The following is a 51,126-nucleotide window of genomic DNA, read 5'->3' as shown; positions in this document are numbered from 1 at the left end:
ATTTGGTTTCTTGTGGCATTCATACCACATCTTCTTTTTTTATATTTAATCCTCATCATATAAGGATCATCCATTCTCTAAGATTGATCCAATATGGCCTGTAGTTCTTAATGAGAAGATTTTCAAACCTTTTTCCATTGGAGCTTATGTAAACTTAGACCCCTAATAATCGAGCCTAATTCGTACCCTGATCTTCACCTATCACCTAAGGAACTTGTGTCTCGTACTCGAAGCGGTATGCGAGCGATTGCTATCGTTTGTTGTCCGTCGTCGTCTGTCGTAAGCGTGTTTTAAAAATCTCCTTTGAAACTACGGTACAAAATTCTTTAAAAGTTAGTTTGATTTTTCCTTGTTAAATTTTTCCTTCACAAAAGGCGTGCTTTGATTTTTGACTTCTTAAAAACACAGCCGCTGTTATTAACTTGAAAATATATAGGACATAATGGTCACACATTAGTTTTTTGATAATGTCTCGAATATCGTTACATTTATCTCAAATCTGTTGAGGGTTCATCATGACAAAATGGACCTATGCCGAAAATTTCAGAAAGATCAGTTTGACCCATATCTAAGTTGTGTCCTCTAAAACATTTTTTGGGGATAGCTACATGTATTGTCATCACTTGAAGTCCGTCGATTTTGACCGGCAACCAACAACATGGACACTGTTACTAAATAAAGGCAACAGTAATATACCGGTGTTCAAAGGTCATAAATCGATTGAGAGAAAACAAATCCGGGTTACAAACTAAAACCGAGGGAAACATATCAACTGTAATAGGAAAATAAACAAACAACAGGAACACTAAAGTGAACAAAAATAAACTCTTAACATACATAGAAAGAACTATTTGATAACAACTGTCATATTTCTGAATTGGTACAGACCATTTTAAGAACAAATGGTGGGTTGAACTTGGTTTAATGGCTAGCCAAACCTCCCGCTTTATGACAATGTTAAAAATGGCGCTGAAATGATAACACTACGTGACAGAAATACAGATCAAACACACGCAAGACCATATATCACAGAAAAACGCACAAACATATAATATACTATAGTGTAGTAATAGTCGCAAAACATGTAAACTGCAGAACAACAGCGAACATATTTCATCAACGACAAACACCACAGGATATAAAAAACAGTTAAGCGCTTACGTAACTCAATTGTAATCTCGAACTGTATGCAATTATTTCCCCAATACTATACAAAAAGACCACATAGCGAAATAGCAGATTTTTACCTCGCCTGCGACGAACGTCATAAATGGCGAAACTTCAGGAATTGATTTTGCGGAGACGGCGGCTAAACTTTTATCAACATTTTGTGATTTTTGTAATCTTTAATTAAAATTTAACGATAAATACAGACGATGACGGACGACAAGCGATTGCAATAGCACACATAATCCTTCTGGTACTTAACACATCTTCTTGATGTGATCTACATAAATGCCAAATATAAATATAGAGGTTCCAACAAGCCTGAATCATTCACCATTTCAATGGGTCCCATTAGACTTGATTATGAAATAAAGTTCTATTATGTGCAGACATATAGCGTAACTAACTTTAATATTAATTACGCTTGATTAAATTCAGTATTTATCATTCTCAAAAATGAATATGTTTACGATAGGGTTTTGATACAAACTTTGCCCTCACTGGCGGCCATTTTTAACTTCGGATCAGCTCAAACGTAAAAACTCTTTTTAAGGACCTGGATACTATTTACACATTGTATATTTATACTAAGTTTAAGCTCAGTCATTTCAGCGATCTTGAGAAGCAGATTTTGAACATTGATTTTTTCAAAGTCCCTTGGCGGTCATGTGTTTTAACCAATGTGTAACTAAGTAATAACACTTGAATAGGACCTTATAGTGCACACGTATATCAAGTTTGATTCAATTCTGATAAGTAGTTCTTAAAATAAAGATGAAAATGTTGTTTCCCATAGTGTTTCGATGCTCACAAAGTAGCAATGTTAAGGTTGTTGTTATAGATGATATAGATGATATGTCGTAATTACGATATAGCGATGTCATTATTTCCACTTAAACCATTGTGGTGACGTCAGCCTATTCATTTACCGTGGATTCTTTTTCTAGAATCAACGTTTCCTAAATCTGCCGCTGAAATGGACTCACCAAATTATATTCAATTGTTTCCTTTGTGTGTCTAATTTCATTAAGTTTGAATTGGCTAATTTACTGATTTCTGTTCACTAATGGAATTATTTTAAAAACTTACCTTTAATTTTTGTAATTTGTATATGCCTTCACTGGGAATCGAACCCTTCCTTGAAATCTGTTATGAATGATTGACATCAACACATCGACGAAACCTCTCGGCTACCAATCGGTTACAACTTAGATGTCTATTTTATATATATAAATAAACATCGGACACACAGGGGTTGTACCTTTATATATACACAATGGGCAGTCGTGTAGTATAAGTTGGTAGCCGCGAGGTTAGCATGCTTAAAATCAACAAGTTAAAAGATAGGGATTTGTCGGTTTAGGTTCGAATCCCTGTATTATATCTGTTGTCCCAATTCTGTTTTTTTTTCTAATTTTGCATGTTATAGTGGATATTTTTGTAATAATAGCAATTTACCGTTTATTTTTTGGATTATTATTGGCTATTTCACTTGTTTGAAACAAAAATGATTACATTCTATTTGTCAATTTTTGTTGTATAAATATAGTATGATTTCATCTGTTTTACTACATAAGTTTACAAATGTTTGTTCGCAAATTCCTATGCGAGAAAATCGTGATGTGCCTTGAGTGCTAGAAATTTCGGTAACATACTTATTATATATACTTTATATATGCTCTTTGGTCGGGTTGTTGTCTCTTTGACACATTCCCCATTTCCATTCTCAATTTTATTAGAAATAAGTTCGAATATGTCTTATTTTGTAAAAACAGATAATATTCAGATGCCTGATAATATAAAGATCTTTAAAGGTAGAAGTGTTATATTTGTATTTTGTTAACCAAATAATTGTGATCTGAGATTTATCAATGCATCGTTGGACACGATAACATGGTTATTTAAACTCATTTACAATACCTTCTAATTAAGAAAAGGCTTTAATTTTGAAAAGAAATTAACACAATAGTTTAAGTTATAGATACAATGGATAAGCGTAGATTCATGAAAAACAAACCATTCGCCCTCCGGGCTCATGGTTTCTTTTTCAAGAATCCACGCTTATCCATTGTATCTATATAACATAATATGTCGTTATTACGACATAGCGATGTCGTTATTTCCACATAATATGTCGTTATTACGACATAGCGATGTCATTATTTCCACATAATATGTCGTTATTACGACATAGTGATGTCGTTATTACGACATAATTTTTTTTTTTGAATGACCCTTATCGGCTTCCGTATCAATGTGATATGATAATGAATATGACATCTGAAGTATGATATAAATACATTTATAGCATAGAAAAACATGAATAACAATTATAAACACAAGAAATATTTCATGCAGTAAACACAGTCTTCAAAAAAGGGAAAACGACGAGTACAGTGTTTCACAGGGGAGGATATCTCAGATACAATTTTCATATTATTTTTCACACATCAATTAACATTGTTCATTAATGTTTTAGTTTTTTTTTACACATTTAAGGGTATACGATACATTTTGATCCCGCGCTGATTTTTTTACCAAAATTTGCAAACAAGCTATTTCTTCACTTAGTCAATTCAAATATGTAATTAGAAAAAATATATAAATGATAAATCTAGAAATAAAAATGGGGTTGAAATTTTAGACATATACATTTTCGCAGCCAAAATAACGTTACGCCTATGACCTTGCTAACGTCGACGAATTCCATAAAAAAATATATAGCTCCTTATTTGAACTTTCAGTAATAAAGTGACAGATGCATAGAAATTAAGCAAATAATGATCACATATATGTCAGTCAAACTTGTACATGTAAGTTACTGAATATCACAAAAGGCCATTAAAGTCCGTGTGAAAAAAAAACCAATCGTAAACGTTATTTCACACAGCAGTTATGCTCAATTAATAAAGTTCAAAATATACTAAATATAACTATTAATTATCAAACACTGCAGAAATGAAAGAAAAAACTGTTTATTCTGTGATAGTGATAAAAGACTTAGATTGATGGAGGAAATAAATAAGATATTTAAGACACCAATCCAATGGTATCTTCTAAATATAGTAATAACGTCAGGGTGACATTTGATAGAGATTGCTTTGATCACATCACATTAAGAATATTGTATGCAAATTTACTTGTAAGCTCGTACATCTTTTAGGGATATTCGCTACTCTGTTTCAAAATAACAAGCTTTTAAAAAAGAATGTTTTAAATTAATAATATATAAACGAAGGAACTATAAAAGCAGAAAAATTGAAGGGTCCGTGTGCTTGTTTTCGAGATATAAGCCATTGAAAAGTTGGCGTGAAATGATTCTCTCTAGATTTTTCATACGTTTAACATTGGCATCTTTTTTCTGTCAAAAAGTATGAAAAAATAACAAGGACTTTATAAGATTTTCAAAGATGGCATTTAAACTATATGTAATCAAATTATGAAAAGAAAAGTATAGGTTAGTGGGCAAACATTTTTAGTTGCACTACATGTATAAAATCAGAGGATTCCGAAAATCAAGAGGAGCGAACATCCTTAATAATTGTGTGGGTTTTTAAGTTGCTCAAATGTAAGCTGGACATAAAGCTCAAGTCTATAAATTAAGTGTGCCTTAAAGTTCATCTTTTTATTAATGCACCTAAGACATTGTTTTATCATTTTGTATAATATGTTTTACACAATGTGCTGTTCCTGTCTCGGGACGTTCCTTGAATTGCCAGAGACATACACGAATCGGTATGCGCACGATTCCAGGACATAACATTTTTATAACCAGAATGCAAGTCCTTGAGTGATGACCATTTGACATTCTGTAGGAATAAGGGTAGGAGATTTTTTCGGATTGAATAACCGTTTTCATTTTTTCAAGCACAACTTATTTTCATTTACAATTATTTCCGGCATTGTCTTGCATTTCGCTGGACTAATACTTGTTTTCACCCCATCTTTGACAAAATTGATTACAACACAAGAACATTCATTTCCAAAATCCTTCTACTCCAATTCCCCATTCTCAGAATATCAAATGGCCATTCCATAAAGACTTGAATCAGTTCACCGTCAACGATATCCATGACCTCGTTATACATGTGTTCTCGTTGCTCATGCTTTTGGTGTATGGTACCTCACGTCAAAATCCGGAAACGAAATGTACAAAGTCGTAAAAGTTATAATTACCTCAAATGCACTTTCCAAAATGCGTTTTAACAAATTATACGGACCGTCAAAGGATCACATATTTTGCAAGGTTAGATTCTTTACCTGATACAAGATATTGCAAACTGATTTTTACGAACTGAATATTTTAATCATATCAACCGCATATTCCAGTCCACTGGTCTAGACCATTTTTTATAAGTTTTTGTTATAGAAGCTTGTGTTATTCCGTATGAAATTGAAAGGTTGTTATACATGTCAAACATGTTGTAGTGAAGAATCTGATTTGCATGTGTTAATTGTTGTAATGTCAGGCATATAATTAGGGGCGGATCCAGGATTTTACTTTAGGGGGGCGCAAACTGAACTTTTCGCCTAGCGGAGCGAGGCAAAACATCTTTTGAGGTAAAATTATCGAAATATTCTTTATTAAGCCGAGGACAACCCATGCTTTGCAAATTGTAAGGAGGGGGCACGCCCGCCACGCCCCCGCCTGAATCCGCCCCTGATAATGATATTCGAGAGCGTTTCTTTTCTGATTGCACGATTCCCTTCTCAATTCAGGAACCGGCGTGTTTTTCTCAGTGTTGCCTCTCTTTAATAAACTGCTATTAAGGTCGTAATGAAGGCAAATTATGGTAAAAGCACTGGAGGCGGACTTATATAAATGTAATATTGTTATATTTGTATTACATAAACTTTTTAATTTATGTTTTAAGAAGGACAATGCCCCTTATATGTGGAACAAAGGAATTATAACCCAAATACAAAAATGCTCAACCTCAGATACAAGAGACCCATTATCTTATAGAGGTATAACTTTAGTTCCATTTGCATATAAAATGTATTATATTATTTTAAATGATAGATTAATTAATTGGTTAGATGAAAGGGAGGTAATCAAAGATGATCAAAATGGTTTTGTAAAAGGGGAAAGTACAATTGATTATGTTTAGTATAATAACTTCAATTATTGAGACAAGAAAAACATGTAAACTATCTACCTATGTGGCCTTTTAATATTTTAAACAAGCATATGATTCAATTAATAGAGTATTGTTGTTCAACAAATTGGAAAATTTGTGAATTAGTTCAAAATTTATGTATGCCCTTAAAGGTTTAGATGATGTTGGACCAAACATTTTAAGTATGTGCAGTGATGTTATTGCACCAGCTTTAACATATTTATTTAATCTAAGCATCAAATGTGGTAAATTTCCAAGTATTTTTAAAACTGCAAGAGTTTGTCCAATTTTTAAAAGTGGCGATGCTTGTAATCCTGATAATTATAGACCAATAGCAGTTTTGCCTTGTCTTTCCAAAATCCTAGAACGACATATCGCTGATAGTTTGTATATATATTTAAATAGTAATGACCTTCTTGATACTACACAGTCAGGCTAAAGACCTAAACATTCATGCACTACTGCTCTTACTAAATTAGTAGATGAATGGTCAACAAATATAGATAATGGAGAAATAGACGAAGTTATATTTTTAGACTTAAAGAAAGCTTTTGATCTGGTTAATCATATAATTTAATGAGAAAACTTGAATATTATAATGTTTCATTTCTGATTATAATAACTTATTAGACTATTTTTAAAAACACTATTATCTGTCAATTTTTTTTTATATGAAGTTTAAGTACTTTAAATATTTTATTTAGAGTATAAAACCAGCATTTTGAGTTTTCTTGAGATGATTCTTGATCTTGCTACTGTAAATGCACTTTATTCATAAAATAAGTTTACAGTAATTAGTACAGGCAAAAAAAAAAAACGCGAGTGATTTAGAAATTAAGCTCCTTCCAAGGGTAAAAATACCATATTGGCCTATCCAATTTTCCACTTTTTTTACCCAATATAGTTTATATGTAGAGTAATCTTTTGCATGGATGATACTACATGTACGAATAAAAAAAATCAATTTTCAACATAATAAGCTATTAAACGGAAAGCATTTAGAAAAAGCTATTACTTGTAATATTACAAATATTGACAAGTTCCGGGTTAAATCTGATACCCTTCAAATTAACCCATATATTACAGTCATGAGGTTCATCGCCTGCATGTGTTCTCGTGTGTGTCTGGTCGTATGGATAGGCATTAATGCATAGAGAATAATGGTTAAAAAAAGAGCGGAATAAAGAGGACAAAAAACATGCATGGAGCAGGAGATAGGCAAAAAATAAAGAATAGAGAATAATCGTTTGCTGAATTATAAGGAACAAGAATGTGTACATAGTGTCGTAGGAATGGAGATATAAAGGTAGTCTAGCTAGTTGAGTTATGGAAGATTTTCTTTGGCTCAATTGGTTAGAGCGCTGCCTTTAGATCCCGAGATTGAGGGTTCGAATCTCGCTGGTACCATCCATGGATTTTCACAACAATAGTACACGGATGATCCACTCGTACTATCATTTACCATGTTCAGTATTTAGCATTAAAATTAGAAAGATCATATCATAGGGAACTTGTACATTGTAAACTAAGTTTAAAGTTGATTGACTTCAACTTCATCAAAAACTACCTTGACCAAAATATTTAACCTGGAGCGGGACAGACAGACGGACGAACGAACGGACGGACGCCCGGTATTCCAATGTCCCCCGCAACGCGTTACGCAGGCGACAACATTTCAGAGTCTAGACATTTTATTACAGATAAAGGTGTAAGACAAGGAGATTCTTTAAGCTCCACACAAATTAGTATTTTTATTAATGTCTTAAGTCATATATTTGAACAGCAAAACTGAACACTCGGCAATCAAAAAAAGGAACTAGGACTTCTGTCATTAGAAATTTCTATAAAAATACCAAGCATGATATACCTATCTAGATTTAGTAATAAAAATCTAAACCCACTTCTTAATGAAGCCTTTTACCTAGCTAAACATTTAGATACCGAAGGAACATACTCTTGGTATCATTTGCAAAAAATGTGTTACAAGAAATAAATATTGACATCAAACTTATTGAAGAAACTGAAACTTTAAAACAGACTAAAAAGTTAAAACCCCAATTGATAAATGTTATACATGTATTAACTATTATCAAACTCTTATTAATGATAAAATAAACGACCTGAATGAAAATGATAAAATATATCAGAATACATTTCTTAAATATAATATGCCTAATATAAATGACCAAATGGAATACTACCTAATATCTATCTCACCCAAACAAAAAAACAAGAAAAAATTTAACCAAATTTAAAATAAGCAATCATTGTCTATAAATAGAAAGTGGACGATATACATAACAACCAAGAAATGAAAAACAAGAGTGCACAGTCACGCTGAAATGTCTCACCTCCTTTACTAATCATTGATTTTATGTTGATAGTCCTAAATATAAAGCTTTACTACAAGTATCACATAAACTTGACATGATCTAAGAAAATGAGAATAAGGTCAGATAAACCAAATGAGAAATACATGTACACCTTACAATCATTCAATACACCAAATATAGTTGACCTATTGATTATTGCTTTTAAGAAACAGACTTAACCAAGAAAACTAAACATTGACTAATGAACCATGAAAATGAGGTTAAGGTCAGATGAACCATGCCAGACAGACATGTATACACGTTACAATCAATCTATACTTTATATATACTTGACCTGTTACTTATAATTATCACTCTTACTGCACACTCAATCAAATAAATAGATACATGCATGAGATTTATCTCCAGTATGTGTTCTCATATGTATATGTTAATTATCACTCTTATTGAACACCCAATCACATACATCACATTTATGAGGTTTATCTTCAGTATGTGTTATCATGTGTATATGTTTATTATTACACCTAGTGAACACTCAATCACATACATCACATTTATGAGGTTTATCTCAAGTATGTGTTCTCATGTGTATGTGTTAATTATCACTCTTACTGAACACTAAATCAAATACATAGATACATGCATGAGATTTATCTTCAGTATGTGTTCTCATGTGTATATGTTAATTATCACTCTTATTGAACACTCATTAACATACATCTCATTTATGAGGTTTATCTTCAGTATGTGTTATCATGTGTATATGTTAATTATCACTCTTACTGAACAAGAGTACCTTGTCCTCAGTTCCATTGACCGTTTTATAAGGCCACACCAATTTGATTAATAGTTCTTTGGATTTTCCCGCTCCTATTTTGGAGAAATTGACTTTTCAATAAAAAAAAAGCAATTACCGCTTCCGCAAATTTATGGTCCGCATGCCGCTCCAAAGTTAGTTTCACCTTGAATATTTTTTTTCACACAGACGCTTTCTGTTGCATATAATGCTACGATCGTTTTAAACGCACGTGTGATAAATCGATTTGTAAATAAAAGGTGAAAAATCGGGATCCCATGCAGTTGTGTCAGCTTATTGCCGTGGACAAGTAGTTATTGAACACACAGTTATCCGAAATGCTTCTCGTTTTACCTTTAAAGACCTGTTCTAGGATGCAAAAATTAAAAATCTTTCGTTAGATGACCACAAACACATTAATATTTGTTAGAACCGCCGTCACCCCGTTCCTTGTTTCAACAGGCATAGACCTATCTATCTTTTGGATGAAATGAATTGTAAATTCCCATGAACTTTAAAAAAAATCACAGAAGTATTTGATGTTGAGGAAACCCTATATCCCCTTGTTAGTCTTTTGGCATGCAAGCAGAACTCTTCCTTTAATTGTTGGTCGGAATTTAAAAGAGTTCCAACGAGACCAAAGTGATGCCGTATTGTGATTGGCATGCTCATATTAATTAGGAGCGTGTCATGGGTTCAACCACTTCTAGTCAAGCTAAAGAGTTGTAAATGCATTACAGCTTTTAGGAGCAAAAGGAAAGAGTATTTTGCTCAGTAAGAAAAATGCATATGAATGGGGTAACAGGTATTTTAAGGGAATATTTTAATACATTTGGATCTACATGTATAGCAATATAACTATCTTAATGAGGATGTTGTTTTAGTACAAAGCAAGAAATATTCACCTCACTCATTATTTTGATCCTAAATATACATAAATAGTTAAACTGGATGTCAAGCAGCCAATAAATAAAGACAACAGCAGTATACCGCTGTTCAATAGTCATAATTCGAATAAGCAAAAAACAAATCCGGGTAACAAACCAAAACCACGGGAAACATCAACTATAAGAGGAAAACAACGGAACAACAGAAACACTGAACTACAATAATAAACAATATCATTACCATATAATGAAAACTATCAAATATCTTTCAGGGTCATTTTTTTGGATACATACACATATTTTAATTTTATTCAACATGTGTCATTTACCTAACTAACATACTTCCTCTTGTAAAACTGCATCTGCTATGCTTTCTAAATATATATATGGATTTAAATGAAAATTCACATAGACAAAGCTTACTTGAAGAAAATAACCAAAATTAACTACACCACAGAGACAAGAACGTGTGATATGGTACAGGCACCAATAAATCAAATTATATGCATTAGAGCATCTGTTGCTCCTCGTTTTTCTATGAAATAACCCAGTTATAACATGTTAGTTTTCTTGTTTGAATTCTTTTACATTTGTCATTTCGGGGCCTTTTATATCTGACTATGCAGTATGGGCTTTGCTTATTTGTTGAAGGCCGTATGGCGACCTATGGTTGTTAATTCTGTGTCATTTGGTCTATTGTGGAGAGTTGTCTCATTGGCAACAAGGGTTAAGAAATTTTGTTACAGCTCACTAGCCCAGGGCTAATTAGTAGCAGGATTTTACTAGCCCTGTTGGAAGAACTACTAGCCCATCAAAACTAACCTGCTAGCCTTACAAATTCAGAGTTTGCTGCATAATAAAATGAATTCTATAAACTTAACCATTTTTGTCCGTTGTACAGTAGATTTTGGAAATCGGATACCCAAAGCCGCAATCATAACACATCTTCTTTTTCTATACATACTTTGTACAACTTCTAAATCACACAATTTAAAAAAAAAATTATACCACTTGCTTCACTTGTAGAGCACTCGCCTCAAAAAACTCATTTTCAAGAAATATATGAAGAAAAAAAAAATCCCTCGCTCGCCCCATATTTTTTGGATCCTTTGTCCGAAGAACTATATTGATCAAATTGATGTGGCCCAAAGGAACCTAGACTGTGTAACTGTTGAAAATTTGTTTGATTGAATATATATTATAGTCTTTTTTTTTGTAAGTGTAACTCATAGAGTCAATGTTTAAAGAAACAATTTCAGAGAAGTAATTTTTACTTACATTTTAATTTCTTTCTTAGTGTTGTTAAATGTACATAATATTTAAAGGATTATTTCAAAACTGAGCACAATTTATGAGTTTCATCCCGAGTCTGTATTCTAATGTATATGTATCTTTAAGTCACCATTTCCAATAAAAAATTTTCCACATATTACCATTTATGAGCTTTTCAACCAGTATGTGTTCTCATGAATCTCTGTAAATTACCATGGTGACTAAACCCTTAACCACATACATCACAGTCTTGAGGTGTATCACCTGTATGTGTTCTCATGCAAATCTCTATATTATAATGCTGATTAAACCCTTTACCACATATACCACAGCGACGAGATTTATCCCCAGTATGTATTCTTATGTGTCTCTTATCTCGCCAAGTTAAATAAATTCTTTACCACATACATAACATTCATTGGGTTATCACCTGTATGTATTCGCTTGTGTCCTGTAAATGATCAAGCCGACTAAACGCTTTACCACATACATCACAGTGATGATTTTCATCGCCTGTATGTGTTCTCATGTGTCTTTGTAAATTACAAATTACTTAGCAGACTAAACTATTTACCACATACATCACAGTCATGAGGTTAATCACCGGTGTGTGTTCTCACATGGCCCTTGAAGTCACTACCTTGAACCAATTCTCTATCATAAACATCACATTTATGAAGTTTATTACCAGCCTGTTTTCGTATGTGTCTCTGTAAATCCATTACCTCATACACATATCAATAAAGCTTATCTCCAGTTGGAACGAAGTCGTAGTAAAATAAAATATTTTGAAAAATTTTGTCCTGCCTTTTTATTTTTCCCTCTATTCGGTCCTGCCTTTTTATTTTTCCCTCTATTCGGTCCTGCCTTTTTATTTATCACTCTATTCGATCCTGCCTTTTTTTTTAGTTTATCCTGCATTTTTGATTACATAAATTGTCATGCTGCCTTCTTTTTTGCAAATAATCTCACCCTGCCTTTTTTTACTCAAAACTCCTGTCCTGCCTATTTTTTCAAATTTCATCCTATCCCCTCCCCATAAAAATCAAATGGTAGCTCCCGAATTCCATACACTACATATTGGCTGTATGAAAGAGGGACGAAAGATACCAGAGGGACAGTCAAACTCATAGATCGAAAACAAACTGACAACGCCATGGCCAAAAATAAAAAGACAAACAGACAAATAATAGTACAGATGACACAACATAGAAAACTAAAGACTAAGCAACACGAACCCCACCAAAAACTGGGGGTAATCTCAGGTTCTCCGGAAGGGCAAGCAGATCCTGCTCCACATGTGGCACCCGTCGTGTTGCTTATGTTATTACAAATCCGGTAAATAGTCTAATTCGGTAAGTCACATTCGTGAAAAGGGAAGGGTATTGTAGTTACGACATAAGGAACATATCCGATATCATCTGTGAAACGGTTATTCCATAACGGTCAACCAACTCGCGATGGCGTCCGTAAAATTTGCGAAGGGATGATTTCAACTTCACCATTTGGAACTCTTGGCTTAATAGCTTCCTTGTGAGCAGCAATCCTCTATCAAGGAAATCATGATAGGAAACACAAGCCCGGGAATATCGTATCAATTGGGAGATATATACTCCGTATGCAGGCTCTGCTGGAATGTTGCTACATAGAAATTGAAAGTTCACAATTGGGAAGCTGAAATCATCTCTTTTGTCGTAAAGTTTTGTTTTCAACCGACCCTCATTGTCAATTTCTAGATGTAAGTCAAGATATGAGGCAGACTTAACTGTATCTGTAGTATCCTTTATCTCTAGTTCGATGGGATAGATTCGTTTAACATAGTCACCAAATTTTGTATTATTTAGTGAGAGAACATCATCTATATAGCGGAACGTAGAGTTAAAGGATATTGCTAACTTCTTATCTTTCTTCCCAAGAAGTTCCTGTATGAAGTCAGCCTCATAATAATAAAGAAACAAGTCGGCAAGAAGAGGGTCACAATTGGTTCCCATTGGAATTCCTACAGTCTGTTGAAAAACACGTCCTTCAAACGTAACAAATATGTTGTCAATCAAGAAATCAAGCATCTTGATAATGTCAGTTTCAGAGAATTTTTTGTTTGAATCAGAGTGATTCTTTACAAAGTAGGATTTATCCCTCCCCAAGACAAGATACTTGTATCTACGTTCGCCATTCTTTTTAATGAAACAAAGTAATACCAACTCTTTCAATTTGTCTTTTAGTTTGGAATGGGGAATACTTGTGTATAGTGTAGAAAAGTCAGATGTTTTAATACTATTGCAAGATGAAAGAGTCTTAGATTGTATGTACTCTAAAAGATCTTTGGAATTTTTTAGTATCCACATCTGATTCACGCCACCTCTAGAATAGGCAGTTTCACTATAACTTTGGAGCGCGGCTTTGATTGCTGATAAAATAGATGTTAATAATTTAGAAAGAGGTTTCGTGGAGCACTTGGAAGACCCAGCAATATACCGTTGTTTGTAAGGACACTTATGTAGTTTAGGTATCCAATACAGTGATGGAAGATCCAGTTCTTCATCTTTGGTTGAAATTCCAAAGGAACATAGAACAGACCTATGATTATCCAGGATTTCCTCTTTGGTAAGTGTCGTGAGGGTATTTGTTGAGTTTCCAAGTGAATTGTCAGTACCTTATTCATTTATCAAGCAGTTTATGTAATGATATTTACACACAAAAACGATGTTGTTTGGGGCTTTATCTGCTGGGACAACAACATATTTGTCATGGAGGTAGGACAAGTGTTTTGCAACATTTGGGTCTTTAAAAATTGATTTAGCGTGGGTATTGATATGCCCATTTAGTTTCTTAATTCGGATTTGTATCAACGACCCCACAGCCTTAATCCATTCGGAAAGAGTATCTACGTCTTCTTGCTCGCGTTTAGCCCATTTCCTGGCATAATCCTCGACTGAATCCATCAGTATTTTGAAGTTGTATTTCCAATTGATGGATTTAGGCTCACGATATTTCGGACCTTTGGATAACAAATTTCGCAGGGAAGTGTTATTGACAATGTTGAAGTCTCCGGTAATAACGTGGCCAGCCGGATTATATGTGAATTTGAAACTAGCACAGGTGCAATCAGGAGGTTTAGACTTGAAGTCGTCAATGTTGAGATCCTGCAAAACGTGTTTGTAATTGAAAATTTTAGTTGCAATTGGTTTGGTATAGGTATAAGAAATTATTGGTACAGACTGATCTTTAAAATAAGGAGGTATCTTTTACTGAACTAATTTATGATGAAGGATATTGCCTAAGTTGACGCCATCGAGACCTTTGTTGGCAAAGGAAAGTTTAAGAAAAGATCTTTTCTCTTTTTCATCTTTTCCAATGCGAACTGGTTTGAAAAGTCTGTGACTTGCAATATCCGAAATGATAGCTGTAAGTTTGTATTTTTTTTTATAATTCTTTATTTTGTATTTCTTCATCTCATACAATAATTATATGCATTTTTTCTATCAAAGAAGAATACAATACATGTTTATTTGTTTTGACCTGCCAGTGTCAGCGCTTATATTATCCCCCTCCCCATACAAAAAAAAAACAAAAAATCATTAACTTATATTCATATATGATTAAATTGATATTAAAAGATTATTATTATTATTGATTCAACATAGTTATTCTATTCGTACATGTACTCATACAGAAAATTATATATATAATGACATACATTTGTATTTTGCTGTTATTTTCTCTTCCCGACAATATCTGGAAATCATATAAAAAACAGTATTTTAACTCTTATTATCATAACATAATAACACACATTTAATTCTTACATACATATATATAATATCTATAGGATGCACACTAACCACTGTCCAATGTGTGATGTGCATCCAGTTGTGTTACACATTTATTTTCAGTTAAGTATGAGTTATCTTTCTTGTATCATAAAATTAATTGTTGAAATGGTTCCCATTTTTTTTCTATTTTTTCACCTATTGCAGGAGAACTGTGAAAGGGGGAAGAAAGTTTTTCAATAATATAATAATTTTTCAATTTCTTTAGTGCAATCTTTACACAAGGTAACAGTGAGCTCAATCTACAAGAATAAATATAGTACTTCATGAGAACAGTGAAAAAATTTCCAGAGATATCTATAATATCTGATCCCAAGAGTTGAAGCCAAAAATGTTTGACAATGTAACATTCCCAAAAAATATGTTCTATTGTCTCTTTTGTTTCATTGCAAAAACTGCATAGTGCGTTTCTTTAAGTTTACACTTGTATAGCAGATCATTTGTGCATAAAATTCTGTACAGAATTTTGTATTGAAAAATGATCAGTTTATTACTCAAAGAACACTTGAAAGGATGCATATAGAAAAGATCCCAGTGACCTATTTCCATATGCAAAATTTCTTTCCATTCAGTATTTTGTGATTTTATGGGGTTTTCATGATAAGTAGACACAAATAATTTATAAAAATATGGGCATGATTTCTGATTTGTTTTTAAATAGTCTAAATTATCGCAAGTAATGTTGATTTTCTTTTCACAGTTTTTGATGTGGTCCTTCCAACTACTTGGGATCATATGATATAAACCATAGAATTGAAGAAAAATTGTATTAATATCGTATGTTTCTTTAAATTGATTAAAAGAGAGAAATTCATTGTTCTCATTCAGTAAATCATTGACAAAAAATATTCCTGCCTCACACCATTTTTCATAGAAAATAGTTTTATTATCAATTTTTAAAAGTGCATTAAACCAAATAGGTTGGCCTATAAAGTCATTTTGGTCATGGGCAGCATTCCTCAGTTTGGCCCAATTAAGAAGGATGTCCTTCCAAAATCTATTAAAATATATTGAAATTTGTTTAATACTATCCTTATTCATCATCCATATTTTATCTGCACCATATTTTCTATATTTATCATTGAAAAGAATTTTCCAAGGAGAAAGATTGAAAGGGTCCAATAATTTATAGATCCATGTCATTTTCAGTGCATAACAGAAGGATTCAATATGAGGCATCTTTAGCCCACCAGTATCATATGATCCAATTAGAACATTTCTTTTGATTTTATCTGGTTTACCATTCCATAGAAACTTAAAAAAAATATTTTCAATTTTCTTAAAATTTTCAAAAGAGGGATTTGGCAATATTGTTAATGACTGAATGAGAATTGGCAATGCTAAAGACTTTATGACTGTAATTTTTCCTAGGTATGAAAGATCTTGGTAAATCCAAGTATTTAATAATGCATTTATCTTTTCAATTTTCTCTTCAAAATTATAGGCAGTCTTGTCGACAGCAAAAAGATCATAGTTTATACCTAAGAGTTTAAATTTCCCTGTCTGATTCCAGTTTAATCTTTCTTCTTGGTGAAATATTTCTTTTGAATGTGCTTTTGACCCAATCCAAATGGCTTCTGTTTTTTCTAAGTTTGCTCGTAAACCAGAACACTCGGAGAACTTTTCTAAAATATATAGAGATTGTTCTAACGACTTTTCATCATCATCTAAAGTTAAGGTTGAGTCATCTGCATATTGACTAAGCATATATTCAGAGTTGTCTATCTTAATACCATTAATATCTGGGTTATTTTTCATTGCTGCACTCATCAGTTCCAAAGCCAGTATAAAAAGGTAAGGGGATAAAGGATCCCCTTGACGAACCCCTCTTTCTATATTAAAGAAGCTAGAGCAATGACCATTATTTATGATACAACTTTCGATATTGAAATATAAAGATTTTACCCAATTACAGAAATCAGGACCAAAACCTAAGAATTCAAGTGCTTTATTTATGAATGACCATTCAAGCGTATCAAATGCTTTTTCAAAATCTAAAAGGAGTAAAAGTCCAGGTATATTTTCTTCTTCAGTTCTTTCTATTAAGTCAAAAATAAGTCTTGTACATTCCCCAATGTATCTACCTTTAATAAATCCTAACTGTGTTTCACTAATAATAAGTTTGAGCAAGGGTTTAATTCTATTTGCAATAGATGCGGAACATATTTTCATATCAACATTTAAAAGGGTGATAGGACGCCAGTTTTTTAAATAAAACTTAGATTTCCCTTCTTTTGGGATGCATGTAACAATGCCTTGTCTTTGCGAAATTGATAAAGAGCCTTCTTCAAAGCTATAATTAAAGGAATTAAGTAAATAGAACTTAAGGTCATTCCAGAAAAATTTATAAAACTCTGCTGTGTACCCATCTACCCCTGGTGATTTATTATTTTTCATGTTTTTTAAAGCATTCAGACATTCTTGAGTTGATAATTTTCCCCCAGCTTCTAACATTTGTTCTTCCGATAGACAATTGATAAAAGAGTTATTTTTGTTGAAAAACATATTTTCATGTTCCATTTTACAAAATGCATTTTTAGATGAGTACAAATTTTTATAGAATTTTCTCTGTTCTTCCAATATTTTGAATTGATCAAAGATTTCATCTCCATTTTCGTTGATAACTTTAGGAATAATTTTTTCATTATAATGTCTTTTTTCTAAATTACAAAAGTAGTTTGTACATTTTTCTCCTTCTGCTTCCCATTTTGCTTTTGCCCTTGCAATTATACCATTTATTTTTTTTCTCTTAATGTTTTTAAGCTCTCCTCTATGTTTTGAATTTCAGTTTTTAGTTCCTGATCTGGGTGTAGGTCATATCTATTTTGTAAAATGTTTAATGGTTGTTCAAGTTCAGATTCTTCCCTTTGACTTTTATTTTTTTAAATATGAAGTATAAGAGATAGTTTTCCCTCTTATTGTACATTTCAATAACTCCCAAAATATATGGGGGTCTACAGATAATTCTGTTTCTTCCCCCGTATCTGTATTTGATAGGTTATATTGATTAACAGTGTCTGATATACACTTTTTAATCTCAGCCACATAAAAAGTATCATGAAGTAAGCTATTATTGAATTTCCAAGTACCCCTCCCCCTTTCTTGGTTATAAAATTTTAAACTGAGAGAAACAGGAGAATGGTCAGAACGATAGCTAATATCTATATCAGATTTATTTACTAAGGATTCAAAATCAGTGGATATAAAAAAATAGTCTAAACGACTTTGTTTATGTTCCGGGCCTCTCCATGTATATCTTTTCTTGTCTGAGTTATTTGCTCTCCAAACATCCACCAAGTCTAAGGAGTTCTTTATTTCTATAAGTTTAGAGTGCGCTTTGACATTAGTTTTTGTTCTATAATTAATTGTATCAATTTCATAATCTTGAACTACATTCCAGTCTCCCGCTATAATGATTGAAGAATTTTGAATATTTGAGATTACCTCCTGTACTTCTGAGAAAAAACCTGGATTGTCATTATTTGGGCCATATATACCAGCTAAAGTTATTCGATACTCATGAATGGTCATATCCAAAATTAGATAGTTTCCCTCTTTATGTTTGTATTCTTTATGAACAATAACTTTGAATTTATTATTTAGAAGTATAGCAACTCCCCTGCTGTGTCCGGTAAAAGAGCTAAAATAGGCTTGGTATCCCCATTCCCCATTCATTTCTCCATTGATTTTCTCTTTCTTTTGTGCAATGTGTATCGCATAAAATAGTTATATCATATTTTTTATTACATCTATCAAAAATATCTCTGCGTTTTACTTCTTCTGACAGTCCCCTGCAATTAAGAGCTCCTATAGTAACTGCCATAGTACAAAAATTTTTAAACTAAGTTGCATATATGCATGTATACATGTATATGTAATCAAATAAATCAATTGTAAGTTTGTATTGGTTTGAATGAGGGTTTGTAACAGTGGTTTCCAAACATAAATTGAACAGAGAATGAAGTTTGGAAAGGGGTAATGAATACAGTTTCGTGCGAATGTGATGAATACCTATTGGCTTTTGTATAAATGGCAGTAAGTCATTAATAGAGACATCATGCAAAGTAGGTGATGTATAATGACGATGACCATGACTGCGTCTACGTCGAGGAGTAGAGTTGAAAATATTCATCACATTCACCGAGCTACAGGAAGGACTAGATAGAATACCTATACCATCAATTTTGTCATTGCAACCATATGGTGTCGCAGTTCCCAATTGTCGAATCCAGTAGTCCTCTTTTTGTCTACGGAGAGGCGTTGCAAGTTGAGGATTGTTAGCCTTGTGGTATATTTTTTCGATTATACGAACTGTCATAGAAACGATGGAATGAGTTGACCTACTGCTTTTTTAAAAGGACCTTATCACGTTTTTTTTAACAATAACCACTGATCCATGAAATGAGGTCGATAAGTGAGAAATCTATATGACAAAAATACTGTTATTATTTTAAGCAATAGCTGAACCATTAAAATGAGGTCATGGATAAATGGCAGACGGAAACTTCACAAAATAATGCATCTTCATACAAGATATGACCCTTCTAGGTCTTCTACCATCTGAAATTATATAGAGCTTTATACAAATAGTTTACGCCGCGACTATAGGCGAGACATAAAAAACTGAGGCTTCAAGGAGCCTGTGTCGTTCACCTGATATTTTTGTTTACAATTGATGCATGAAATAATGCAACCACTATACTTTTGCTTTAGTTAAGAGATATAAGCCAAAAACTGCATTTTACCCATATGTTCTATTTTTAGATATGTCAGCCATGTTGCTCCATTGGAACAGGCATATATACAGAATGTAAGCCGACGATACCATTTACCAAATATCATATGCATGTTAAGTATGTGTTCTCGTGTGTCTCTGTTCCTCACCAAGCCGACTAAACCCTTTACCCCATACATAGCCCATCACAGTCATGAGATTTATCATGTTTATCACATGTGACTTAACCTTTTCCCACAGTTATGAGGTTTATCACTTGTATGTGTTCTCATATGACGTTGTAAATTACTAAGATGACTAAACTTGTTACCACATACATTACAGTCAAGCAGTTTATTAACTGTATATGTTCTCATGTGAATCTGTAAGTTGCTAAGACGAATTAAATCTTTACCACAAACATCAGTCATGAGGTTTATCACATGTATGTATTCTCATGCGTCTTTGTAAATGACCAAGCAGACTAAAACCCTTACCAACAACATCACAGTTATGAGTTTTATCACCTGTATGTGTTTTCATGTGACGTTGTAAATTACTAAGATGAATAATCTTTTTACCACATATATAACAGTCTTGAGGTTTTTCACCATTATGTGTTTTCATGTGTCTCTTTAAGTCACTACCTAAACTAAAACCTTTACCACAAACATCACAGTCATGAAGTTGTTTGCCTGTATGTACTCTCGTGTTTTTGTAAATGAGCAAGCCGACTAAACACTTTACCGCATGAATCACAGTCATGAGATTTTAAACCGGTATGTGTTCTCATGAGTCTCTTTAAGTCACTACCTTGACTAAACCATTTATTACATACATCACAATCATGAGGTATATCAAATGTATGTGTTTTCATGTGACGTTGTAAATCACTCAGATGAATATTTTTTACCACATATATTACACTCTTGAGGTTTTTTCACCATTATGTGTTCTCATGTGTCTCTTTAAGTCACTACCTTGACTAAAACCTTTACCACATACATCACAGTCATGAAGTTGTTCACCTGTATGTGTTCTCATGTGTTTTTTGTAAATTAGCAAGACGACTAAACCCTTTACCACATGCATCACAGTTATGAGGTTTATCACCTGTATGTATTCTCATGTGTCTCTTTAAGTCACTACCTTGGCTAAACCCTTTACTACATACATCACAGTTATGAGGTTTTTCACCTGTATGTGTTATCATGTGTCTTTGTAAATGGCCAAGCAAACTAAAGCCTTTACTACAAACATTACAGTCATGAGGTTTTTCACCAGTATGTATTCTCATGTGTCTCTTTAAGTCACTACCTTCACTAAACCCTTTACCACATACATCACAGTTATGAGGTTTATCACCTGTATGTATTCTCATGTGACGTTGTAAATTACTAGGATGATTAAACTTTTTGCAACATACTTTACAGTCATGCGGTTTATCACCTGTATGTGTTCTCATGTGTCTCTTTAAGTCACTACCTTGACTACAACCTTTACCACATACATCACGGTCATGAAGTTGTTCACCTGTATGTGTTCTCATGTGAATCTTTAAATTACCATGTTGACTAAACCCTTTATCGCAAATATCACAGTTATGGGGTTTTTCACCTGTATGTACTCTCATGTGTCTTTTTAAATGATCAAGCAGACTAAACCCTTTACCACAAACATTACAGTTATGAGGTTTATCACCAGTATGTATTCCCATGTGAATCTGTAAATTACGATGCTGACTAAACCCTTTACCATATACATTATAGGCATGATACTTATCTCCTGTATGTATTCTCATGTGTCTCTGCAAACTACTACGCTGGCTAAATCCTTTACCACATACATCACAGTCATGAAGTTGTTCACCTGTATGTGTTCTCATGTGTTTTTTGTAAATAAGCAAGACGACTAAACCCTTTACCACATGCATCACAGTTATGAGGTTTATCACCTGTATGTATTCTCATGTGGCTCTTTAAGTCACTACCTTGGCTAAACCCTTTACTACATACATCACAGTTATGAGGTTTTTCACCTGTATGTGTTATCATGTGTCTTTGTAAATGACCAAGCAAACTAAAGCCTTTACTACAAAGATTACAGTCATGAGGTTTTTCACCAGTATGTATTCTCATGTGTCTCTTTAAGTCACTACCTTCACTAAATCCTTTACCACATACATCACAGTTATGAGGTTTATCACCTGTATGTATTCTCATGTGACGTTGTAAATTACTAGGATGATTAAACTTTTTGCAACATACTTTACAGTCATGCGGTTTATCACCTGTATGTGTTCTCATGTGTCTCTTTAAGTCACTACCTTGACTACAACCTTTACCACATACATCACGGTCATGAAGTTGTTCACCTGTATGTGTTCTCATGTAAATCTTTAAATTACCATGTTGACTAAACCCTTTATCGCAAATATTACAGTTATGGGGTTTTTCACCTGTATGTACTCTCATGTGTCTTTTTAAATGATCAAGCAGACTAAACCCTTTACCACAAACATTACAGTTATGAGGTTTATCACCAGTATGTATTCCCATGTGAATCTGTAAATTACGATGCTGACTAAACCCTTTACCATATACATCATAGGCATGATACTTATCTCCTGTATGTATTCTCATGTGTCTCTGCAAACTACTACGCTGGCTAAATCCTTTACCACATACATCACATTCATGAGGTTTATCACCTGCATGTGTTCTCGTGTGAATCTGTAAACTACCAGACTGACTAAATCATTTACCACATACATCACATTCATGAGGTTTATCACCTGCAGGTGTTCTCGTGTGAATCTGTAAACTACCAGACTGACTAAATCCTTTACCACATACATCACAGTCATGAGGTGTATCACCTGAATGTGTTATCATGTCTTTTTGTAAATTACTGACTTGAATAAATTGTTTACCACATTCATTACATTTATAAGACTTATCTCCAGTATGTGTTTTCGTGTGTTTCATCATGTGTCTTTTCAGATTACTACCTGCTGTCCTGCAGTAAATTTTCTATTACAAATTTCACATTGATGACATTTTTCACAAGTGTGTGTTCTCGAGTGTCTCTTTAATTCACTACCTTGACTAAATTCTCTAGCACAAACAATACAGTTGTGACATTTTTCACAAGTGTGTGTTCTCGTGTGTCTCTTTAATTCACTACCTTGACTAAATCCTGTAGCACAAACATCACATTTATGACATTTTTCACCAGTGTGTGTTCTCGTGTGTCTTTAATTCACTACCTTGATTAAATTCTTTAGCACAAACATCACATTTATTTACATTTTTCACCAGTATGTGTTCTCCGGTGTCCATTTAAGTCACTACCTCGAGTAAGTTCTCTAGCACAAACATCATGTATGTGTGTTCTTATACCACTCTATAAGGAAAAAAAAGACTAAATCCTTTTGATATCTCCCTGTTAATAACGTATAAAATATCTATGTTGTATACACTCTTTTGGTGTAATGAACTTTGCATTTATAATGTTTATGCATCTGCATGTCTGGGTAACTCTACTTTAATACTTTTTATTATGACATGTACAAGTAGTATATATGTAACACTCAGAAACATGTCCAATTCCCAAAACGTGTCCATATGACATTACTGAACTTCAAAAACATATCTAGTTGATAAAAGGCGCCCAATCGTGACTATTTTATAAACAACGTCCAAACGTGTCCAATCCCCTAAACGTGTCAAATGAAAGCCCAAAAGTCTCCTTTTTGTAAACGACCAATGGTGTCCCTTTTTTAAAAAAAGCGCAAACGTGTCCTACCTATTGAATACATTGATTCTTATGTTGTCCTCCTAAACATGCATGAAATATTTGCCACTGGACTTAATCATCCAACAAACAATTAATGTTCGTCCTTAATATGCATGAAATATACAATTGCCACAAAATGTTAATCAAGCAAAATTCAGTTAATTCATTATTTTCTGTTCATCGATAATTACCTCTTTAGCGATAAATCTAATTGTGACAGTTAAAAAAAGATGATGGCCATTTAAAATGACTTAGATTCACATCTTGTAAGTTATGCATACTGTTTCTAATTAACGTTTTTTCACGTTAACTTTAAGTGCATTAATACTTGTATTTTTAACGATTATAATTAAAAGGCTGGCCATCGTTTCACAAAGAATCGTACGATTTACGTTTACGATTAAACTTACGTTAAGCGTAAGATTTTACCTACGAGTGTTTCACAAAGGTGATTGTAAACGTAACGTAAACGTAACGTAAACTTACGATTACAATGAAAAATGGGTGCTTTCTTTGACAGCCGCGTTCATGTCTAAAAAAAGAATCGTTCTTTCAAAACCAGGAAGAACATTCATATCATCGTAGTTTGAAATGGTTTGTTTGTATGGTAAATAGGTTTTGTGAGGTAAACATGGTAAGTATACCGTCTAGTTTAAAGATGTTTTTTTGCTTTGGTTTTATTAGAAAAAAATGGCTGGTGGTGGTTTTTTTTTCAAGCCGAGCGTCTGTTTTTTGCTGTTGTTGAAGAATGATGAAGTCATAAAAAAAAACCAGACAAATACATTAGGACTTCGACATTTCTTGAATCCAAATCAATATGATTTTTTATCCTGCAATCAGCCAACTATTGTACAAATAACAGGTACACAAATAAATGTTTGCTTTATTTGTACTTGTACAAATAAAGTCTCCTGTTACCCCTCTTACATGTTGAGCAAGCGGTACTGTGGATATTTCTTTTTGCGTACCAATTCATTTTGGGGTCCTCTTCGCGGTCCGCGTTTACACTATGTCGATTTCTTTGAAAAATTAGAGACAATGATTAGATTTTAACAACTAAAGTTTCAAGTGTTGGGTGTAAATTTCAGGATAAAAACAATATATGTACATTGTCGGAAAATATAAAATTTATTTGTACTCGCTGCGAAACAGGAGAAAAGCTCGGCGAGCCTCGCTTTTCGTCCTGTTTCTAAAGCTCATACAAATAAATTTTATATTTTCCGACAATGTACATATATTAAAATTGAGAATGGAAATGGGGAATGTGTCAAAGAGACAACAACCCGACCATAGAACAGACAACAGCAGAAGGTCACCAACAGGTCTTCAATGCAGCGAGAAATTCCCGCACCCGGAGGCGTCCTTCAGCTGGCCCCTAAACAAATATATATACTAGTTCAGTGATAATGAACGCCATACTAACCTCCAAATTGTACACAAGAAACTAAAATTAAAAATAATACAAGACTAACAAAGGCTAGAGGCTCCTGACTTGGGACAGGCGCAAAAATGCGGCGGGGTTAAACATGTTTATGAGATCTCAACCCTCCCCCTATACCTCTAGCCAATGTAAAAAAGTAAACGCATAACAATACGCACATTAAAATTCAGTTCAAGAGAAGTCCGAGTCTGATGTCAGAAGATGTAACCAAAGAAAATAAACAAAATGACAATGATACATTGTATATCTAAATGGTTAACACGAAATTATACGTATCTTCAAATGTTAATAATAAATGAACTGGTAAAAAATTCGTTAAGCATTGTGATTCTGATGTATGTCTAGGCTTTTTTAAAAGAGGAACCTACTGACAAGACAACATTAAGACTTGTAAAAAGTATCTGCATATTTTCATTTCATCTATTATAATGCTATGCATTTGCTACTGTGTCATCCAAAAATATGGTCATCAGAAATTTTTTTTAAAGCGTTTGGTAAAGCATTTTTTTATTTATTTTTATTATTTCCTATATTGTTCTATAAAAGAAACATTGTTTCTAAGTAATTCTGTAAAAAAAATATACATTAAAAAGTAAACGTTTTTTGAAACAGTAACAACACATTATTTACTAAAAGGATCGATTATATGTTCCTCTCTTGAACTCTGAGTAAACACAAGATATAGGTTAGGCCTTATTGAAACCTCCAATGACCATGGAGTCGATAAACTTTTATAACGGATAGTTAATTCAGCTTGAACATTTCAATTACTCATTTATTGTCACATATCTTACATATACATAATGTGTGATAGTAACCCCAAAATTTTGATATATTAACCTAAAAAGTAAAAATTTGGAGGACATTAGAGGTATAAATGGACCAATAGGGATCTTATATGAAAACAAAGAGGAACATTAGTAGTTTTTATCATCTTAGAAACCTCTCTGCTTTGGATTATTTTAAAACGGAAGCAGTTGAGATGGTGAAAAATTTTTACAATAAAAAATTCAATCTTCCATGCAAAAATTTAATGCGCTTGAAAAATCAGATGAAAATCAAAATCAAGCAGAATTAGACACTTATGAAGCTCTTGAAATGCAAGGTATAGGAGATGAGGAAATTAAATCTTCAGATGAGTCTGATTTGTTTGACTCTATAACTGTTAAGAGAGGGCTTACATAGGCTATGCCTGTTGCCCAATCCAATTCAATGTATTTGAATAAAATATCAATTAACATTCAATGTATTTGAATAAAATACTGTTTAAACTAAATAACTGTTAAGCTTTTAGGTCCTGAGGGTTATGTTAATGTGTGATCAGTCAGGGGCGGATCCAGCCATTTATGACCCGACAATTGTTCGTTCAAAGTTCACATTTAGGATTTTGTATATTTTTATAAATGTTAGCTTTTTATTGTTATTCCGAGTCCTCATTGCGTTTTAATAATTTATTAGTTTATTGTATTTTACGCTATTCAAAAGTTACTTGTATTTTACACTTAACTATAATCCTTTCATTCAGATTAATTATCAAAGATTTATATCCGTCTTTAAGATAAAAGGTTCTGTAACAAAGAACATAGATAATTTGACACTAAGTGATAACTGCCGAAAGCCATTCTTGACAAACTTATACGAAGCATGTTTTTAATCCGTAATCCCCGCTTTCGGCAAAACGCGAATTAATATTATTTGATGAAAAGATATTTGATTGGTTGATATTCCGCATGTCAATCAGTCTTTTGAATTTGTATTTTTAGATTTGTTTTTATGTTGTGAGGCAGTTATGTTTTAATGATTGAAATATATGGATGCGAAATAAATATGTAAACTTTCCAGCGACTTGGACTTTATTTAAGATACCGCTAGTTTCCCCCGAAACTAATAAATATGACAGAGGTGACCAACAACCTGGTCATATGTGGTGGAGGTTTAGACACACTTAGATTTAATTACATGTACTTTAAAGAAATTTTGAGAGAGAAAATTTTAGACGACAATTGTTCGTAATAGCGCGCTTGTAAATAATGTAAATAAATTTTGCTCTTTTTAATTTCTCCTCTATGCATTTTGAAATATTATTCGTTCATAATTTACACATGCTGATACGGGAGTATCAGATAAGGAGCGACGGGGTAATATGACCCGACAATTGTTCGTTCAAAGTTCACATTTAGGATTTTGTATATTTTTATAAATGTTAGCTTTTTATTGTTATTCCGAGTCCTCATTGCGTTTTAATAATTTATTAGTTTATTGTATTTTACGCTATTCAAAAGTTACTTGTATTTTACACTTAACTATAATCCTTTCATTCAGATTAATTATCAAAGATTTATATCCGTCTTTAAGATAAAAGGTTCTGTAACAAAGAACATAGATAATTTGACACTAAGTGATAACTGCCGAAAGCCATTCTTGACAAACTTATACGAAGCATGTTTTTAATCCGTAATCCCCGCTTTCGGCAAAACGCGAATTAATATTATTTGATGAAAAGATATTTGATTGGTTGATATTCCGCATGTCAATCAGTCTTTTGAATTTGTATTTTTAGATTTGTTTTTATGTTGTGAGGCAGTTATGTTTTAATGATTGAAATATATGGATGCGAAATAAATATGTAAACTTTCCAGCGACTTGGACTTTATTTAAGATACCGCTAGTTTCCCCCGAAACTAATAAATATGACAGAGGTGACCAACAACCTGGTCATACATTTATAAAAAGTGTGTGGGGGGTCCTAACCCAGGCTAAAGGGGGGTTCCAACGATATGTCCTCATTCAAATGCATTGATCGTCAGAAAAAGGGGGGTTCCAACCCCCAGAATCCTCCCCTGGATCCAGCACTGTCAGTGAACTCGATTTTTTGAGTTACATATACAGAATATAAATTTGTTAAATAGTGGTAAAACCATATTTTCATTTGTAATGCCCTTCTTTACTTAAAATATATTTTGAACCCCCTTGAAATATGTAAACTACTTATTTATGTGCCAAAAAAATGATCCACCCACTTTAAATTTATAAAAAAAATTGAACCCCCTCTTTCCACTTACAGAAAAAACATGACCCCCCCCCCTACATTTTAACCAGCCCCCTCCCAGGTAAAAAATGATAAGTCCCTAAATGTCTACGTATTTTTTATTATTTTTTTTTGTATCTGGGGGTTGTAGGTTTTCCAAGAATTTTTATTCATTCGAGTTATGTTAATTGATATTTTTAATTTGTGTATCTATAAAGGGCGAATCTTAACTCCCGCTGATGCACACCCGTTTGCCTTAATTACTTTACGATTGTGCTATGGCCGTAATTCAATGTAACTATAAAAAGAGATATCAAGAATATAAAAGGGTCGTCGCGGGGTTTCCTTCTCATCTGTTTTATTATTTTTTTTTTTTTCTATATTCTTTTTAAATTTTGCACATTATTCATAATTCTGTACATTATTCTCTGTCTTTATTATTTTGGCCTATTTTTCTCGATTCTTTATTTTCTTAATCCATTTTCTGTAATGTTAGCCCCTTATATTCTCTAATCTATAAACTCCATTCAGACCCTCTATAACTTTTTTTTTAATTACAGAACCAGTCAGCAGTTTGTTGCTAATCATTAATGTGAAATAAATAAATCGATGCATTAACAAGAAATGGTGCATGAATATGTGTCCATAGAACACCAATCCCCCATTCGCACTATACATATCCATGTTAAATTTGCATATTTTGTTAAACAGTTCTCTGCATCATGAGTTTCATTTTGATGTGATCTCAAAGTAACTTAAACTCAAAATTTAACCTCACACACGCTTTAACTGATATTTTATTGTAAAAAACTACTGTCAATTGAAATCTTGGTTAATCCATAAGAACAAGTGGCGATAAGGGTCTTTTTTAGACCCGTCGCAATTTTCATTTAATTTTTCATGTTTTAACCGTCGGGAAATCGTGACACTCTTGTATTTATTTTATATAAAATTGAGAATGGAAACGGTATTCTGTTTGTAGCAAGATGTATTATAGGGGTGTATTACACAAACTTAAGTGCATACTTTTTGGAAATTGTTTTTATATTCTAATTATTTTTTCGAATCAAACTCGAAGGAAAATGTCAAAGATACACAAAATCTCGTAGTATTCAAGTGAATTTTGTAACGTAATAGGGGTCTAGATGAACGAGTTGTTTAAGTTGTTCAACTACAATGTTCACTCTGAGCCTTTCAAGACTGCTCGTGGCTGTATTTTGACCTCAATTGACCTGGATTCGCACAGAGCAATAAAAGTTGCGTTAAACATCAAATAAATCAATCTCAATATAACGTAACGAACATCAAGAATCTCTTATGGAATACGATATATATATCCTTTGGTTTATGGAGAAATAGTTCATCATTATATTTGTTTCATAATCTCATACATCTACGCCATATCTAAATTCTTTAAATGATATTTACACATTTTGTCTCGTGCTATAGGTGGAGTCCATAAAATGATTTTTTTCCTGCATGAGGAGTATACTTTTACATTTCTGTCGTAACAATTGTCGTATATGAACTAATATACGTTTTGTCTTTCAACCCCCAATGAATCGACTGCCGGTGTAGATAAAGATTGTACTGCCTGATTCTCTCTCGTCAGGAAGTAAATCCCTCGCTGAAGTGGTCGTAAGTTCGGATGTGCTGGATGTATACATACGCTGTCATGTCCGCTTAATATGGAAAACGATGCCCCGTCACACAGTGCATACGAATTTCTACACTCTCTAAACAGTTAAGATTATTTGTTATTACATAATTATGGGTCTGTCGGTGGCAGAATGCAAGGCCAATTTTTTGCCTTATCCAATATGTCATCTTTTAAAGAAATGCATTTATACTTGCCAACATACCTTGCAAAATTGACATTTTCCTGTATGCATGAAATTTTGCCATTGTACAATTTCCTGCCAAGTAATGTAACAAAATATGTTGATGCAATTTACAGGATTATTTGTTAATATCTTTATTTGTAATTTGTTGACGTTCCCATCAATATGTTTTTTATACATAGAAGTACAATGATCGACGATGTTAGGGACTGTCTTAAAATTGTAATGAAATTGTCGAAAATATTTTTGACAAAGACAACCATATTTTTATGTATAGGAACAGTGAAAAGGATAAATCGAGAGGAACATCATGTTGAATAACGGAAAACAAACAGCAATAGCGAAATGAATATTAGTTCGAGCTGTTATATAACTACTATATAATTACAAAGAGAGGAAAATTAGAGGCTGCCTTGGTAAATTATCAAGTTGCTTCATTTTGATTGGGGGCTGGTCATTTGTAACTGAAGAGTGAATAATAATAATAATAATAATTAGTCTTGAGAACTTGATGAGGAGGGGTGAATTTTTATGTCTTTGAAAGTGGGGACTTGAATTTATTTTCTTTCATCAAGGTGGGAACTTGAAAAAATAGAGAAATTCCAATGTTTCCTTCCATCCACTTGAATGCTTGAAAATAAAAATCTTGTCACCTTAACAAAAAAAAAAAAACAGTTAGGATTTAAAAAAAATAGGATTTTCATGCCTACAACATTCTTACTGATTGGAAAATTAAATTTTATAGGTATAAACAAAAACAATCACATTATGGCAAAGTGAATGATCATACTTTTCAATTAAAACTAGAATTATAGAAATGTGTTAAATCAGAAAGAACATAACAGGTATTGAGTACGGGGTTGCAGCATACATTTAGACCTTTTAAAAAACGCGAACCTGATAGAGCGCATGGCAACTGGTGTATTTACATTGAAACTATGGATTCATACCATTACATTCATGTATTCAATTATTGTTTTCTCAATTTCTAAACTGTTATTTGTTTTAAATAATCGTAATGTATTTACAAAAATTTCTATTCAATAAAGGGCACCGTCAACCGCGGAAATAGTGTATAACCACAGGACTACAATAGATAGGAAATGATTGCAATTTTAGCTTAGCATAAATATTTATTGTCAACTTCATAAACCTCCGTGTAAAACGTGAGTGATAGTATGACATAGATTTGAGAACTAGTAAATAAGCGTTTCTAATTTTCTTGTGTGAGAATATTTTGTACAAATTGTAGTACAGAGTTATGTGCATGCACGACGTATCCCTTCATGAGTTATCAAATCTGAAAGCACATACATGTATCCCTGGCTGTATATAGTGCTGTGCTAGCTCAGTCACTTATAAGTTTTTATGGTCAATTATTTGAACTTTTGGAAGCAAGGACAAGGTGCTCGATCGTTTAATTTAAATGAAAATAAACTCAAATTTAGGAATGGTTTTACGATTATTTCAGGAATTAAACAAATTCAGTTACTTATGATTGGGACAAAATAATATGAATACATGTATTCTGATTAACTAATGGAACTTAATTTTTTGTAAGAAAATTTGATGTTGTTGATTTTAACCAAATGCCAACAGGTTAAATCGCTACGATTTGACTTACGACTGCCTGTTAACACTCGTAAGTTTACGACCAAACTTACGATAAAATTCTACTTACGATTTTTTATGAAACGGTCAAAAACTTACGATTTGACCTACGACCGACGTAAGATCTAAGATTGTCGTACGATTTTTTGTGAAACGATGGCCTGGTATCTGGGATGCTTGTGATACATGAAAAGTTATTTCTCTTTTTCGTGTCTTTTTAGTGAATAACCGTAAACGTTATTGCCGTCGCTGAAAGTTTTGAGACGTTCTGGAGTTTTAAAGGGGACACGTTTTGGCGAATAACAATTATCTGACACATTTGGAGGATATGAAATTGGACACGTTTGGGTAATATTCTTTGGTGTACGCTGCGACGCCATTTTGTTTTTAAGGACGCCCTAACGTTTACCGTAACTGGTACAAGAAAACGTCAATGATAATGGGTTGGACATATGCCGTTTGCCCAAATACATTCCAGAAATTCTTTTTCAGAATTCCAAAAAACAAATTACGAAAAAGTGGTTAAGTGCCTTAAACTTAGAGGAAGAAAACGTAAATACGGCAACAAGAATTTGTTCTTAACATTTTTTCGCTGGTGAAAAAGTTCTGTGAAATGGTATCCCCGACCTGTCAGTTGGCAAACAAATTGGAAAAAAATGTGAACGCAAAACTCAAAAGATAGAAAAAAAATCTAAAGTAAAGCTAGATAAACCAGAAGCAGATGATAATTCAACTTTCTTTCACAATGAATCTCGGTCTCAATTACCTTTACTGCCTTCTGGTGACGATTGTCAATCAAACCCCACGGCCACGGAAAATGAAATAGAACAGAACAAACTGAAAGAGAAAATACGAGATCTAGAAAAAGCGCTAGAACAAGAAAAAAACATGACTATCTTATCAAATGAAAAACATATGCTCAGTAATAAACTATTCAGATATAACAATTTCAAGAACAGTGATACAAAGATAAAAGAATTAACTGGCTTACCTGATAACCACACATTTGAGATACTATTTACACTATTTGACAAACCTAAACAGTATTGGTCTTATGATAAGAAGAATTTGGATGGAAATTTAGGTAGACAGAGAGCTTTATCAGCACAAGACGAGTTTTTTTATGTATTTACTGAGACTACGACAAGACATAAGTGAAACCGTTCTTTCTTCTATGTTCAATATTTCAATATCTTCTGTTTCGTGTGTTTTGTCAACATGGGCCTGTCACATCAAATCAATATTTTCAAAAATTAATATGAACCCTACAATGGACGAATAACAGACATTATGTCCCCCTGATATACTTAAAAAATTTCCAAACTGCGCTATGATTTTGGACTGTACAGAATTTGAGGTTGATGAGCCTAGTGAACTTGATAAACAGTCGGTATTTTGGTCCAAATATTGGAGTCGTCATACGGCGAAGGTATTAGTTGGTTGCACTTTTTGGGGGTCTTTATCTTTCATCTCCGACCTGTTCCCTGGGAGCCGAGGTCATACATCAAAGCAACATGAAAGACACTATTTAAAAAGTATTTTATAACCTTGTTTCCACGAGACAATCATTTGTAGTGGTTTTTGTCTTTTAATCATTTGTAGCGTTTTTTGTCTTTTTATTCTGGGGTAAAGAGATGGCAATTTAAAAGTACAGAATTTGAGGTTGATGAGCCTAGTGAACTTGATAAACAGTCGGTATTTTGGTCCAACTATTGGAGTCGTCATACGGCGAAGGTATTAGTTGGTTGCACTTTTTGGGGGTCTTTATCTTTCATTTCCGACCTGTTCCCTGGCAGTACAACAGATGTTGAAATGTGCCAAAACTGGCAAAAGTCAGGCTTGTTAGATAATATTAAATCTGGCGAGGTATACATGGCCGACAAAGGTTTCACCCTTCAGAGACAGTTTCAGGAAAAGGGTGCGCAACTTCTGGTTCCTCCGTTTGCCAATAAAAATAAGAAACAATTCAACCCACAGCAGGTCGAAAAAACAAAGCACATAGCATCTACCCGCATTTTTGTAGAACAGGCGATAGGAAGAATTAAATCGTACATATTCTTAACCAGGAGAATTCTGATATCTTCGTGATTCACTGATTGGCTTCAATACATATACAAAACATCGCTTACCTTACAAATTTCCAACGTGCATTTGTCACCGCTGCAGATCCAATACTTGTCGCTCACCGTAAAGTGCTCATTGAAAAGTTTTGCAAATAGCTTTTAAATGAAAGCGAAGAAAACACAGAGGAAAACATAGAAGCATTTTATATTACAGAGCCCATTGTAAATTTAGAAAACGTCTGTGACGGTGACCCTGACATTCCTGAGATTGACGTCAGAGTGTATGACGCTAGTGCTTGGGTTAGTCGACTTGTTAATTGAAGGGGAGATTGAAGCCGAGGAATTGTACAGCATATGTTAATCTGCAGATCTCCAATCCGAAAACATTAAAGAGATAAATAATACCTCTAAACTTCACTCTTTGTCTATCATTAGCTAATATTAAGAATGCAATATTCAAACATTGGTCATAAGAAATAATTACTTGCAATACAGAGTTAAACTGAAATCTGAATAGCAAACATATCATGCTGAAATAGACAACAGCAAACAAACAAACAATCAAACATACAAACAATAGCGAAAATTGAAAAAAAAAAATTCATACATAGCAATCAGCAACAGAAAAAGAAAAGATTGGAACAGATAATTATACATTTGATTAAATGATATCTCCATCTATTTTCCCGATGATTTAATTTAGAACTGGACTGAAATTTAGTTATAAATTGTACTGTGATAACGGGGTAACGGCCCGCATTATAGCATCATTTGAAATGCACATTTTTCTCTTAAAAAAAGTTTATGAATATTTGATATATAAAATCAGTCTCATGTGTAGTCATTAAAATTGTTAGAAATGAATAGAGATATTTCAATAATAAAAAAAGATCAGCACCCTCCCTACATTATATACATGCATTGGTTGGTCAGAATGAATATTTGTTTCTTGGTTGGCACGAGAATATATTCAGTTTTACATATAGTTACCTGCAGCGTCATACATGTCACAGTAATTTATTTTTATCCAATTTTGCAATACTGTTTACCTATAATTATGAACCAGCACGTAACCAGTTTGGTGAAAAGTAACAGATGAAACCGCCAGTCGAGTATATGAATAATAGAAATTGATAAAGAATATTTCAATGCAATTAAAATACACAAAATTACAATTTGAAAGAGAATCGTGTTGTTGAAAAAATATTTTTTCATTCTTGACATATTTTAGTTGCAATATTGTTTGTACACGGCAAATTCTGTCTGACAATTGTAACTTATCAATTGCATCCTGAACACGACTTGTTATTTTGTCTTCAGTTAATGAGGGGTCTGAATTGAATGTTTTGTAATCCCGTTTTTGCTTGCGTTTTGTTGGCTGGTTTTCCCATACAGATAAGTTTTTATGAAATGTGTAGTCAGCTATACATGTTTTAGGCAACACCGATTTCTTTTTTGGTGGTTTCCATGTGTTTTGTTTTGAAGTGCAAGGGGTATTGTCATTGATATCAATCTTCTTTTCACAACGTAATGATGAGTCCATATGTTTATTCCTTTGAGACCATTCGATAAGCTGATGCAGGACAGCGGATACATGACCGCATGTACCAGATAATCTGAAAACAAACCAAAACATCATCAGGGACTCTGAGCGAATCTTTCTGAAACATTAGGCAGATTTCGGGATGAGGATGGGGCGTCCCCCATATGGAGCTTTATGGAGTTTTAATTATATGTATGATAAATGTATTGACATTTTACAAGTTTAAATTCAAACGTTGGTTTGCTAAGGACCCCCCCCCCCCCCCCCTTCAAAATCCGGGGTGTTATCAATAATCAGTAATGCATCAGAGAACAGTTTACAGGGCGTATTAATTTAGTTTTACGGAAGTTGAACTGGGTGCAGGGGAGGATCAAGCCATTTTAAAGGGGGTTCCCAAACCAGGATAAAAAGAGGGGGGGGGGGGGGAGTTCCAACTATGTGTCCCCATTCAAATGTATTAATCGTCCAAAAACTTGAAAAGGGGGGTTCCAACCCCCCCTCCCTCTGGATCCGCCACTGGGGTGGGGTATAGTTATATTCCCCTATATCTGACTCATAGAATGTGTCTGCATGTCTTATATATATATATAAAGCAGTTGTTGTGCATTTCTAGAAAAAAAAGTGTACGTGTCCCTGCGATCAGTATTTTGAAAAAGAGGACCCCAAACTAGCAAACCTCAGAAGTTTGTCCCCTCCTTAAATCTGACTCCGGTATAATTATGTTGAACTGCGCCGTCGAGGAACAGTTTCTTTTACCACGAGTGAAAATATTTTGATAGAAGTTTTCCTCATAAAATTCCGTGACAAGTGAAATAAAAAAAAACTTTTATAATTTTGCCACTTTGTGAGTGATACAAGTTGTCTTTCCGGCTTCAAGAATTTAGATTTGTGGTCATCTTTTTAACCACTTTAACGACTTTGGTGTTTTTGTTGGTTATTTATTCTACATTTCTGCGTGGCAGAATTTTTATTAACCTTAATTTACACCTTCTAATATGTAGACTCATCCACATAGATTCTCATTGGCTGACCCACTTATTTGGAAGTTGATTGGGCGGTAAATTCTAAATGTGTTTGTGTATTCTTTGTGTATAGATGTACAATACAGTACACATGTGACAGTGGAATGTGTTGTTTTATTACATTTGTGTGTTTTCTTTCAAATTTAATCAGACAAATAGTGCCTTAAATGCAACTATAAAAAGTGTTTCGCATACGCATTGACTTCGCAAAAAAATAACATATCTGAGTGACATCACAGCCGGAGTAAAATATAATAAAGTGACACAGGACAAAATAGGAATTTCATTGTGACAAAAGTCAAAACATGTGTGAATCTAGAGTGAAGCAGAAAAGGAAGTCAAGGTAGGATATATAGGCACATATATTTCATTTATAATCTTTGATTTTTGTATTCATAGATTTAGTATTACACTTACCCGGCTTTGCACAATGTAATCTTGACTTTGTTTTGATTTTGCGGGTCATATTTTTTTTATCTGAATGCGGACCTCATGTGTTCCTTTTCTCATGGAAGCATATACAAAAGCTTTAATGTAAAGTCCGTGGCTGACTAAGCTTGTTGTAGGTGCAACATTTTGAAGAGAAATTACAGTGTCTTTAACAAATCCTGCATAAAATATTTTGGCACCACGACTTAAAGTTCTGAAACTCAGGTCTGTTCCTCTATTTTTTGCCATTATTTCAAAATATTTATAAAGTTCAGAGGATGTAAAAAGACTGAGAAATATATTCATTTCGTCCGTTACATTTTCTAATTGAGTCCAGTTCAGTTGTAAACAGGAAAGAGAGGAGGTTTTAAAGTTGGAAATTTCTCTAATATTTCGTCAGTTAGTTTAGATGTTGTCGACAACTGCTGAATTTTTTTGTCAGTGTAGTACGGGTAGTCTGGGTCATACAAGGGGGTTGACTTCGTTTGGACTGGCAGTATATTTTGCACTGTTGAAACCAGTTGTGACTTATTGAGTCCCGCAACTGATATACCGCGACAGCGTAACCAAAACTGCAACTCTGGAACCTTCAACAAATGTGGCAATTTTCCTTGCAGTGATGCCCCCGGTATATCATATTCCGTGAGCACCCATGGGAAATGATCTGGGTTATCTAGTGCCGGCTGTGGTGCATCAAATTTTAGTTCTTGCTCAGCATCTACAACTATTTCATTATCATCCATAATGCTTAAAACTAACGCGATCAACTTTACAACTTTGTGGCGTTAAATTCAAAATGGCGTCGCAGCGTACACCAAAGAATATTACCCATGATGCATTAGATTCTGAAACGGCGAATTTGGGATTTTAAGGACACGTTTGGGAGAATCGGACACGTTTGGGGTGAGGGGAAAAAGGGGGGGGGTGAGGGTGGACACGTTTGAGAGTGTTACATATATGTCATACTGCCTCATTGATGTATACTCCAATTTTTTTTATTCATAAGAAAAAGTATGTTACTAAACAACATTATTTGCATACATAATTAATAAAGTAGACACAGAGATATGTCTAACCTGTCTGCAGAAAATTCAGAAAAAGACAATCTGATGGACGGCAACATTGTTTTATTAATTTGAAGTCTGTAAAGTACAAATATTGTATATATACCTAGGCCATGCCTTAAATTGTCTGGGTGTACAGATTTGTCTGTACTCATAGTAATATTTCAATTTGTCAATACCAATACACCTTATCGCTATTTATTCCTATCCGGGTGTATCTGGGGTCTTATTCACAAACTGTCAAAGCATCATTATTTCTCAACGGATGTGCAAATATAAATTTACTGAACATGTCGACCGCAGTGAAAACATAAGTATTTCCATTTACTGACTTTGGAAATGCACATAAATCGATTTGCCACACTTCGAATGGCTCATCAGAGTTGGAAATGCCACAATGGCTTGCTTGGTTTTGAAATTTGTAACTTTCCGAACTTGACAAAAATGACATGTTTGTACATAATCCTTTATAATTTTTCCCATCCTTGGAAAAAAGAAATGTTCCTTGGCTCTGTCAAGTGTATTGTTCATTCCGGCATGGCCACCGAGAGGCGAATCATGAACCACTTTTAATACAGAAGGTATCAGCGCTCGAGGTATAACAATTTGATAATGTGACATCATTTTGTTGCGTTTAGATTTTGCAACTCTTGAATGGAACAGTATGTCATCAATGAGCGCATAATCGTTAGATTTCAATAGCACACATCTTGCTTCCTTTTGTAAATCTGGAAGTATATCGTTTTCTAAATAGTCTACAATGGGGGACAATGACGGATCTTGCCGCTGTAACTCTTTAATGTTATTGATAGGCATAGAAATTTTAGCTAAAACTTTGTCATTAACCATTTTATCAATATCAATGTCCGTATCTGATTTTGACGATTCATGTAATATGCGCTGACGCTTTATCTTAAATTGTTTATTTACATCTTGCGGTTCATCTGTATCGGCATCATATGGATTAGAATGTTCTGATTGTTGTTCTTCTGTTGACACATGTATAGCCTGAACTGCCCCTAAATTGTTTTGAAATAAATTTGCAAAGTTTTGACCGTTTGGTAATGTTATATGTCCAATTTTGTCCGGAACGAAAAGAAAGTACGGGTCATCTTCCACGGGAATTTCGACAATTTCTGCATGTAGATTTTCGCATCTCGACAGAGCGTCTGGAACTTCCATTTGCTCTGCTTTCTTATATACTATTTCGAAATTAAATTGTTGAATAGAAAGCCAACGTTCATAAATCGCACCCTTAAGGTGGCTCGGCCCTTTAACAGTGCGCATATTTTAACGCATGTTTCTAACGACGAGCGCCTTGGAAACGGTCGCTTTGAGGGTTTTTCTCAAAAATAGTTTTGACGACATTGGAACGCGGGCGTGTATGAGAGCACCCTTTCCCAATGTCAACAAACCATGCAAAACGTTCTACAAACCAGGAAATACGTACGGTCAGAAATACAGAGTGGTTTGTTCATTTTTCACATAAAAAGGACAGAATTATAGATGATACATCAAAGCATAACATTAAAAAAAAGAAAATATAAATATTGACATGTACGACGGTATCTGGTGCGTTCGCTCCAAAAAAACACATTCTCACCATACACGTTCGCCCCTTGGGTCCGTTCGCACCCTATTTGCATTTAAATACTGGTTGAATATTTAAAAAGATGTCAATTAGATGTATAAGAAAATATTTAAATAATAAAAATAATTTGCCAATGACGCAATGTTTAACCGTAAACAAAGGATAGCGATGTAAACAACAGCATGTCACCTTACGGCTTTCAAAAACAAGTAAAACCCATATAGTATGCTATAGTATAAAGGCATCGGGGTTCATCTGCACGCTATAAATAATAAATAAATAAATAATAATAAATAAGCTTTATTTAGAGTCGACAAAGTATACAAACAGAGTCAACATAAGCTTTAATGGGCTTTTAACCGTTTTAACCGTTTGGCGTATTATAACATTTTGTTACTGTCATAAATCTCTTTTTTACTTGAAATATCTTCATTTCCAAGTATTGGTAGGATCTTATTCCGGAGTATGTGAAATATTTTCCCACTGCAAAATTTTGATAATAGTTACGTATTTTTTATTTGCCAAAAAATTTTGAACATAACAATTCCGGAGTATGTGAAATATTTTAACACTGCAAAATTTTTATAATAGTTAAGTATTTTTTATTTTCCAAAAAAAATTTTGGACATTACAATTTTCAAACAAAGACTAAATACTTGACAGTCACACATAACATTTTCATTCAAAGATTTATATACTTTATCAAATAATGGGCACGAAAGTATCTAACAAATTTTCTCGTATCATGATTCTATGATTTTTGGAACTCTAGTCCTATAACATGAGACCTCGGGGCCAATGTTTTCTGTTTATGATATTATCCTTTTACTTATTTTGCTATTTGTTAATTTTCTATTTTCTTTTGTATCTATCAATATGCCAACAGAGTTCGCACTAAAAAAGACGAAATATCAGCGTAATAACTAAAATAATTGAATAAGAATGAGTTATTATAATAGACTAACGGAACTCGAGCAACACATTTCACTAAATTGATAACTTGTTTTACGCAGAAAAAAAACCCCGACACTTCAATAATTTGCAGCTTTCCACCTTTGATCATGTAGATGAAAATAGTACTAATCATCATTCATGATTGGTTTTATGTTGATTTTCCAAAAGATAAAGTTTAACTGCAAGTATCAGAAAAAATTAATATTATCAATGATCATGAAAATGAGGCCAAGGTCAGATAAGCCAATCCAAGCCAGCCTTACACAGCCTGCTCAAGTCATGCTTCAGTGATTCCCTATATAATCAACCAATGGGCCCTCCCACTAAATCCGCTCTGTTACAAGCATCCCATCAACCAAATATGTTGAAACATATATAGTATGCCAGTAACAGACAAAACCATGAAAATGAGGTTAAGTTCAGATAAACCCTGCAAGACGGGCATATTTGTTTTTCATTCATTATTTTGTACATAAATCATGCCGTTAGTTTTCTCATTTGAATTGTTTTAAATTGTAAATTTGTCATTTGAGGCCTTTTATATCCAACTATGCAGTATAGGTTTTACTCATTGTCGAAGGTCGTATGGTGACCTATAGTTGTTGATTTCTGTGTTATTTGGTTTCTTTGGAGTGTCTAATTTACAATTATATCACATCTTTTTACTTTAATATTTCAATATATACATTTAAAAATCATACCATACACCAAATATAATGACCTATTGATTACACAATGTAGCATGCTAAAAGAGGACTTACCATTGACCAATGAACCATGCAAATGTGGTCAATGACAACTGTCAGACAGACATGTACTCCTTACATTTGTGAATCATTGCATACATATAGTTTATCTACTACATGTACTTTTAGTATTAGAAAAAACAGACAAAAACACAAAAAACATGACATTGACAAATGACCATTTGCTAAAAGTATCTGATAAACAACCCTAATCAGGTAACTTTAACCTTGATCACTGATCCATGAAATGAGGTTGAGATCTTTGTTGCAATCTGTATCTGACAATTTGAGTGCATATTTAATTTTACAAAACAATATTAATCTGGATCATTGTGATACTGTAAATTTAAAATTATTGTGAGGTTTTTATTAATGCAAATAATGCGACAGGGTGAATATCGCAATAATAAGAACTTGCATTCTGATAACTGAATTATAGATCTTTTTGCAGATTTTTTTGTAATCGCAATAATCATGATAATTAAACTCGCAATTTAGTCCATTCTTGAAAAATCGCAAACAATAAATGCACGCAATAATTTCTGAATTTACAGTAGGTAAAAATGTTGTCAGTTAGTGAGACACAAATTTTCCCAGACAATATATAATTCTTTTGGTTGTTTTGTTTGGTTGTTGTCTCATTGAACAAAACTGTATTTTATTTCTCCTTTTATCCAGAAAATATAACTTTTGAAATAGAAACTGAATAGCATATGGATGGAAAACAAATTCCAAATGATGTAAAATAATCCAAATGGCCAATTAGGTCATGGGTTGGTGAGGTTAAAGATGAGGCAAAGGCATGTGCATTTATCACAACTGCCACTTGGTATTATGATTTCCAAAATTTACAAATCTCATACTACCTTCTGTATTAAAGACAACTGCATACAATGCAGTTTGCAAATCATGAATCATGTTTGCAGCAAAATTCACTACAGACAGCAAAAAAAAAAATAATTCAGCTCTATTAAAATTCATTTTTGAAACATTTTTGATTTTTATTCCTAAAATGTCTATGAGATCAAATTCATAAAACATTTATTAGCATTGTTAATTTCAATATACTAGTAATTGTTGACATGTATACATCATGTACATGTACAATCAATTTAACTGATCAGCTCTATATTTTCATTATTTTTATATCAATATTCTTCGTCAGTGTTTTTTATAAGACTCAATGATCTGTATTCATCATTGGGACAGGTAGGTAAAGTAGATCCTTTTGATCTTGGATTTTTTTATGGATTTTGACAGCACTAAAGCAGTGATCTGGAAGGATTTTTTTCTCTATGGGCCCAGGGCCCCCAAAAAATAAATTCAATGGGCCATTTTTAGAATTAATGGGCCATGTAGTCAAATGAGTGGGCCATTCGTTTACAATAAAAAAAAAATTAAAAAAAGTGTATATTTCACTGTACTTAAAAGTATGATTCTAATTAATATCATGGATATTGTTTCTGTGATTTTGTAATTTCAATTTCAATGAATATACAATAACTTTTACCAAACCGGCCAATATTTACGATAACCTTTATTTACAATGATAAACTTGTACTGTTCCCTTGTTCATGTTCATGTTTTTTTTACATTAAATTTGGGTCTTCGTCGATACCATACTTATTCCAGACGTTCCGTATTAGAGGACGTTTCTGGCATTTCCTCTGCACTTGTATTATTATTACTTCATCACGATGACAAGAATAACAGTAGAGAGCAACGTTAATTGATAAGACACAACAACAATTCGCTGAAGGCATGTTTACAAAATGTCAAAACGAGCCAAAGACCAAAATAATTGACAAGGACAGTTAAGCCCCTTTTAGGGAGACAAATACTATGCTATTCATAAAAAGGCTTTTGGATTTTTCAATCGAAATAATAGCAAGCTTACTTAAAAGATTATAATTAGAGAAGAATTATCGCCTGTACTAGCCAATTTTAAAGTTGTTTATAAAAAATTATATCATGAATGATGGTTAATTACGTTTTTTGGGTAATCAGTCATACCGCATGTTGCTATTATTACCATAGGAAAACACCCGAGACGTCCCAAAAATATATAGGAGCTCCTATCATTGGAGTAAACACTACACAGTTGTGTACTCACACATGGCGGCACGAAATACGACCGGAAATCCATTTGACGATATCATGGATATCTCAACGTTTCAAAACGAAGTGAAAAATATCATGCGCCACGCGGGCGCTTACATTTGTCACTCTATGCGCCATTTCTGGTCGATAAGCGCAATTGGCGCAAGGCGCACGTCCTTCCCGATCACTGATTAAAGCATATAGTTCCAAATTAAAGTTGATCTTGGCTTCTTAAGTGGATTCTGAAAACACATTGCATATAGACACCAAGTGTAGATGATCTTGGGTTCTCTCATATGGATTCTGACAGTACTTTGATTATACATGTAGTTCCAAGTATTGTTGATCTTGGCTTCTAATGTTGTTCTTAAGTTTCAGCGCTTTACATATAGTTCCCAATTGCAAGACAAGATGATACTGGCTTCTCGTGTGAATTCTGTAAGTTCTTTGCCAATAGTTTCCAAGTAAAGTTGAACATTCCAGGATCTTTCACAACAAATCACTCCTTCATCTTACATGTACTTGAAGCCTGAAATTAAATGTCAGAGTAATTCTGTCAGAAAATCAACCATGATTGACATTTAAAAGCATAATGTAGTTCATATTTTAAATAAATGGGGAACATGAGGAATGTGCCCATGGGACACAGATGATACCCCCGCTTGCATATAAAGTTATAAAGGAACATAACTAAAGAACGGTAAGAGTGACACTACCCAAAGTTTTACTTGATCTGAGTTTTGTAGTAATAAGTAATGTGTATAAGTTTCATGACATTTGGATGAGGCAAACTAAAGTTAGAGAACGGAAACAAAAAATTCAGCAATTTTTCCATTTGTAAAGGGGCATAACTCTAGAACAGTAAAAGTGACACCACCAAAAAAAATTCAAACTTGATCTGTGTTTGTTAGTAATAAGCATTGTGTATAAGTTTCATAACATTTGTTTGAGGCAAACTGAAGTTAGAAAACGGACACCAATTTTGGGACGTACGTACAGACAGACAAGGGTAAAACTTAATGCCCACTCCGCTACGGCGTAAAATCAAAGTGCTGGATAGGTACAACCATACATTCGTAATAAGATAATGCAGTCATTGTCTTTAATTGAATTATTGTTTTTACGTAACGTCCAGTGGCAAACATTTCATGCATGATCAGGATGAAGACAAATAAACAATTAATACAATATGTCATGCAATAGATGGTCGACCGTCATGAAGGGTATACAATTAGGAAAGCCACTTGAAAATGGGTGTCATTGCACAGTCATGCGTTTCTTAAACCGTTTATGACGTCCTCATACTAAATCCGTATAATGTGCCTTGATTAATACTTTTGTCTGAGAAAACATGATTAATCTTTTGGTTGTAAGTGACTAAATTTCAACTATCTTTTAGTAACTGCTACTACTCTCATGTCGGTGCTTAGTGTCCATTGTTTTTATGTTAGTTGGTTTGTTTGTGCTTGTATCGATTTACTGAAACTGGTTTTAACAGTTTGTTTCTAAATGATGTGATGTACCACCAATGTCCCTGGTTAGGGAAGGATTTAGCGCTATGCAACATGTTTAACATTGCTACACTTGATGAGTCTGTCCCAAGTCAAGAGCCTGTAATTAAGTGTTTGTCGTTGGTTCATGTCTGTCATATATTTTTTTTTGTTAATTGTGTTGTATAAATTAGGTCGTTAGCTGATTGAAGAATTGATTCACATTTTTCATTTTTAATATTGTTTTTTCTTATTGTTGAAGGTCGTCGTACAATGACCTTTAAATGGTTTTATCTTTATCATTTGATTTTTTTTGTATAGTTGTCTCACTGGCCATAAAGATTAACAGGTAAAGAATATAAAGAATAGAGAAAAATGGACCCAAATAAATGGGGAATATGTCCATGGGACACAGCTTGCAAATCATATAAAGTTATAAAGGGACATAACTCAAGATCGGTAAAAGAACTGCTACCCAAATGTGTTATTGATCTGAGTTGTGTGGTAATAAGTATAAGTTTCATGACATTTGGTTGAGGCAAACCTAAGTTAGAGAACGGAAACGAAAAAAACAGCAATTTTTCCATTTGGAAAGGGGCATAACTCTAGAACAGTAAAAGTGACACAACCAAAGTTCACACTTGATCTGTATTTCGTGGTAATTAGCGTTGTGTAACATTTGGTTGAGGCTTACTTAAGTTAGAGAATCGAAAAGAAAAATTCAGCATTTTTTTCCATTTGTAAATGGGCATAACTCTATAACGATTAAAGTGACACAACCAAAATTCAAAATTGATCCGTATTAATTTTGTTGTTATAAGCAATGCCATACATATGTTTCATAACATTTCATTACACTACAAACTGCTCAGAGTCTGAAAAGACCAGTTTTTGTGCTCGACCAGTAAAGTCGAGCACAGATTTTACGCGACTTGTCTCGACAGTACTTAACTGTACTCGACTTTACTGAAATAGTCTCGACCAAGGCTCGACCTGTCTCGACCATTCTTGACCTGTCTCGACCAGTCTTGACCAGTCTTGACCTGTCTCGACCAGTCTCGACTCAGTCTCGACCTGTCTAGACTAGTCTTGACCTTCAATTTTAGTCTCAACTGGTCTGAATCAGCCCATCTAACTAAATTAAATATTGATCTTACAAAATTCCAGGTTATTTGGTAGTTGGTTCATTGCTGGGAAATTAAAGAAGTAAATTAATAGGTAAAAAAAAAAACAAGAATTTTCATTTTTGACTAAATTCAGATAGTGGTCTTTAATTATTTCTATAACTTTTTCAAATCAACTTGGATTTTCATAAAACTATACCATTTCAGACTATTTAAGTAAAGTCGAGACCAAAGTCGAGTACAGTTAAGTACTGTCGAGACAAGTCGAGTAAAATCTGTGCTCGACTTTACTGGTCGAGCACAAAAACTGGTCTTTTCAGACTCTGAGCAGTTTGTAGTGTAACATAAACTAAAGTTAGAGACCAGAAATAAATAAACTGCTTCGCAGAGCGCAGCTGTATACGACCACAGAGGTCCAACCCTGAACAGTTGGGGCAAAAATGGACACAATATTCGCGCTTGTTACAGGTCTGAATTTGGATTATACTTAGATATTTGACACAGAATAACTGTAGTCAAAGAACTTAGAATTGTTTAGATGATTTGAATTTATATTCAACTTTTTGCTTTTGTGCAATACACTATGCTGTCGCGAATTGACGCCCCCCCCCCCCCCCCCCCAAAAAAAAAGTTTTCTTATCCCCCTTTTTTGCAAGAATTTTTCTTTTTAATTTCTGAAATCTGAAATGAGAAAAAAAATTGCCCCCCACCCCCACCCCTACAATTTTTTTTACCCCACCCCCCCTTTTTAAAAAAAAAATTCTTTCCCTCAAGATATGGTCATTATCTCAATTCAAATTTCCAATGGAGTTTGCAACCATAATTACCCATTTAAATTCATCATAAAAGTCTTAAAATCAAAAATGACATATTACATCATATTGGCTAAAATAAATACTACTTAATCAGCATTTTTAAAATAGTAACTTCTAAAAATAAAATGACAGCTAATCATCTCAAGACAATACAACATTTCTTTATACATAATTTAAAAGCAGTGTAAGGGAGGTAATCCAAACATAACCTTACGGATTACCTCCCTTACACTGCTTTTAAATTGTCTTAAGTAATTGTCCATTAACCAAGAAACCCTTGTTTCACCCTTTTTTGCCCCTAATTCCTAAACGGTTTGAGCCATAAACCACCAAAACCAATCCTTACAATCCTTTTGTGGTATGGAAACTTGTGGTATAATTTCAGAGAGATCCATACACCGTTCCACAAGTTATTGTCTGGAAACTAGAAAAATGCTTATTCGGGCCTCTTTTTGGCCCCTAATTCCTAAACTGTTAAGACCATAATCCCCAAATTCAATCCCAACTTTCCTTTTGTGGTTATAAACCTTGTTTTTAAATTTCATAGACTTCTGTTTACTTACACTAAAGTTATTGTCCGGAAACCAAAGTCTTCGGACGACGCTGACGACGACGACCACGACGACGTGATACCGATAAACGACTGCAAATTTTTTTGCGGTCGTATAAAAATTCAGTAAGTTTTCCATTTTTAAAGGAGCATTACTCTAGAACATTTGAAGCCATGCAACCAAAATTCAAACTTGATCTGTGTTTAGTGGTAATCAGCATTATGTATAAGTTTCATAACATTTGGTTGAGGCAAACTAAAGTTAGAGAACGGAAACCAACTTTGGGACGTACAGACGGACAAGGGTAAAACTTAATGCTCCCTCCGCTACAGCGGGGGCATAAAAATAGAGAATAGAGATAATTAGATGCTAAAATATTTAGAATACAAAATGGTGGACAAACAGAATAAAAAAAGAGAAAAATGGCCCTAAATTTAAGAATACAGAAATGAAGGACCACCCCACCCAATCCAGAACCTTGTAATACTATATGTTCTCATTTGTTAGTTTACATTTATTGTAACCACTACTATAATACAATACATTTATAAGTTTTTTTTAAGTTATTTCAAGTATGTTTTTAATGTGTCTTTTTAAAGCATTTCTTCTTCGCCGAGCGAAGCTGGATACGACCGCAGAGGTCCAATATATATAATAATTTCCGGTATGTGTTCTCATGTGTCTCTTTTCTAATAACAAGTTAAAAGCAAATTATATCACATGTACATGATGTATGCTGCTTGTCATGTGTGCTCTGTTGTAACTAAGTCACTTCTTCAAATAATTATTTGGCACAAAAAGTAAATTGATTGCATCTATTACATGTTTAAATTATGTTCTCGTGTGTCTATCTAAATTACCACTCTCACTCAATCCTATATCCCATACATCACATTTTTTAAGGTTTTCTACCAGCATTATGTTCTCATTATTGTCTTTAAGTCACTACTTCCAACAAATGTTTTACCACATACATCACAGTCATACGGTTTATTTCCTGTATGCGTTCTCGTGTGTATTTGTTAATTACCAAGCTGACTTAACCCTTTGCCACATACATCACAGTCATACGGTTTATTTCCTGTATGTGTTCTCGTGTGTATTTGTTAATTACCAAGCTGACTAAACCCTTCGCCACATACATCACAGTCATGACGTTTATCACCTGTATGCGTTCTCGTGTGTATTTGTTAATTACCAAACTGACTAAACCCTTTACCACATACATCACAGTCATGACGTTTATCACGTGTATGCGTTCTCATGTGTATTTGTTAATTACCAAGCTGACTAAACCCTTTACCACATACATCACAGTCATGACGTTTATCACCTGTATGCGTTCTCGTGTGTATTTGTTAATTACCAAGCTGACTAAACCCTTTACCACATACATCACAGTTATGACGTTTATCACCTGTATGCGTTCTCGTGTGTATTTGTTAATTACCAAGCTGACTAAACCCTTTGCCACATACATCACAGTCATGACGTTTATCACCTGTATGCGTTCTCGTGTGTATTTGTTAATTACCAAGCTGACTAAACCCATTACCAAATATATCACAGTCATGACGTTTATCACCTGTATGCGTTCTCGTGTGTCTCTGTAAAATACCAAGCTGACTAAACCCTTTACCACATACACCACAGTCATACGGTTTATTTCCTGTATGCGTTCTCATGTGAATTTGTAAATTACCAAGCCGACTAAACCCTTTACCACATACATCACAGTCACACGGTTTATCACCTGTATGTGTTCTCATGTGTCTCTCAGCCTCTACAATAACTTTTTTTCCAACTTGCCCAATAGGACAAGTACATATCAAAACTTACTTGTCCGAATGGAATTGTAACTTGTCCAAAAAAAAAAAACCCTTTATATTATCCTTTTTTGCATTTTAGATTGATTCAATGAACAAAATGAATTAAAACAATAGAACAGAATTTGATTTATATTTCTTAATATCCTTTTCAAAAATATTAGTCGAGAACAACTGAATCTAGTCATGTCTAGTCACAGGACTTAGGTCCTAGTTTTCATCAATGCCAAAGACTCTTCACATCAGGCACAGTCTGGTAGGCCTTCAGTCTACACTCTTTTGGTTTGTATCCTGGTCTTTTATGTTGATAAAATATTGATTATTATCATTAATGCCTTACTACAATCAGCTTTGTTTTAATATATTAAAATGTTTATTCAAACACAATCAAATATTGTTTTGTCTAAATATGATCATATGATTTTATGAATTTTATGGTCAATAATTTCTTCATTTTTATTTTAAAAATATTTTTGTTAAATACAATTTATCATTTTTTTTTATTATAAAGCAACAGAATAACATGGGGAAAAACGAGGTACTGGTTTTCTTGGTACCGAAATGTCTCAAACAGTACCGAACTGTCTATTAAACATGGAGCCGATTCGTTTCCTTGCCGGTGCCGAACTGTCTTGTTACCTTATCTACAAAGCGCACCGCTGATTCCGATCAGTTTTAAATTATCGATCGCAAGTAAACATGTCAAATTACTATTTATTTTTATCCACTTTTCTTGTTTTTTGTTTATCACTTTGATCATCAAAGTTGGATTTATTAATTTTCTACAGAATGATTTTACTTGTCCCGTCGGACAAGCTTGATATGGCTTTTACTTGTCCGACCTTTTTTTCCTCTGGTACCGGACAATCGGACAAGCGTTATTGTCGAGCCCTGTCAGGCTCTGTACATTACCAAGCTGACTAAACCTTTTACAACATACATCACAGTCATAAGGGTTATCACCTGTATGTGTTCTCATATGATTTTGTAAAATTCCAAGCCGACCAAACTGTTTACCACATTCATCACAGTCATACAGTTTATTTCCTGTATGTGTTCTCATGGGTCTCAGTAAACTACCAAGGTGACTAAACCGTTTACCACATACATCACAGTCATGGGGTTTGTCGCCGGTATGTATTCTCATGTGTCTCTGTAAATTACCAAGGTGACTAAACCCTTTACCACATACATCGCAGTGATGAGGTTTATCACCAGTGTGTGTTCTCATTTGAATCTGTAAAGCGCTATGATGACTAAACCCTTTACCACATAAGTCACAGTCATAAGGTTTATCTCCAGTATGTATTCTCATGTGTCTTTGTAAATTACTATACTGACTAAACCCTTTACCACATAAATCGCAGTCGTGATGAGGTTTTTCGCCAGTATGTGTCCTCAAGTGTCTCTTTACGTTATTACTTTGACTAAATTATCTTGCACAGATATCACATTTATATAGTGTTTTACCAGTTTGTGTGTCTATGTGTCTCTGTAGAGTACCATTGATTGTGACTAGATCGTCTCCTCCCACATACATCATATCAATAAAGTTTATCTACGTAAGAAAGAAGAAAACTACTAGTATATACATATTATAATAAGTGACCACAGGCGCAGTTTGATACGATCATAGAGGTCAAACCCTGAACAATTGGGACAAGTATGGATGTTTTATTCAAGTTTGATACAGCTTTGAATTTATATTATAATTAGATATTTGACACAGCATTGCATGGTTTCTTCCACAGAATGAATGTGATGCATGAATTTTAAAATTTTGAAATAAGACATTTACTTGTTATGGTCCAATATATAAAATCCAAGAACAAGTTTAGATCGATCAGTATATCAATAAACCATAAGAATTTAAATATCAAAGCACCCCAATAATTCAAATTTTGATGACACAAACATTCTGAGAGTATTGCATGACAATACTTAGTCCCCTACCGGTAAAAAATTCA

The 51,126-nt window shown here is 33.6% G+C and overlaps 1 protein-coding gene and 1 pseudogene across 1 annotated transcript; both read right to left on the bottom strand.

Annotated features, from left to right (window-relative positions):
• Window positions 1-21,146: 21,146 nt before the first annotated feature.
• Window positions 21,147-30,056, bottom strand: LOC127722287 (zinc finger protein 239-like). Its single transcript, XM_052229177.1, has 4 exons — window positions 29,981-30,056; window positions 22,635-22,832; window positions 22,047-22,292; window positions 21,147-21,451 (listed from the first exon to the last, which is right to left on the bottom strand). The coding sequence occupies exons 1-4, from the start codon at window positions 30,054-30,056 to the stop codon at window positions 21,147-21,149; spliced, it is 825 nt and encodes a 274-aa protein (XP_052085137.1).
• An 18,533-nt stretch (window positions 30,057-48,589) lies between these two features.
• LOC127722285 (zinc finger protein 239-like) lies at window positions 48,590-50,699 on the bottom strand (annotated as a pseudogene).
• Between the last annotated feature and the right edge of the window lie 427 nt (window positions 50,700-51,126).

The sequence above is a fragment of the Mytilus californianus genome, unplaced genomic scaffold, assembly GCF_021869535.1.
Source record: "Mytilus californianus isolate M0D057914Y unplaced genomic scaffold, xbMytCali1.0.p SCAF_12, whole genome shotgun sequence".
NCBI lineage: Eukaryota > Metazoa > Mollusca > Bivalvia > Mytilida > Mytilidae > Mytilus > Mytilus californianus.
The sequence above is the reverse complement of the archived record's forward strand: the minus strand, read 5'-3'. Positions and strand labels throughout refer to the sequence as shown.

Coding starts and splice junctions, on each gene's coding strand:
- LOC127722287 (XM_052229177.1), bottom strand. CDS start 30,056: ATGTATACATCCAGCACATCCGAACTTACGACCACTTCAGCGAGGGAT. Junction 22,833..29,980: donor TGACGAGAGAGAATCAGGCA/GTACAATCTTTA, acceptor GAACACATGCAG/GTGATAAACCTCATGAATGT. Junction 22,293..22,634: donor TCATAACTGTAATGTTTGTG/GTAAAGGGTTTA, acceptor TATGTGGTAAAG/GATTTAGTGAAGGTAGTGAC.